This window comes from Oryctolagus cuniculus, chromosome 15 (genome assembly GCF_964237555.1).
Source record: "Oryctolagus cuniculus chromosome 15, mOryCun1.1, whole genome shotgun sequence".
Taxonomy (NCBI): domain Eukaryota; kingdom Metazoa; phylum Chordata; class Mammalia; order Lagomorpha; family Leporidae; genus Oryctolagus; species Oryctolagus cuniculus.
In genome coordinates, this window is record NC_091446.1 from 75,191,854 (window position 1) to 75,262,121 (window position 70,268).

At 50.5% G+C, this 70,268-nt stretch overlaps 2 protein-coding genes across 9 annotated transcripts; one reads left to right on the plus strand and one right to left on the minus strand.

Moving 5' to 3' along the window:
• Positions 1-872: 872 nt before the first annotated feature.
• Positions 873-12,359, minus strand: LOC127488771 (USP6 N-terminal-like protein). Of its 7 annotated transcripts, XM_070058339.1 has the most exons (12): positions 12,258-12,359; positions 11,609-11,678; positions 11,350-11,431; positions 10,202-10,237; positions 9,721-9,801; positions 9,200-9,307; positions 5,989-6,109; positions 5,336-5,430; positions 4,891-4,956; positions 4,249-4,348; positions 3,405-3,557; positions 874-2,265 (listed from the first exon to the last, which is right to left on the minus strand). In XM_070058339.1, the coding sequence occupies exons 6-12, from the start codon at positions 9,257-9,259 to the stop codon at positions 1,136-1,138; spliced, it is 1,725 nt and encodes a 574-aa protein (XP_069914440.1). In that variant the 5' UTR covers positions 9,260-9,307; positions 9,721-9,801; positions 10,202-10,237; positions 11,350-11,431; positions 11,609-11,678; positions 12,258-12,359; the 3' UTR covers positions 874-1,135. The 7 variants fall into 7 exon arrangements, with proteins under 7 accessions (XP_069914443.1, XP_069914440.1, XP_069914441.1 ...); XM_070058342.1 differs by adding an exon at positions 8,000-8,109 and having other exon boundaries at positions 873-2,265; positions 9,721-11,431; XM_070058340.1 differs by lacking the exon at positions 10,202-10,237.
• Positions 12,360-17,515: 5,156 nt separating this feature from the next.
• LOC103351323 (USP6 N-terminal-like protein) lies at positions 17,516-24,118 on the plus strand. 2 transcript variants are annotated; one of them, XM_070058347.1, is made up of 4 exons: positions 17,516-17,775; positions 18,342-18,436; positions 19,422-19,521; positions 20,213-24,118. In XM_070058347.1, exon 4 carries the CDS (start codon positions 21,516-21,518, stop codon positions 22,635-22,637), a length of 1,122 nt encoding a protein of 373 aa, XP_069914448.1. In that variant the 5' UTR covers positions 17,516-17,775; positions 18,342-18,436; positions 19,422-19,521; positions 20,213-21,515; the 3' UTR covers positions 22,638-24,118. Both variants share the same exon structure in this region, with proteins under 2 accessions (XP_069914448.1, XP_069914449.1).
• Positions 24,119-70,268: the final 46,150 nt, after the last annotated feature.

A 70,268-nucleotide genomic window follows, 5' to 3' on the forward strand; every position in this document is an offset into this window, starting at 1 on the left:
TGGGGAGCAGCGATTCTGAGCCCTTGGGGTCCTGTCACTGACACAGCCATGGCTCATTCAAGAACACAGTACAGAGTGGTCAACTCAAAATCAGACACAACACCTAGAGAATCCTGGGCCTTCCAGATCCAGGAGAAAGTGGCTATGGCCTAACCTGCCCCATTGGGATGACCCAGGTGGCTTCTGATGAACAGGGCCTAGTTGCCTTTTGGAGGTCATGTGGGTTGAGGAAGATGCTACAAGTGTTGTGACCCTTGGAGAACTGGGATGCTATCTCTGCCCAAGGCAGGGTTCCAGACTCCTTCCCTGTGGAGGCACCAGACCAGGAGTCTCTGAGCCAGGAGTCTCTTGTCCCAACACAAGGGGACACATTCTCCATGCTAATGACCCCTAATGACAGCATGACATGGAGAAGCTGAACCCACTGTGACAGCAGCCCAGGAGGCCTAAGCTACTAGAGGGCATGTGGGCATCTGTCCACCCAGGTGTGCCACCAGGACCACCTGGACATTCTGGGGCTGCCTCCACCTGCTGGCATCCTGGTCTGTGGTCAGAAGTGCCCTGGGGTCCTCTCGCGGGCACAGGCCATGAGATGCTGGATTATGAGATGGGGCAGGGCAGGATGGAAGGCAAAGAAAGAGGGAAGAAGAGCAGGAACCTGGTGCCCACACACTAAGGACAGTGCACACAGGTGATCATGGGCCTGGTCCCTTGGCTGGGCCCACACTCTTGAACTGTCCCAAAGGCCACATGTACCCAGCCATTGCTGCTCCTCCAGTCCTCCCCTGGTGTGCGCTGGGCACAGGTCAATCTCAGGAACTGATGGAGCCCCCTGAGCTGGGTCCCTGCTGCAGCTGCAGGCTGTGGCACCTCCTGAGCCAGGTCTCTGACTGCAGCTGGAGGCTGTGGCACCTTCTGAGCCGGGTCTCTGACTGCTTGCAAAGGACTCAGGGACCCTTTGTGACAGCTCAGCTCCAGGGGTCACAAAATCAGATCGAACACATTCTGAAACAAACGATTTAATATTCAATCAACAAAAGGGCAGAAGGGGTGCCCATAGCAATTGTGACAGAAGACTGGATCCTCGGGCCAAGATGAGGTAGGATGAGGCCACTCAAAGAGGGGGAGAGGAGCTCTAGAGAGGAGCCTCCTCCATCATGGAGGCCGCCATGTATAAAGAAGCTAGGCTTCTGGCCCGTCGGAGCTGGACACCTGCTGGGCTCTTCTTCCCCTCCAGGCACCAACACACATCCAGCTGCTCCATGGAGTGGGCAGCAATGAGGCCTCCAGCCAGGGAGGGCACGCAGGCCTGGTCTCCCAGTGCAGGGCTGGCTCCTGCAGGCTCCAGCCCATGACTGTCCCCAGAGTGCATGGGGCTCCCATGCAGGGAGGGAGTGTTCAGCCCTGCTCCCAGGGCTGGCACAGCCTGCATGGACCCAGGATCCAGGGGCTCTGAGGCAAGTTGGGGAGGGGCCCTGAGACCCTGCTGGCCACCCAGCTCCAGGGGCCAGAAATCAGCACCTTTGACAGGCGGGCTGAGATTTGGGAGGCCCCCCCATCGGGACAGGTCTCCCCTGCTCTGCAAGCTCTGTGGGGCCAGGAGGCCCGGGCCATGCAGAGACTCTGAGGACTTCACAGACAGGGCTGGGGATGAGGGCTCTGGGGAGGCGCCCTCTTCATGGCCTCCCTCCTCGTCCTCTTCCAAAATCATCTCAGGTTGCACGAATCCCTGGTCCCGCAGCAGCTTTGGCCAGGGAGACCAAGGGCACTCAGCAGCCCGGTCTTCTTCCTCCTCTTCATCTTCTTTCTGCTCCTCCAGGCAGCTGGAGTACTCCTCATCGTCAGAGTCGGGGTTGTCATCTTTGAAGGTCACGTTGAGTTTGATCAGGGAAGTCCAGCGCCAGAGGGGGCCTGGCTCAGCCAGCCAGGAGCACTGGGGGCCCGAGAGGTGAGCGGCATTCCCTGAACCTGAGGCCCCCTTGGAGGAGCCCTGGCCGCAGGGCTGGGTGCTGCTCTCACCACGACTGCCCTTCTCCTCCTTGGCATCTTGCTTGGAGTCGGGCTGGATGGTAGATCTGAGAGGACCGGTCTCCTCAGGGACAGAAGCTGAAGCCCCCACTGGCTCCTGGGGAGCTGCAGCAGTGGGGTGGTAGCCTTTGCTCTCCTCAACAATGGTCTTGCACTTGAGGGACACTGGTGGGGGAGCGCGCTCCTGAGAGCCAGGCGGCACCTGCAGGGCCGGGCTGCAATCTTCCATTGGCTTTGCTGGAAGAAGAACAGATGGGTTTGCTTCTCCATGGCCACCATCTGGCCTGCAGGGTGCCTGCCCCAATCTGACCCTAGGGGTCCCCATCACTCGGTGTGACACTCAGGACACCTCCAGCCTGTGGGCCCCAGAGGGAATGGTGCGTGCAGCCTGGGCCATGGGAGTGCCGAGGACACCTCTGGTTCTTCCTGCAAGGCTCTATGGGCTGGACACTCCATGATACCCCCACTCACTCTCTCATCTGTGGGGACCACTGGCACCAACTCAGGACCCTGTCGCCTACCCCACCTGACCTCCTGTGCCCTATAAAGCATTGGCTGAGTTACCCGCATCTGAGTCCCTCCTAAATTGTAGGAAAGGAACTGAGCCTAAGATGATGGGGGTGAGCGCTGGGGCTGTGGGAGAGACATGGAGACTCGTTCAGGCCCTCGGGGACAGGGAATGTGGTTTCTAAAGAGGTGGGAGGGGTGCCCTGTGTCCTCTGCCCCTGGGCCACTCTCCCTTTCCTGGTGAGACTGGGCTGTCACCGCTTCTGTCCCACGAGCTCCCAGGGGAGGCAGCACCTGAAAGCACAGTGGGGCCACCCCAGTGCCTGAACAGCCTGCCCCTAGGCCCCCACTGCCAGCCTCTAGAGCTGGGACAGACCCATCTCTGCTCTTCATGGGGACCCAGGATCTCAGGCCCTTGATGGTAGCAGCAGCAGGGGACGAGCACGGGGAACCCTCCCCACCAGAGCCCACAGGCCAGCGCTGCTCGTGTTGGCCCGAGGCTAGGACTGCAGAACCCACACTCAGCTGCACTTGGGTTCTGCCACAGGGGCCTGCAGTGCCTGCCTCTGCACCCACCCTGCTCACAGGAGTGTACTAGGCCCCCACAACTGGGCTCAGGGCAGCTGGGCCTTCCAGGGGTCCTCAGATGGCTGAAGGGGATCCAGTACCAGCTGGACCACCCCGCAGGAGGATTCAGGGAAGCTGCCCGAGGCCCCGCCAGGCCATGAAGTCAGAGCTTTTGAAAGCAGAGCTGCTGAGCCTGGGGAGGACAAGGAGGATGAGGAAGAGGTGAGGCCCTGGGTGGGGCTGCCACTCCCACTACTGACTCCTCCAAGGGAGAATGGGACGGGCCTGTGTGCTGAACTCACCTTCGGGAGGCAGGAGGCACTGGAGCTTCCCCAGCTCACGCATGGAAGCCCGCAACTGCCTGATGACCACATCCTCGCTCAATGCCCAGGCCTGCCTCAGGGTCACCTGCAGGAACCCATGGATGTGGTCCCTGGACATCTTCAGCAGGTGCTCTAGAAGTGGGGGTGGGCATCAGGCTAGGAGGAGCCCTAGGGATGGTGCAGCCACCATGGCTGCTCCAACCCTTGTTCCTGCTCCAACTCCTGACCCTGGCCCTGTCCCCCACTTCCTGGCCCTGAGGCTCAGCCTCAGCTTGGACCACACTCAGCAGGACAGGGCCTGCCTGGTCTGCACAGCAGGCTCCCTCCTGTGTCTGCTGGAGCTGGGGGAGCTCAGCCTTGCTCAGAGTCACAGGACACCAGGTCAAGAGAGCCAGGCACTGGGGAAGGAGCACATGCAGGAACTCCTGGATGTGGTCTTGGGGCATCTTCAACACGGGCTCTAGACATGGGGGTGGGTGTCAGGCTGGGAGGCACCATAGGGATGGTGCAGCCACCATGGCTGCTCCAGCCCCTGTCCCTGCACCAGACATGGGCTGCAGACCCCCTTGGATGCCCATGCATATCAAGCACTAGAGGGGACTGACCAGGGGCCACTTTTCCTGGGGAATGACCTTGGACACTTCTCCCTGTGGACTCTGAGTTTTTGGTGTTGGGGATGAAATGGGATTCTCAATGCCCCCCAAGCCAGACAAGGACTCAGAAAACTCATTCCTCCCCTAGGTTCTGCTTACCAGAGCCAGGCATGGGACCCCCAACTCCTCCATCCCCAGCACCATGGCCACAGTGGGCCCTGAGGACTTACTTTGATGGATCTTGAGGACCGTATAGGCCATCATGGTGAGTACGTGTTCACCCTCAAGGATGTAGATATCCCACATCCTAAGTGCCAGGGGGAACGGCACCTGGGGGGGAGAGCAAGCATTGGGGGACCATGCCAATCAGGGCCTCAGCAGGGCCCACAGGGGGTGGGTATGTGGTGTCATAGGGCATCCTAGCTGTGGCCTAGACACCCAGAGAGAGAGCGCCAAGGACTATCTAGGACCCTGGGGCCACCCAGACTGCTCTGCACACTTTGTAAGCCACACTGGAGATGCCAGACTCCCAGGGAGCTGGGGGATGGATCAGCCCTTGGGCTGTGCTGACACTAGCCTGTGCCAACGTGGGTCTATGTATCTCCTGCCTCTCACTGTAGGGCTCTGGGCCTTGCCAGGCTCTCAGGATGGGTCCTGGTGGGGCCTGTCCCCTCCTTGCTGGCCCTGAGGCTCAGCCTCAGCTTGGACCACCCTCAGCAGGACAGGGCCTGTCTGGTCTGCACAGCAGGCTCCCTCCTGTGTCTGCTGGGGCTGGGGGAGCTCAGCCCTGCTCAGAGTCACAGGCCTCCAGGATAAGAGAGTCAGGCACTGGCTCAGGAGCTTCCCTGGGAAGGGGTCCCTGGGGCACTTACCCCACCCAGGAAGCACTGGATGTACCAGTGGGTGGTGTAGTCCTCAAGGTACACACCGTCCTTCTCCTAAGAAGAGGCAGAGGGGGCTCAGGGCCCAGGGACCAGGCCAGACTCCCTCTAATCTGAGCCCTGTGGCAGAGCCCCTGGGTGCAGGAAGCCCAGCAGCAGGTGCATCCCCCCTCCCAGCCATGCAGGTTCCTGAAGGGACACAGGTCCCTCATTCCACTCTGCTCTGGGGACAGTGTCTCCCTTCAATCTACACAAACTCTGGGGGACCAAGTGGTGGAAAACAAACCAGCACCCAAGCTTCCGCGGACCCCAGAGTCAAGGAAAGTCTTGGTGAGTACATAGCCTCCCCTGGCCCAGGAAGCAGTCAGGACCCCTTTCTGTCCTCCCCTCCCTGAGCACAGAGCCCCCGAGAGGAGAAAGGAGATGCTTTACTTACCAGGTGTTTCTCCAGGGAGGGGAGCACGCGATGCATGATATCTCCCAGGTGGTGCTGGAATCGCTCCAGTTTTGGGCAGTCTGGTGTGTAGAAATCTGTGTAATAGCAACCCCCCAGCCCTCACTTCAGAGTGTCTTCCCAGGAAGGCTGGAAAGCCAAAGGCTTGGGGCGGGGTCTTTCTGAACACGGAGGGTCAGGGGAGGCTCTAACAGGCAGGGAAGGTTCAGGGGAAGGGAGGTACAGCTGACAGCCCAGGGCAGGCTGCTTAAGGTGACCTCTGGGCTGACTGCAGTCACACTGGGTGCCTCAGGGCCATCTGGACACTCAGGGTGAGGAGGGGTCACCCTAGAATGGATGCTCCTTCTGCAAGGGTGTGGCTCAGTGGGTGGGAATCTGGATAGACATGTGAAGCAGTAACACCAGTAGAGACCTAAGGGTCATTTGTCAAAGACAAGGCACAGGACCTTTGGGTGATGGGAAGTGAGGCATATGGCTTGGTACTGGGCCCTCTGCTGGCCCTGGCTTCTAAGGAACCATCCTGAGGGAGACCGCCCCATGCACGCAGCAGCCAGTGAGGGACAATGTCCCAGTCACTTGTCTGCATGCCCATCCGTGTACTTGCATGGACCACGCCTACCACACCCATCACCCACCATGCATCGCGTGCTGGCTGTCCTCCATGAGCTGGACCAGGGCCCAAAAAGCATCCTCTTCACTCAGCCACATCAGCAGCAGGGCTGCCACGTGGCTTAGGCCCTGGCTGTAGCCCAAGTCCTATGGGAGCACAAAGCACATTGGAGGGACCTCCCCGGCTGAGATGATCTCACGTGGCATGGGTGACCTCTCCTGGGAGGGCTAAGGGTTACCACCAGGCCCCACTGCTGCCCCTTGGGTGTCAGGATCTCACAGACTGGAGCACATGCTGGCTCTCAACATTCCTGGAGAATCCTGCAGGATCTGAGCACAGGCTGTGCCAGGTTAAGAAGAGGTATGAGCCCCACCCCAGATGTCAGAAAGGGGAAGACTGTTGTGGGAGTGCAGACTGCACACCCGTGATGGCCTCTGGAGCTCTCTGCTGCACAGGTGCCCTGCCGGGCCCCACTGCAGACGTGAGGAAGAAGCACCATAGTAAGGCCTGCCTGGGCCAGAACAGAGCCCAGCCCAGGAGAAGGCTTCCGTTCTGCCCCCAGAATTGAGGTTGGGGCCAAGGAGGCCATGAGCCTGAACTCTACCCCTCTGCCTCTGCCTTGTGGATTAGAGAGGCCCCCTCAACACTGGCTGAGATCTCTGTGACCAGAGTACCCTGCATGGACAGCTCTGGATATGAACATGGAACGTTATTCCAGAGTACTCATGGGGTTGTACATCGAATATGCCAGGAGCACCTCGAATAAGGAGCGTTGTCTGGAAGAGAGAGGACAGAGGCTCTCAGTGTGGTTCTGCCTAATAGAGCCTGACAGCCACACGCAGGGCCCATGACACTCTGCTCATGAGCAGTGATGTCATCAGGGCACCTGCGTGTGCTCCATCATGTGGGTGAGTGCTGCCTGCAGGGACACACACACCTCCCAGGGTGCAGTCATGTGCAGTTTCGTTTCCCCAGGTGGGTGTTCATTGCACAGGTGAGTGTCCCACTGTGCGAGGTGCAGTCCCGTGGGTCTAAGCCGTGGAGAGTCAGCCTCCCATGCACATTCAGCCTGGTAGGGAGCAGCTCCTGTCACCTATGTGTTCCCCACGGGCCCTCAGTGGCCAAACTCCCCACCTCCCCCAGCCCGTGGTCACCACTGCCCTGTTGTGTGTCCCAGGGTTTGGCCTCTTGCAGATGTCCTGTGAGTGGATCATAGCATCTGTAGCCTTTGGGGGATGCATCCTCTCTTAGCAGGATGCACCTGAGATGCATCCAGGTCAGCCCAGAGCCGAGCCTCGTCCTGCCTCTCACTGAATCCTGTTCTAGGATTCAGCTGTGACATGGTTGCTTATCCATTTCCCCACCGGGCATCATGCAGGCTACTCCTGTGTCCAGTGACTGTGAACACAACCGTGAATCTTGCATGAGGGTTTTCTGTGCACTCTGCTGTTCTAGTGGTTGTGTACATGTGCCTGTGTGTTGGGGGTTCGTGTGGAAGGTTTGTGTCTCTCATTGTGAGAAACGGCCCTGGGTGCTGCCGAGGGCCTGGGCCACTGTGCTCTGTTCCTGCAATGAACCAGAGTGGTGTGCACCTCACATTGTCCTGAGCACCCGGCGTCCTCAGTGATTTTAGTTCCCCCGATCTCACAGCTGTGTGCTGGTGCCCCGTTGTGGTTTAGGTGCTAAGCGTGTTCATGCATTGAGAATTGTGTGTGCTGTCATGAAGGGGCCTTCCTGAGCCATGGCCCATGTCAGGGCAGAAAACCCTCATTTGCTTTCTTGTTATTGAGAATTATGAACTTCATTTTCTGTATTTTGCAAATACTGTCTCCCCTTGTGTTTCTTTTCATTTCATTCCCACCAAAGTGTCTTTGGGAAAGCAAACTGTTTAGTATAAATAGAAGGCCATGGATCCATTTTTTTCTGTCCTAGAGCAATTATGCTTTAGGTTTGAGCCCTAGTCTCTCCTAGGACCCCATGTGTCCCAGGACCCTTGCACCTCCCTCCCCAGGGCCCCTCTAGCACCGAGGCCTCACTTGGCTCCATATCTCTCTCAGAACATCACGTGACTTCTGAACATGCATGCCACCTCTTCATCGATCTGTTGGACCTGATCTGAGCATAACCTGGCCGGTTCCTTCATCTCCTGCAGGACAGGGCCGAGGGGGAGGGGCCGGCCTCAGGACCAGCCAACCCCCACTGCCACACAAGCACCCCAAAGCCACATCAGCTCTTCTGGTTGGCAGGCAGAGTTCCCCCTGGGGGAAGCTGGTTCCCCTGATCCAGGGAGGGTCATGGGTTCCCCATTCGCCTTAGTGCCCACGCCACCCCCAGTTCCCAGCAGAGGGGGCCACTGAGGACCTGCTACAGTCAGCCTGAGGCCAGGGGCTCTGCCAATGTCCTTCTGCACTACTTCTGCCTCCCGCAGCAGGAGAGACCGAATCAGGCCTCCGAGCCTCCTCACTGGCCTCTCAGGCCCCACAGGACAGGAGTCAGCCTCACCCTGACCAGCCTTCAGGATGCCCCCTGCAGGAGAGCCCCATCACCACCAAGAAATTGGATGCCCTTCTTGGACTTGGGGCTGCCCCCAGGGGCAGCCCCCACTTGAAGACTTGGGGGAGGGCAGGGCTGGCGGCTCAGTTGCTCCTTGCTCCCTGACGTCAGCCAGGGAGGTGACAGTCAGCCCTGGGCCAGCCCTCTGATAGATCAGCCCTCATTCCCAGAAGCAGTTGAGAGCTGACTCTGACCGATGGAACCAGCAGGCCTGGTGGGGGCTGGGTGAGCTGAGGCTAGGCCAGGCATGAGAAGGCCCAGGTGAGGGCAGGGCCCGGCGAGCATAAGAAACACACATGCAGGGTCAGGTGTGGGGAGGGCTGTTTGGGACAGGGCCAGCTGAGGGCCCTAGCACACAGGACTTCCACCTCATTCCAGGCTGTCTCTATCCATCCAGGACCCAGCAAAATGGCACTGGGCAGTCCAGGGCCTAGAGGCAAGGCCGGACCACAGGGATGAGGGCTGTGGCCCTGATCAAATCCTTTTGTCCAGGCCCATTTGCATGTGGGGAGACATGGAGGAGGACTCTGGGGATACGTGGGTGAGGCAGAGGGGAGGGCCGGGTGGGGGCCCCAAGCAAATGACCACTCCTCCTTGCCATTACTTGTCCACCACGCGGGAGCCTTGGGCTCCTCATCATTCCCGAATGGGTCGGCTGCCTCGGGTTGCACGCAGAGCCATACCTCAAATTTGCCATGGTTCTGGGCCTTCCTGGTATCCACAGAGAGCAGCATGGCCCACATCTTGCCGCTCACCTGGGCGGGGATGCCTTTCTCAATTCTCCAGTGGAACTACAGAAGAGAGGAGGCTCTCGTGAGACCCACCCAGGGCCCTCTGTAGGGGGGAGCGCAGGGTGAGACAACAGGAAGGGGAGCCCTGGGCTCTGTGCTGTGTCCCCAGATCTGCCTGGACCTGGGCCTCCTGACCCAACAGTGAGAGGAGGGCCGAGGGCTCAATGCAGGCTCTGTCATGCGCTCACTGCCCCCACAGGGCACCGGGAACTGTGCCTGCCCTGCATCTGGGAGTGGCCCCAGGGGAGACTTTGGATCTTCTACTGCGACAGTGCCTTGGTGCATGGGCGTGGGGCTGAGATGACCCGTATCCTTTCAGGGCTGGACAGTTGTGTCTGAGAGGCACAGCAATGGGCACTGTCCATCCCAACTCTGCCCCCAGTGGTCCCCAGGGGCCCTCAGGTCCACAGCACCTTCTTGCTGCTGCGGTACTTGGTGAAATTTCACAGAACCTTGTTCCATTTTTGCAGTCGGCGGCCCTCCTGATGTTTACGCTGGGAATGGAGACAGGATGGCGTGAGCCCAGCAGTGTCCTCTGAGAGAGGCCATGGGTGCAGCTCAGGAGGCTGTGGACAATTCAGCTGGGAGGAGCCAGCAAAGGGGCAGACCACGGCACCCAGACCTTCCAACTAGGGGAGCCTAGGGGCTTGAGCTCTGTCCACAGGACAAGCATCCTCAAGCCAGTCCCATCTCATCCAGGCAAGTGGGTCACAGTGGCCCACAGGCAGGGACCCCAGAGCTGCAGGCCTGCACTGGGGCATGTGGGCCTCAACAGATCTCCTGGGGACTGCTGTCCCTGGAGGACCATATAGCACTCCTCTAACCACTGCCCATACACACAGGCCTGCTAGTTCTGCCTCCTAGATGAAGAGTCCATGGCCAATGTCAGCTTACCCATTGCACTGCCAGCCATCCATGCCTGGGCGGCTTCTGCTTACAGAGAGACAACACCATGAGAAAGGGCACTGAACCACGCATGGTCCACTTCCCCAGCAAGGCTGGGACAGGACCCATGTCCTCCTCACCCTGCTGAGGTGCAGCCCAGGGCACAGAGAAGGGCAGGGAGGTGACAGCCATGCGGTAGGCAGACACCCAGCAGGGGCTGTGACTGTGAGCACAGGGAGCCCAGTGCCAGGCAGAAGCCCTTGCTGCCAGTGCTGTGAGTGTGCAGCTGGGGCTCGAGGCACCTGGGACCACCACACCCCCAGAGTCCCTGCATCCACCCTCCCCCCCGTTACTGGCCGTCTGAGGTGCCTGCTAACCCATCACCCTCCTCTGACAGCCCGGATCGTGGCCATCTCTCCACCACTTGGCTCCTGCTTTTTCTCCAGGTTCTGACACAACATGGAGCCAGAACCCCCTATCCCATGCTAAGGTGGGCTGCTGAGTCACGCCAGAGACGCCCCGAGACGGCTCCATCCCTCTAGGTCACCGGAGCCCACCCTCCAGCCATGGGGCAGCTCTCTCTGACATCTGTGGGAACAGCCTCCAAGTCTGACTCGTGCCCCCAGGCCCCACTCCTCACAGCACAGACCCGGGGGCAGGGCCCTCTGCTGCAAACCCCTCTGCCCCAGTCTGTACTGGGGAAGCCTGCAGGCAGGTTCGGAGCCCTGAGGTCACACCCCTGGCTGTCCCTCAGGCCAGGCCTTAAAAAGCCTTTAGCTTGGCCCCTGAGACCCAGGTACCTCCTGGACAACTGCCCACCTTCTAGGGTGCTTTCCTGAACCTGTGGCCACAGCTCTGGAATGCTGGTGACCCGGTTGTGTCCCCTGGGAGCACAGCAGGACCCTCAGGCCACCCCTCAACTTAACATGAACAGAGGCCTCAGAGTAAGAGTGCCCCCTGCTTGCCCCACGTCCCACTCTGTCCCTGCCTGCAGCTCTGAGTCACAGGGTCACTCGGCTCTGGCCAAGCGCTGACCAGTGCCTGCCTATGACCACAGCTTGGATCAAGGAGGGGGCCTGGGGACAGATGTGCTACCTAATGGTGGGGTTTCTGACCCTGGTCCCTCTCCTGGGTGGATCAGGGTGCAGAAAACTCACCGCAGGAATCCAAATCTGGGATGAGGGCTCCACTCTCGTCATCCTCTTCTTCCAGCTGAAACTGGGCCCCTTTACGGGGTTCCTGCAGGGGAGAGGGGGCCCAGGTGAGAAGCTTGGGTCTCAGTCACTGGGGACTGGGGGAGCACTGGGGGAGCTGAGCCACCTTCCCCACTGTGTCCCCAGGGAGGCCGGGTCTGGCTCTCATAGCACAGTACTTGAGGCAGGGCCCCACCTCCTCTCCCAGCACCCTGGCCAGTACCTTCTCATATTTCATGATGATTGCTGCTCACTCCTGGGCGCTGCCAGACCTCAGGGCGTCCAAATCCAATCTGTAAGACACACACACTTGTGAGCCAGCACGGGGAGCCCATGGGAACTGCTGCCCTGAGGTCTGACCCCATCGTAGGGGGGGACAGCCACACAGACAGGCGGACAGGCACCTGGTGGTCGGGTCCCAGGAGGATGACTTGTCCAGAGCACAGGGACTAGGGACAGATGGGGAAGGACACCCCCCTGATTCACCTCCCCTCCGTCAGGTATGATGCGCCTCTCCCTGCCTGGCATCCATGTGTCCTCCAGGGAGCCCAAGTCTAAGGGTCTCCCTGACCTGCTCTTGGCTCCCACATCTCTGGAACTCTTAGATCCACCCTCATTGCCCCACCTGGTACCAGCTGACCCGATACCTAGTCTTGAACCCGTGCTCAGACACAGACTCACAACGAGGCACATTTGGCACTGGTGACCAGCACCGCAAGAGAAATGAGACAAATGTATACATGCTCTGCACACAGGGGCCCACTGAGAGCTCAGCCACATCGTTCACAGAACCCGGCGTGGGAGACCAGTGCCACCCACCTGGTGTGACCTTCCCCACATCACAGCTCATGTGTAGAGCAAGTCCCACTCACCTCTGTCGAGAATCCACTGGATTCTAGCAAATGTGCCTCCTGCCTACGCTACCAACACCTGGTCAGTTGGGCAGTAGAAGCACTACTGGCCACTGGTTGCCGACAACCCAGAGTGCACAGTTCTCAGTGACTGTGATGTCACAGAATCCTGCCAGCCAATCCCAAGTGGCTCTGCTGTGGCAGGGGTCAGGGTTCTCAGCCCTGGCTTCATTAAAGGTCACCAGAAGTGGGGCCTGTGTTCTCCCCAGGGCCCAGGTGAAGAGGGCAGGGCTCTGGCAGAACTGCCCCAGAACCAGGGGTGCCAGGGCCCTCTGCCACCTGCCGTAACGGTCCCAAGTCCCAGGCAACCTGCACCTCCCACCCCTCCTTTCTTCCTCTGCCATTTTATTATAGCACCACTGTGAAATCCTCTTTATTTGAACACAAGGTGGCACAGGGAGCCCCATCATTGCCTGTTTATCTTCCTGAGGTACCCACACTTGGGGGCTGCCCCTGCAATGACCTGAACTGGGAGTTCCAGGGCTGCAGCCTTCTGTCCTACCACAGGCCCCACCACAGCACTGCCAACATCTGCTGTCCCTTCCTGCTCTGTTCCACTCCATCTTCCCAGGAGTTGTAGGAGGTGGACACCGGAGTCCTCCTGGGATGGGGGGAGGGGAGCAGCCCACTGAGCACCACCTGCATAGAACCTCAAGCCAGCGTGGTCCAGACTGTCCAGACCAGGAGCCAGGGCCCTGTCCTGGACACGGACCAGGGCTTCAGGCACAGAGCACTGAGAACTCCTGGGCACCAGCTCCTGAGCCACATGCTGGTAACACCGGGCTGCTGCTGACCATAAAGAGAGGGACAGCACACGTCCGGCAGGAGCAGCCACAGGCCTGCAGCTCCCCAGGGTGCTGATCACCGGGACACCCACCCCTGAGGGATGCAGGGGTCACTGCCAGCGGCAGCTCAGTCCTTCCAGCCCCTGGGCTGCTGGTGGTTACTGTGGGCTCTGCAGAGCCCAGGGACCCCAGCAGGGTTGGCCCAGTCTCAAGGGTTCCAGCTTAGGCTGCCTTCCTGCTGCTTCCTCGCTGCCTACTCCGGGGAGGGGGAGCTGTCTTCTACTGTGGGGTGCGCACGTATTTCTCTGTGTGCATCACACGTGTGTGCCCAAGGTGGGTGTGCTCCAGGCCTCCCCGGGACTGGAAGCTCCACGCCTGAATCACCCGGTCCTTGTCACTGTCACCTCATGGCATGCAGGCTACACTGAGATGGCACCAAGTGTCGCCCCATTTTCCCACCCTGCCTTTCTGGGCTGCTTTGGTGCAGTGGAGGTGGGCTTGCAGTGGGCATAGCTCCATGGCAAGGCAGGAACCTACACTCCTTCAAGAACTCCTGTTGCCCTCAGTTCAGTGTGCATGGGGGAGGCCGAGACAATGGCCCCAGGCTGATGGGTTCAGGAGGCACCCGGGATGAATCCTGCTCTGGGTGACAAGGCAGCTGGCTGCACAGCCCCTGCCAACCTGGCCCAGCATGGAGGATGCCCAGGGGGAGGGATGAACTCACCTCTGCAATGTGGCTTCTGTCCCCTACTGTCAGGTGACGATCCCACCTGTTGGCCATCTCCTCCTCTGTCAGGACCCTGGAGGTGGATAAGGAGGAACAAAAGATGCACCTGTCTCCAGCCCCTCCCTGCCCTAGGTCAGGCCCCAGGACAGGCCTCTCCTGCTCACCCCATTGTGGCCAGGGCAGTGACAACCCAACTCTCATCTGCAGCCTGCCTGGTACCACAGAGTCCAGCGTCCCCATCACCCACACATGCACCACATCACTCTCTGTTCCACTTCCTCATTGCAAGGGGCCCCTTCTGTGCCCAGGAACCCACCCAAGTGTCCCCCTCTGCTGTCCTGCCCTACCTAGATGCAGCACTCACCAACCCCTGGAGAAACTTCTCCCCAGACACGGGGGCCATGAGGCCTCCTTGCACCCCCTAAAGCCAAATGGCCATGGCAATGTCCTGCCTTTCAGTTTCTTCCCAGTCCTCACTGCAGCCATCCTCACCTCATCACCTGAAGGTCACAGGCATGAACGGTTTCTCTTTAGTCTCCCGGCCCTGCAGACTTCCTAGCAAACAGTAGAATGCAAATAAATACCAATAAATTGAAAAACGTGTGTTTCTCACACATTCGCTGTGGAGTTGATGGCCATTTTAGTAGTAGTTCCACCGGAGAATTGAGAAAGGCATCCCCGCCCAGGTGAGCGGCAAGGTGTGGGCCATGCTGCTCTCTGTGGATACCAGGAAGGCCCAGAACCCTAGCAAATTCGAGGTATGGCTCTGCGTGCAACCCGAGGCAGCCGACCCATTCGGGAATGATGAGGAGCCCAAGGCTCCCGCGTGGTGGACAAGTAATGGCAAGGAGGAGTGGTCATTTGCTTGGGGCCCCCACCCGGCCCTCCCCTCTACCTCACACATGTCTCCCCAGAGTCCTCCTCCACGTCTCCCAACACACAAATGGGTCTGGACACAAGGATCTGGTCAGGACCACAGCCCTCATCCCTATGGTCCCGCCTTGCCTCTAGGCCCTGGACTGCCCAATGCCATTGTGCTGGGTCCTGGATGGATAGAGACAGCCTGGAATGAGGTGGAAGTCCTGTGTGCTAGGGCCCTCAGCTGGCCCTGTCCCAAACAGCCCTCCCCACACCTGACCCTGCATGTGTGTTTCTTATGCTCGCCGGGCCCTGCCCTCACCTGGGCCTTCTCATGCCTGGCCTAGCCTCAGCTCACCCAGCCCCCACCAGGCCTGCTGGTTCCATCGGTCAGAGTCAGCTCTCAACTGCTTCTGGGAATGAGGGCTGATCTATCAGAGGGCTGGCCCAGGGCTGACTGTCACCTCCCTGGCTGACGTCAGGGAGCAAGGAGCAACTGAGCCGCCAGCCCTGCCCTCCCCCAAGTCTTCAAGTGGGGGCTGCCCCTGGGGGCAGCCCCAAGTCCAAGAAGGGCATCCAATTTCTTGGTGGTGATGGGGCTCTCCTGCAGGGGGCATCCTGAAGGCTGGTCAGGGTGAGGCTGACTCCTGTCCTGTGGGGCCTGAGAGGCCAGTGAGGAGGCTCGGAGGCCTGATTCGGTCTCTCCTGCTGCGGGAGGCAGAAGTAGTGCAGAAGGACATTGGCAGAGCCCCTGGCCTCAGGCTGACTGTAGCAGGTCCTCAGTGGCCCCCTCTGCTGGGAACTGGGGGTGGCGTGGGCACTAAGGTGAATGGGGAACCCATGACCCTCCCTGGATCAGGGGAACCAGCTTCCCCAAGGGGGAGCTCTGCCTGCCAACCAGAAGAGCTGATGTGGCTTTGGGGTGCTTGTGTGGCAGTGGGGGTTGGCTGGTCCTGAGGCCGGCCCCTCCCCCTCGGCCCTGTCCTGCAGGAGATGAAGGAACCGGCCAGGTTATGCTCAGATCAGGTCCAACAGATCGATGAAGAGGTGGCATGCATGTTCAGAAGTCACGTGATGTTCTGAGAGAGATATGGAGCCAAGTGAGGCCTCGGTGCTAGAGGGGCCCTGGGGAGGGAGGTGCAAGGGTCCTGGGACACATGGGGTCCTAGGAGAGACTAGGGCTCAAACCTAAAGCATAATTGCTCTAGGACAGAAAAAAATGGATCCATGGCCTTCTATTTATACTAAACAGTTTGCTTTCCCAAAGACACTTTGGTGGGAATGAAATGAAAAGAAACACAAGGGGAGACAGTATTTGCAAAATACAGAAAATGAAGTTCATAATTCTCAATAACAAGAAAGCAAATGAGGGTTTCCTGCCTTGACATGGGCCATGGCTCAGGAAGGCCCCTTCACGACAGCACACACAATTCTCAATGCATGAACACACGCTTAGCACCTAAAGCACAATGGGGCACCAGCACACAGCTGTGAGATCGGGGGAACTAAAATCACTGAGGATGCCGGGTGCTCGGGACAATGTGAGGTGCACACCACTCTGGTTCATTGCAGGAACAGAGCACAGTGGCCCAGGCCCTCGGCAGCACCCAGGGCCGTTTCTCACAATGAGAGACACAAACCTTCCACACAAACCCCCAGCACACAGGTACACGTACACAACCACTAGAACAGCTGAGTGCACAGAAAACCCTCATGCAAGATTCACGGTTGTGTTCACAGTCACTGGACACAGGAGTAGCCTGCATGATGCCCGGTGGGGAAATGGATAAGCAACCGTGTCACAGCTGAATCCTAGAACAGGATTCAGTGAGAGGCAGGACGAGGCTCGGCTCTGGGCTGACCTGGATGCATCTCAGGTGCATCCTGCTAAGAGAGGAAGCATCCCTCAAAGGCTACAGATGCTATGATCCACTCACAGGACATCTGCAAGAGGCCAAACCCTGGGACACACAACAGGGCAGTGGTGACCACGGGCTGGGGGAGGTGGGGAGTTGGCCACTGAGGGCCCGTGGGGAACACATAGGTGACAGGAGCTGCTCCCTACCAGGCTGAACGTGCATGGGAGGCTGACTCTCCACGGCTTAGACCCACGGGACTGCACCTCGTACAGTGGGACACTCACCTGTGCAATGAACACCCACCTGGGGAAACGAAACTGCACATGACTGCACCCTGAGAGGTGTGTGTGTCCCTGCAGGCAGCACTCACCCACATGATGGAGCACACGCAGGTGCCCTGATGACATCACTGCTCATGAGCAGAGTGTCATGGGCCCTGCGTGTGGCTGTCAGGCTCTATTAGGCAGATCCACACTGAGAGCCTCTGTCCTCTCTTCCAGACAACGCTCCTTATTCGAGGTGCTCCTGGCATATTCGATGTACAACCCCATGAGTACTCTGGGATAACGTTCCATGTTCATATCCAGAGCTGTCCATGCAGGGTACTCTGGTCACAGAGATCTCAGCCAGTGTTGAGGGGGCCTCTCTAATCCACAAGGCAGAGGCAGAGGGGTAGAGTTCAGGCTCATGGCCTCCTTGGCCCCAACCTCAATTCTGGGGGCAGAACGGAAGCCTTCTCCTGGGCTGGGCTCTGTTCTGGCCCAGGCAGGCCTTACTATGGTGCTTCTTCCTCACATCTGTAGTGGGGCCCAGCAGGGCACCTGTGCAGCAGAGAGCTCCAGTGGCCGTCACGGGTGTGCAGTCTGCACTCCCACAACAGTCTTCCCCTTTCTGACATCTGGGGTGGGACTCATACCTGTTCTTAACCCTGCACAGCCTGTGCTCAGATCCTGCAGGATTCTCCAGGAATGTTGAGAGCTGCCTGTGCTCCAGTCTGTGAGATCCTGACACCCAAGGGGCAGCAGTGGGGCCTGGTGGTAACCCTTAGCCCTCCCAGGAGAGGTCACCCATGCCACGTGAGATCATCTCAGCCGGGGAGGTCCCTCCAATGTGCTTTGTGCTCCCATAGGACTTGGGCTACAGCCAGGGCCTAAGCCACGTGGCAGCCCTGCTGCTGATGTGGCTGAGTGAAGAGGATGCTTTTTGGGCCCTGGTCCAGCTCATGGAGGACAGCCAGCACGCGATGCATGGTGGGTGATGGGTGTGGTAGGCGTGGTCCATGCAAGTACACGGATGGGCATGCAGACAAGTGACTGGGACATTGTCCCTCACTGGCTGCTGCGTGCATGGGGCGGTCTCCCTCAGGATGGTTCCTTAGAAGCCAGGGCCAGCAGAGGGCCCAGTACCAAGCCATATGCCTCACTTCCCATCACCCAAAGGTCCTGTGCCTTGTCTTTGACAAATGACCCTTAGGTCTCTACTGGTGTTACTGCTTCACATGTCTATCCAGATTCCCACCCACTGAGCCACACCCCGGGAACTTGTAGAAGGAGCATCCACTGTAGGGTGATCCCCTCCTCACTCCGAGTATCCAGATGGCCCTGAGGCACCCAGTGTGACTGCAGTCAGCCCAGAGGTCACCTTAAGCAGCCTGCCCTGGGCTGTCAGCTGTACCTCCCTTCCCCTGAACCTTCCCTGCCTATTAGATCCTCCCCTGACCCTCCGTGTTCAGAAAGACCCCGCCCCAAGCCTTTGGCTTTCCAGCCTTCCTGGGAAGACACTCTGAAGTGAGGGCTGGGGGGTTGCTATTACACAGATTTCTACACACCAGACTGCCCAAAACTGGAGCGATTCCAGCACCACCTGGGAGATATCATGCATCGCGTGCTCCCCTCCCTGGAGAAACACCTGGTAAGTAAAGCATCTCCTTTCTCCTCTCGGGGGCTCTGTGCTCAGGGAGGGGAGGACAGAAAGGGGTCCTGACTGCTTCCTGGGCCAGGGGAGGCTATGTACTCACCAAGACTTTCCTTGACTCTGGGGTCCGCGGAAGCTTGGGTGCTGGTTTGTTTTCCACCACTTGGTCCCCCAGAGTTTGTGTAGATTGAAGGGAGACACTGTCCCCAGAGCAGAGTGGAATGAGGGACCTGTGTCCCTTCAGCAACCTGCATGGCTGGGAGGGGGGATGCACCTGCTGCTGGGCTTCCTGCACCCAGGGGCTCTGCCACAGGGCTCAGATTAGAGGGAGTCTGGCCTGGTCCCTGGGCCCTGAGCCCCCTCTGCCTCTTCTTAGGAGAAGGAGGGTGTATACCTTGAGGACTACACCGCCCACTGGTACATCCAGTGTTTCCTGGGTGGGGTAAGTGCCCCAGGGACCCCTTCCCAGGGAAGCTCCTGAGCCAGTGCCTGACTCTCTTATCCTGGAGGCCTGTGACTCTGAGCAGGGCTGAGCTCCCCCAGCCCCAGCAGACACAGGAGGGAGCCTGCTGTGCAGACCAGACAGGCCCTGTCCTGCTGAGGGTGGTCCAAGCTGAGGCTGAGCCTCAGGGCCAGCAAGGAGGGGACAGGCCCCACCAGGACCCATCCTGAGAGCCTGGCAAGGCCCAGAGCCCTACAGTGAGAGGCAGGAGATACATAGACCCACGTTGGCACAGGCTAGTGTCAGCACAGCCCAAGGGCTGATCCATCCCCCAGCTCCCTGGGAGTCTGGCATCTCCAGTGTGGCTTACAAAGTGTGCAGAGCAGTCTGGGTGGCCCCAGGGTCCTAGATAGTCCTTGGCGCTCTCTCTCTGGGTGTCTAGGCCACAGCTAGGATGCCCTATGACACCACACACCCACCCCCTGTGGGCCCTGCTGAGGCCCTGATTGGCACGGTCCTCCAATGCCTGCTCTCCCCCAGGTGCCGTTCCCCCTGGCACTTAGGATGTGGGATATCTACATCCTTGAGGGTGAACACGTACTCACCATGATGGCCTATACGGTCCTCAAGATCCATCAAAGTAAGTCCTCAGGGCCCACTGTGGCCATGGTGCTGGGGATGGAGGAGTTGGGGGTCCCATGCCTGGCTCTGGTAAGCAGAACCTAGGGGAGGAATGAGTTTTCTGAGTCCTTGTCTGGCTTGGGGGGCATTGAGAATCCCATTTCATCCCCAACACCAAAAACTCAGAGTCCACAGGGAGAAGTGTCCAAGGTCATTCCCCAGGAAAAGTGGCCCCTGGTCAGTCCCCTCTAGTGCTTGATATGCATGGGCATCCAAGGGGGTCTGCAGCCCATGTCTGGTGCAGGGACAGGGGCTGGAGCAGCCATGGTGGCTGCACCATCCCTATGGTGCCTCCCAGCCTGACACCCACCCCCATGTCTAGAGCCCGTGTTGAAGATGCCCCAAGACCACATCCAGGAGTTCCTGCATGTGCTCCTTCCCCAGTGCCTGGCTCTCTTGACCTGGTGTCCTGTAACTCTGAGCAAGGCTGAGCTCCCCCAGCCCCAGCAGACACAGGAGGGAGCCTGCTGTGCAGACCAGGCAGGCCCTGTCTTGCTGAGGGTGGTCCAAGCTGAGGCTGAGCCTCAGGGCCAGGAAGTAGGGGACAGGGCCAGGGTCAGGAGTTGGAGCAGGAACAAGGGTTGGAGCAGCCATGGTGGCTGCACCATCCCTAGGGCTCCTCCTAGCCTGATGCCCACCCCCACTTCTAGAGCACCTGCTGAAGATGTCCAGGGACCACATCCATGGGTTCCTGCAGGTGACCCTGAGGCAGGCCTGGGCATTGAGCGAGGATGTGGTCATCAGGCAGTTGCGGGCTTCCATGCGTGAGCTGGGGAAGCTCCAGTGCCTCCTGCCTCCCGAAGGTGAGTTCAGCACACGGGCCCGTCCCATTCTCCCTTGGAGGAGTCAGTAGTGGGAGTGGCAGCCCCACCCAGGGCCTCACCTCTTCCTCATCCTCCTTGTCCTCCCCAGGCTCAGCAGCTCTGCTTTCAAAAGCTCTGACTTCATGGCCTGGCAGGGCCTTGGGCAGCTTCCCTGAATCCTCCTGCGGGGTGGTCCAGCTGGTACTGGATCCCCTTCAGCCATCTGAGGACCCCTGGAAGGCCCAGCTGCCCTGAGCCCAGTTGTGGGGGCCTAGTACACTCCTGTGAGCAGGGTGGGTGCAGAGGCAGGCACTGCAGGCCCCCGTGGCAGAACCCAAGTGCAGCTGAGTGTGGGTTCTGCAGTCCTAGCCTCGGGCCAACACGAGCAGTGCTGGCCTGTGGGCTCTGGTGGGGAGGGTTCCCCGTGCTCGTCCCCTGCTGCTGCTACCATCAAGGGCCTGAGATCCTGGGTCCCCATGAAGAGCAGAGATGGGTCTGTCCCAGCTCTAGAGGCTGGCAGTGGGGGCCTAGGGGCAGGCTGTTCAGGCACTGGGGTGGCCCCACTGTGCTTTCAGGTGCTGCCTCCCCTGGGAGCTCGTGGGACAGAAGCGGTGACAGCCCAGTCTCACCAGGAAAGGGAGAGTGGCCCAGGGGCAGAGGACACAGGGCACCCCTCCCACCTCTTTAGAAACCGCATTCTCTGTCCCTGAGGGCCTGAACGAGTCTCCATGTCTCTCCCACAGCCCCAGCGCTCACCCCCATCATCTTAGGCTCAGTTCCTTTCCTACAATTTAGGAGGGACTCAGATGCGGGTAACTCAGCCAATGCTTTATAGGGCACAGGAGGTCAGGTGGGGTAGGTGACAGGGTCCTGAGTTGGTGCCAGTAGTCCCCACAGATGAGAGAGTGAGTGGGGGGATCGAGGAGTGTGTCCAGCCCATGGAGCCTTGCAGGAAGAACCAGAGGTGTCCTCGGCACTCCCATGGCCCAGGCTGCACGCACCATTCCCTCTGGGGCCCACAGGCTGGAGGTGTCCTGAGTGTCACACCGAGCGATGGGGACCCCAAGGGTCAGGTTGGGGCAGGCACCCTGCAGGCCAGATGGTGGCCATGGAGAAGTAAAACCCATCTGTTCTTCTTCCAGCAAAGCCAATGGAAGATGGCAGCCCGGCCCTGCAGGTGCCGCCTGGCTCTCAGGAGCGCGCTCCCCCACCAGTGTCCCTCAAGTGCAAGACCATTGTTGAGGAGAGCAAAGGCTGCCACCCCACTGCTGCAGCTCCCCAGGAGCCAGTGGGGGCTTCAGCTTCTGTCCCCGGGGAGACCGGTCCTCTCAGATCTATCGTCCAGCCCGACTCCAAGCAAGATGCCAAGGAGGAGAAGGGCAGTCGTGGCGAGAGCAGCACCCAGCCCTGTGGCCCAGGCTCCTCTGCGGGAGCCTCAGGGTCAGGGAGTGCTGCTCGCCTCTCGGGCCCCCAGTGCTCCTGGCTGGCTGAGCCAGGCCCCCTCTGGCGCTGGACTTCCCTGACCAAACTCAATGTGACCTTCAAAGATGACAACCCCAACTCTGACGATGAGGAGTACTCCAGCTGCCTGGAGGAGCAGAAAGAGGATGAAGAGGAGGAAGAAGACCGTGCTGCTGAGTGCCCTTGGTCTCCCTGGCCAAAGCTGCTGTGGGACCTGGGATTCGTCCCACCTGAGATGATTTTGGAAGAGGACGAGGAGGGAGGCCATGAAGAGGGCACCTCCCCAGAGCCCTCATCCCCAGCCCTGTCTGTGAAGTCCTCAGAGTCTCTGGATGGCCTGGGCCTCCCGGCCCCACAGAGCTTGCAGAGCAGGGGAGACCTGACCCAATGGGGAGGCCTCCCAAATCTCAGCCCGCCTGTCAAAGGCACTGATTTCTGGCCCCTGGAGCTGGGTGGCCAGCAGGGTCTCAGGGCCCCTCCCCAACCTGCCTCAGAGCCCCTGGATCCTGGGTCCATGCAGGCTGTGCTGGCCCTGGGAGCAGGGCTGAAGCCTCCCTCCCTGCATGGGAGCCCCATGCACTCTGGGGACAGTCACAGGCTGGAGCCTGCAGGAGCCAGCCCTGCACTGGGAGACCAGGCCTGCGTGCCCTCCCTGGCTGGAGGCCTCCTTGCTGCCCACTCCATGGAGCAGCTGGATGTGTGTTGGTGCCTGGAGGGGAAGAAGAGCCCAGCAGGTGTCCAGCTCAGAAGGGCCAGAAGCCTAGCTTCTTTTTGCACGGCGGCCTCCACAATGGAGGAGGCTCCTCTCTAGAGCTCCTCTCCCCTACCCTGAGCAGCCTCACTCTAGCTCATCTCGGGCCAGAAGCCTAGCTTGTCTATGCCCTGTGGCCTCCCCAGTTGATAAGGCTCCTCTCTGGAGCTCCTCTCCACCTTCCTGAGTGGCCTCATCCTACCTCATATCGGGCCGAGGATCCAGATGTTGGGAGAAGAGACTCCTGGCTCAGAGGCTCCTGGCCTGGTGCCTCCACAGCGAAGGAGTCTGGAACCCTGCCTTGGGCAGAGATAGCATCCCAGTTCTCCAAGGGTCGCAACACTTGTAGCCCCTTCCTCAACCCACATGACCTCTAAAAGGTGACTAGGCCCTGTTCATCAGAAGCCACCTGGGTCATCCCAATGGGGCAGGTTAGGCCATAGCCATTTTTCCCTGGATCTGGGAGGCCCAGGATTCTCTAGGTGTTGTGTCTGGTTTGGAGCTGACCACTCTGTACTGTGTTCTCGAATGAGCCATGGCTGTGTCAGTGACAGGACCCCAAGGGCTCAGAATCACTGGTCCTCACAGGGTGCTTTTTGCAGAATCATGCTGAGGCCAGAAGGTGATGAGATAGACTGTGACAACTGCCTCATCTCTCCAGGCTGGGGAACCACAGCCATGGGCCAGTCCTGTGTCTGCCTCCGTTCCAAGGCTAGTCCTTCTTGTTCCTGGGAACCATAAGATCACGTTTTGGAGTCTTCACCTGCTTCTTCTCCTCATCTGGGGGAAGATGTGAGCTACAGGATGAGCTTGCAGGCAAGGCTGCTACAGTGCAGGCAAAGTGGATGGGAAGGCCCCTGTCCAGGTCAAGCCTGTCCTGTGCTCCCTGCTCTGCCCTGGCTTCCTGGGTGGACCACAGTGTACTCAGCAATGTGCAGGCAGTCCACCTGTCCAGGCGGATGCCCTAAACAGTGTTACTAATGGGAACACACACCTAGAGACTTTCCTGGTGCCTATGGCCTCCAACCATCCTCCCCTGGCCAGCCATATGGAGGGTGACCTGCAGGCATCCATCTCCATTGAAAGCCACCTGCCTTTGGTGACAGTCCTTTGCCCTCTCGTGGAATGGATATTTCGCAAACCTGGTTCCCTTAAGAAGACTTTCTCCATTGTATCACTTTGCTTTCCTGTCAAAGGTCTGATAACTGTATTCGTGAAGGTCTCTTCTGGGGTTACCATTCTGACTCTCACCAGTCCCACATTGCCATGATTGGCTGTCTCATAAGTTAGTGAAGCTGTGACACATCAGTCCTCCAGTGTGTTCATCTTCAATTATGGGCGGTGGGATGTTCGGGGTATCTTCATCCCCACACACATTTTAAAATCAGTTTGGTAATTGTAAAACATCTTGATAGGATTTTTTAAAAATATGTATTTATTTCACAGAGTTACACAGAGAAGGAGAGGCAGAGAGAGACAGAGAGCGAGAGAGAGAGAGAGAGAGGTCTTCCATCTGCTGGTTCACTCCCCAATTGGCCACAACAGCTGGAACTGTGCTGATCTGAAGCCAGGAGCCCTGACCTTCATCTGATTCTCCCATATGGATGGTAGGGACCCAAGCAATTGGACCATCTTCTGCTTTCCCAGGCCATAGTAGAGAGCTAGATTGGAAGTGGAGCAGCCAGGACTCAAACCAGCGCCTGTATGGAATGCCAGCATCCGCTACGTCACAGCGCTGGCCCCATTGATAGGATTTTGATTGAGACTGTGTTGGTCTATCAAGTGAAGAAATACAGATATCTTGGCTAGATTGAGTCTTCCAATCCATGACCATAGAATGTGTCTCCAAATGTTCTTCCTTGAGACTTTTTTAGGAGCTTCATGGTGATTCTCATAGAGATCTTGCATATTTTGTTGGAAGTATACCCAGATGTTTCTTTTGGGAGGTAATGTGAATTGTAAGATGTTGTTAATTTCAAATCCATCTAGTTAACTGTGAGTAGCTAGGAAAGCAATTGATTACTGAAGATCAAAGTTTACTGTGCAAATGTTATGACTGATCATTAATTCCTGGAGGCTTATTCTTTGCTGATCCTTTTGGAATTTCTACATAAATAATCAGATCACCTCTGAATAAAGTCTTATGTTTTCATTGCTAAATGCAGTGCCTTGTGTTTCTAGTTCTTGTCTTAACTGCCTTTTCTAGGTCCTCCTGTAGGATGTGGGGATGGAGTGGCAAGGAGGGATGTCCTTGTCCTTTTCCTGGTCCCCCTGTTTCCTGTTTACCCCCATTATGACTGCTGTCAGGTGAGTTTCATTGAAGGCGTTATTTACCAAGTTGAGGGAATTCCTCTGTACTCTATTGTGCTAGAAATTTATTATTATTATTATTTACCTTGGATGGTATTACATTTGTCAACTGATTTTCCTGTGTCCTTGCATATGGTCCATGGTCTGGTTATGCATCCCCTTCTGTCTGTTGAGATGTGGGATCGCCTCGATGCCTTTTGGATTGCTTAACCAGTCTTACATGTTTTGGATGAATCCCTCTTGGCTGAGAGGTGCCATTCTTTCCATCCTTTGTTGGATTTGACTCCAGCTGCCTGGCTTCTTTCTCAGACCTTCCAGAGCAGATCACTCATGTTGATTGGGAGCTCTTGGAAGCCTCTTGATTTTGGGATTCAGAAAGAGAGGAAGCTCTTCCACCCACTGGTTCATTCACTTGATGGCTGCAGTGGCCAGGGCTGGGCTAGGCCGAAGCCAGGAGCCACGAGCTTCATCTGGGTATCCCACAGAGCTATCTTCCACTGCTTATCCTGATTCAGATCCTGCACTGGAAGTAGAGCAGCCAGGATATGAACCAAAACAGTGCCCACCACAATGTCAGCCCCAGAAACTCTTAGTTTTTTAAAACAAATATCACTGTGTATATTTAGGGTATAGAGTGCTTTGAGACTCATAAAGGCTTTATATATGTGGTATAACATGCATAGTAGCTACAGGTACCTTGGGGAGGCGTGTTAACACAGTTTGTCACAGTGATCCACTTATGGATATGTATGACCAGAACAGCTGGGATTGAGGCATTCAGCAAAAATCCCAAATGTGCTACAATATAACCACAGCCCACATGTTGTACTTGACATCTCCAGACTTGGTCATCCTACCTTGTACCCTTTGACGTACGCCTCATTTCTCACCTGCCCCCATTCATCCTTAGTGACCACTATTTTACTCATGACATCTGTAGATTTGACTTCCTGTTCTTTCAGACTTCCTGTATAAGTGAGATCATGCAGTAGTTTTCTTCTTGCATCTGTGTTATTTCACCTAACACAATATTCCTTGGCTTCATCCACTTTGTGACAAATGGCAGGATCTTCTGTTTTAGAAAGGCTGAGTGATATCCCTATGGCTATTTATAACACCTATGGCTATTTCCTTACCTATTGATTCTACAGCTTTGCTATTGTGAATACCACTGCAGTAAATATTGGAGTGCAGATATCTTTGAGGGAGTGAGTTCATGTCCTCAGGGTATAGATCCAGGAGACTGAATGGCTGGGTCATATGGTATTTCTGTTTTTAGTTTCTTTAGGAACTTCCCTGTTCCTCTGGGGCAGCTAGAGGAAGTGGGGAAAAGATAGTACTTGCTAGGTTTGAAAATAAAACCCTTTGTCCAGGCAGCAAAATACCCTCAAGGTGAGAAATGACCTTAATGGAAAGCTCTAATGAGTGATGGTAACACCTTTTGTTGAAGAGCTAAGGGCTACTGCTATGATGCAGTAGGCTTCCCATATGGGTACCGGTTTGAGTCCTGGCTGCTCTATTTCTGATCCAGCTCCCTGTTAATGCACTTGAGAAAGCAAAGGAAGATGACCCAAGTGCATGGATCCCTGCACTCACGTGGGAGATCTGGAAAAAACTCCTCGTTCCTGGTTTCACATTGGCCCAGCTCTGGCCATCGAGGCCATTTGGGGAGTGAATCGGTGGATGGAAGAAGACCTTTCTCTGTCTCTTCCTCTCTGTGTCTCTAACTCTGCCTCTCAAATAAATACAAATGCTGTTTTAAAAAGTTAAAAAAAAGACAAGGTGGTGTTTAGTGATCTTGTAAGACTTCCCAAAGAACACCCAATAATTGTAACAGTGCTGTGTCCCCTAACATGCCAATGGGAATCGAAGGCTCTTTCAAAAACTACTGTGAGGCGCTGTGGTGTAGAAGGTTAAGCTGCTGCTTGTAGTGCCAGCATCCCATATGGGTGCTGGTTCAAGTCCTGGCTGCTCCACTTCTGATCCAGCTCTCTGCTATAGCCTGGGAAAGCAGTGGGAGATGGCCCAAGTCCTTGGGCCCCTGCACCCATGTGGGAGACCTGAAAGAAGCTCCTGGCTCCTGGTTTTGGATCAGCACAGCTCCGGCCATTGCAGCCAACTGGGGAGTGAACCATCAGATGGAAGACCTCTCTCTCTGCCTCTCCGCTTTCTGCATAACTCTGATTTTTGAATAAATAAATAAACCTTAAAAAAACAAACTATGAGTGTGGTTTTTTTAGATGTAGTTGTTATATATTAATGTTAGCCATCACAAAACACACCAAACACCAGAGTAAGGGAAAGAATTTATTGGGGGAAACCAGCAGACTGGAGGGAAGGGGTGAAGAGGGAAAAGGGAGAGGTGAGTATAAGAGAGAGAGAGAGACAAAGGAGAGGAGACAGTGAGGAGAGAAGATAGAGCAGAGAGAAGAGCCAAGAGAGTCAAGAGAGAGCCATGTGTTCAGGAACAGGTCCTTTTAAAACTTTGCCGGAGGGCGGGCAGGGAAGCAGGAGCAGCGAATCCCATTAGGTTGGGGGTGGAGCTTGGCACAGGTAGTTTGGGCCATGTGGCCACCTGGCTTCCAGCAATGGTGGCGGGAACCAGGGTATCGAATGTAAATCAAGGTGTAGATCACACCACAGATAAGACTGCGCCAGTTTCCTAACATTAGTGAATTCATGTCGTGTACCTAGGTAACACACGGAGTTGTTAAAATAGTTACACTCAAGAAAGTCCTGACAGTTCGAACTAAAGGGCATTGTGCTTGCTCAAATTTCAAAATAAAGGTCTCTTAATTCTCAACTTCCTGTAGCTAGTTAGAAGACTGAAAATCTATTAACTGCAAGAAGGGTCCATACAGCTGAGGAAAATGTCCATCTTCTGTAATATGTTAGAGAAAGAACTCTCAGATGAGAGCCAGGAATGGGTCACAGCAGAGTCACAGGATGAAAGGGAGGGTGCGGAATGACCTGTGGCAGCACAGTGGGGTCCTCCCCATTACTACTTCTCCTTCAGAGCTGCACATCCGCTCTGCCCTCCTCAACCCGCTCTTGGTTCACCAGGGTTTGGATCAGAGACCACTGGCTGTGATCATGGTTCTCCAGAACATGCAGCTGACACCCAGACACTTCTTCACCACCGCAGGCCTGGAGTTGCTAGAATCTGCAGCCAGGACCCCCTGGCCCTCACTCACTACCGTGTTCCCGTCCTTTCACCCATTTCCCCAGAGCAGTGAGCTCAGAGGCTGCTGCCTGAATGAAAACTTAATAACCTGCGAAAGGAAAATGGGTCAACATTTCAAAAATTGCATTGCCGATTTTTCAATTCTTGTTTTGTATCTGCCAAAGTATTTTTAAAGTTAATATATGAGTTCATTCACTTTATATACTTTCAAATAGAGTTCTAGAGCTTCACTGAGAACACATTCTCTTTGATTGTGAATCAAGAACTTCTCCACTGGGGGCCGGGGCTGTGGCACAGTAGGCTGTCTCCACCTATGGTGCAGGCACCCTGTACCAGTGCCGGGTCACTCATCCCAGCTGCTCCTCTTCTGATCCAGCTCTCTGCTATGGCCTGGAAAATCACTGGAAGATGGCCCAAGTCCTTGGGCCCCTGTATCCATGTGAGAGACCCCAAAGAAGCTCCTGGCTCCTGGTTTAGGATTGGCTCAGCTCCGGCCAGTTGGGGAGTGAACCAGCAGATGGAAGACCTTTTTCTCTGTCTCTCCCTCTCTCTGTCTGAAACTAATCCTCTCAAATAAATAAAATATATATATAAAAAACTTCAGGCCAGCACTGCGGCTCACCAGGCTAATCCTCCGCCTTGCGGCACCGGCACACCGGGTTCTAATCCCGGTCGGGGTGCCGGATTCTGTCCCGGTTGCCCCTCTTCCAGGCCAGCTCTCTCTGTGGCCAGGGAGTGCAGTGGAAGATGGTCCAAGTGCTTGGGCCCTGCACCCCATGGGAGACCAGGATGAGTACCTGGCTTCTGCCATTGGATCAGCGCGGTGCGCCGGCCACAGCACACTGGCCGCGGCGGCCACTGGAGGGTGAACCAACGGCAAAAGGAAGACCTTTCTCTCTGTCTCTCTCTCACTGTCCACTCTGCCTGTCAAAAAATAAAAAATAAATAAAAACTTCTCCACTGAAGACTCCCTCTGAAAACCATTTTCCAGGAACATGAATAGCATCATATGTATATATATATATATATATATATATGCATATATAAATATATTTTGTTCTAAAGTATTTACTTATTTGAAAGGCAGAATGACAGAGGGATACACACATACACACAGAGAGAGAGACAAAGACAGAGACAGAGAGGGAGAGAGAGGTCTTTCTTTCACTGGTTTACTTTCCAATTGCCCACAACAGCCCATTCTAGTGTTGTGGAGTGCACAGATTAAAAACACAGCAAGACTTTTGGGTAGAATTAGGAGTCTTTATTAGCCAGCTGGAGACTGCCCTCTCACAGAGCTAGTCCAGAGAAGACAGTAGCGAGTTGCAGTGGTGGGGAGTTTTTAAAGGAAAAAATCTACTTTTTATCAGACATTTGATTATGCGCTTGAGCTTGTGCAAGAAAAAAGCAGGCATACAGAAGTGAGAAGCAGCTAGCCAATCAGCCAGGTTTTTGTAACCTTATTGAAAAATATAATGATTCAATTATTCAGTTGTTCCTGGTCGGGGTCAAGCATGGCATCACTGATCTTGGTGCCACCTGTGTTATCTTGCGGCTGCAGCCAGGAGTAGAGAGGAGAAACCACAGTCTAGTGGCCTTGGCCATTATCAAGCAAGCAGAGGTACAGAAGCTAGAAATGGGCCAGTTACAAATTAACATTTATTTGTATGAAGAATAGGCCTTGTTTTAAAATAACCAAGCAAGGGGCTGGCACCATGGCCCACTTGGTTAATCCTCTGCCTGCAGTGCCAGCATCCCATATGGGCACCAGGTTCTAGTCCCAGTTGCTCATCTTCCAGTCCAGCTCTCTGCTGTGGCCTGGGAGGGCAGTGGAGGATGGCCCAAGTGCTTGGGCCCTGCACCCCCATGGGAGACCAGGAGGAAGCACCTGGCTCCTGGCTTCAGATTGGCACAGTGTGCAGCTGTGGCAGCCATTTGGTGGGTGAACCAATGGAAGGAAGACCTTTCTCTCTGTCTCTCTCTTTCTAAGTCTGCCTGTCAAATTAAAAAAAAAAAAAAACCTTTAAAATAAACAAGCAAAATAACCTATTGTCTATAACCATCCGGGTGTGCTATCCTTTGTAGACAAGTTAAACTTTGAGTCCCTTGTCACACTAGGCCAAGAAAACTACTAGGGTCACCCACATCGGAGGCAGGGGCCCAAGTATCTAGGCCATCATCTGCTGCTTTCACAGGTGCATTAGCAGGAAGCTGGATCAGGAGTGGAGCACCTGGAACTCGAACAAGCACTCCAGTAATGGATGCCAGCATTGCAAATGGTGGCTTAGCGTGCTATACCACAGTGCCAGCCCCGGAAGTCTTATTTAAATATGAGCTCGGGAAGTTGATTGTACTAATCACCCATGCAGATTCTGGAAGATCTTGTTTGTTTTAGAAAATTTCAATCATATTTCAATCAGATTTCACGCTTCCTTAATATGTATTAAATCCATGACTTCTGCTTGCTTTCCTAAATGGTTTAATCCCACTTCTCCATGATTAAGAATGTGTGGTAGCAAGTTTACCTGCCAAAACAAAACAACGAAACAAAAATCATTTCTCAAATGCCTTGAATTGAAAACATAAATCCACTTACTCTGTTCTACCTCTGTTTATTTTGAGAGAATTATTCTCTCTGTGGGCTAATTAGAAACGTGATTGGGGGCCGGCGCCGCGGCTCACTAGGCTAATCCTCCGCCTAGCGGCGCCGGCACACCGGGTTCTAGTCCCGGTCGGGGCGCCGGATTCTGTCCCGGTGGCCCCTCTTCCAGGCCAGCCCTCTGCTGTGGCCAGGGAGTGCAGTGGAGGATGGCCCAGGTGCTTGGGCCCTGCACCCCATGGGAGACCAGGAAAAGCACCTGGCTCCTGGCTCCTGCCATCGGATCAGCGCGGTGCGCCGGCCGCAGCGCGCCGGCCGCGGCGGCCATTGGAGGGTGAACCAACGGCAAAGGAAGACCTTTCTCTCTGTCTCTCTCTCCCACTGTCCACTCTGCCTGTCAAAAAAAAAAAAAAAAAAAAAAAAAAGAAACGTGATTGGGTTTGTTGCTGCGATCTGTGCTTGCCCTGGGCCATACTCTCACTGATTTCACTGAGTACTTAACTTTAACAAGAGTGGAGAAGACAGCAATGCTTACTTTCCACTCCGGTCTCAGTCTCTCTCCTGCAGTCCATGGTTTACATGAAATGGTGGAGTGAGTACTCAGGTGGGTGTTATTTTGTGGGCTCAATTACCTCCAGTGTTTCTTGTTTGAAAACCTCTGTCAAGTTCACACAATTAAGTGCATAATTAAGATGCGAGAAAGGCTCATGGAATCTTTCTTTCCTGACCCAGAAGCATGAAAAGACCATGCAGGCGTCTTGTCTTCTTTTATCATACCCCAAACTGCTCTTTGGTGATATTCTACATAGCTCAATAACTCCCCTGCCCACCTCCCCAGCAATCTCTTAGCATTGGGAATTAGCACTGTCTTGGGTTCTTTGTCTTCCAGTGATCCTTTCTAACCTTTAAGGACTTTATCCCAAAAACTTCTGTAAGCCCTAAAGTCTTTCCAATAAAGGGAAAATGAATTGCTGTCAAAATGGGTGGTAGTTGTTCTGAGTACCTTGTCAAATCTACATTTTTTTGGAAAAGCAGAGTTAGACAGTGAGAGAGAGAGAGATACAGAGAGAAAGGTCTTCCTTCCATTGGTTCACCCACCAAATGGCCACCACAGCTGCACACTGTGCCAATCTGAAGCCAGGAGCCAGGTGCTTCCTCCTGGTCTCCCATGGGGGTGCAGGGCCCAAGCACTTGGGCCATCCTCCACTGCCCTCCCAGGCCACAGCAGAGAGCTGGACTGGAAGAGGAGCAACTGGGACAGAATCTGGCACCCCAACCAGGACTAGAACCTGGAGTGCCAGCGCTGCAGGTGGAGGATTAGCCTAGTGAGCTGCAGCGCTAGCCAAATCTACATTCTAATAAACAGATTTGTACCATGGCCAGAGATATTCCATGCTTCCACAGCAGCTCAAGTGAGAAAGATTTTCAAGGCATAAAACAAATCGATGGAAGCCTCAAATGCGATTTCTATGGAAATTTACTTTTCCCTATAGCTAGAACAAAAGAAATTAGAATTAATCCAGGTAAATAGGTCTGCTAGGTGAAAATCTGGTTCCTGTGCCCCGTCACTACTGCTGCATAAGGAATCACCCTAAAACTGAGTAGCTTAACCTCTGAAATTTGCTCACAATTTTGTAGGTCAGAAATATGAAAGGGTTCATGGCTTAGGTTCTGCTGAGCAGGTGCAGTCAAACATTGACTCAGTCTGGAAGCTTCTGAGACCCTGGCAGATGGTCAGCTGTTGTGGCTTTCAGCTGGGAGCTCATCTGTGCTACTTGACGTGCAGCACCTATTGTGGTCTCTCCTTCATGGTGGTCTTGAGGTGGCTGGAAGTCTTAGGCCGTAACTCAGGGCTCCCAAGTCAGCCTCCCAGCACATGGGATGGAGGCTGCCCCATCTCTCGGGACTTAGCCTTGGAAGCCAAACAGTGTCCCTTTCAACACATTCCTGAGGTATGAGCCTCAGTACCACCTGCCTAGAATCAAGAGAATGGGACTTAGCCTGGATCTCTTGATGATGGGCTGTGGTTAAGATCAGAGAAGAGGATGCTGAAGGGAATATTAGAACCAGATTTGAGGGGCCTGGCACTGTGGTATAAGGTAAAGCCATCACCTGTAGTGCCAACATCCCATAAAGGTGCCGGTTCTAGCCCCAGCTACTCCATTTCTCATGCAGCTCTCTGCTGTGGCCTGGGAAAGCAGGAGATGATGGCCCAAGTCCTTGGGCTCCTGAACCTGCATGGAAGACCCAGAAAAAGCTCCTGGCTCCTAGCTTTGGATCGGCCTAGGTCTGGCCATTTTAGCCAACTGGGGAGTGAACCAGAGGATGGGAGACCTCTCTCTCTCTCTGCCTCTCCTTCTCTCTGTGTAATTCTTTCAAATAAAATAAATAATTTTTTAAAAAACCACATTTGATACATAGCATCTAACTCAAAGACAGTACAAAATTACAATCATCAGGAAAGCCAAGAGACCCATAAAAACCACTGTCATGCCACAGCATCACTGATGGAGGCAGCTGGACTCCCCAGGCAAAGCCGCAGCTAAGCAAGGCATCTTATGGCTGAGGGTTCCCTGCGGGTGATCTCCCTCTCAGCAAGTGCAGGTCAGGAACTGTCCCTGTCTTCCATCATCCTTGAAGTTCTCGCCAAGACAACTGAAGTCAAGTCTGGACAAAGAGAAGAAAGGCACTAATTGTATCCCAGTAGATGCACAGAAAATACTAAGTTTAACACCTAAAACCAGAGTCAAGATGATGTCTCCTAGAACCTAGATGTATGGGGAAGAACTGGTTGTGTCCATCAGTGAGTGGCCGTGGACAGTTCACTCTGAATAGAGCGAGGAAAGGCAGAGCAGTGGGTGATGTCACCCCAGGCCCTCATTTGTATTTTGTTTTTGGAAACTTTCAATTCTAAGGAGCAATCATCTCTCTCTGAAGAGCTTCAGCTCACCCCCACACACACACCTGTACTGCAGAGGGTATCTCGTTTATAAGGCATTACCATCTTCCTGGGCTGGATCACGGTTCAGGCCAGAGAGACATTTTCTAAGAGGACTTTCATTCCTTTTAAAACTGGAGGTGAGGTATGATCTTCATAGATCAAAAGGGAAATAAACTAAAGTCTTTTTGAGTGAGACACTGTTCTGGATGCCCTGCTATCGCATCTTAACTTCAAAACACTCCTGGCATGTTAATAGCATTATTCCTTTCCACACGTGATGACAGGCTCATCTTTAAAGAACTGGTTCTGAGCCAAGTTCTCACAGTTAGGGCTCCTTGAGTCATAATTTTAAAGGTGTGAAAGTCCAGATAGCCACATGCACTTCCGTGAGGTGCAGAGGAAATTATTCACCAACAATATTTGTCTCCCCTCCACCCTTGGTCTTTTTTAAAATGCTATTTTAATTTCCTCTAACTCTTGGAGTAAAATATAAAAAAAAAAATTTAAAGAGCCTGGGGCATGGGACACTGTAGACATTTCCCTTTGTCATCACACTGAGAACAATGCCTGCAGTCAAAGGTGGACAAAGTCTTAAGACAGCCTGCATGAGCCAGGGCCCTGGCACATTTCTAAGACTCCGGCTGAGACACAGAGGGGAAGGACCGTGGGCCCTTTACTCCTGTGCAGAGAAAGCAAGTGGCAGTACATCACAAGAGGGGCTCACCCAGAGCTCAGCGGATGGCATCATTTCAGGTCTGAGATGCCAGAGGAGAGAAAAAAAAAAGTGTCCCAGGAATCCCTGAGTCTCTTCTCATTTATAGATACATAGTGAGAACCAATTAAACTCTCAAAAAATAGCATTACACTCAGTACTGGCCATTATTCCTTAATCTTTCCATGTATCCAGAAAATGTGCACTGAGCCCCACCCATGTGTGCAGCCCTGGGGCTGTGTAATGACCCAGAGTCTAGGTGAGAAGGTGCTGGAGGGTCAGTTGCCGAGTCAGTGCCTGCCAGGTAGATGGGGTCTTCAGATCTGCAGGAGGCCTGTGCAGGGCTGGGGTCCATGGCTGGGAACGTACATGACCCACCAGCTACTTGGAGCATCCATCCTCAGCAGCGTGGCCTCAGGGAAGCCACGCCTGAGATTCCGAAGACTTGGATCCTTTACACTTGCACTTATGAATTCTTAAACAAATGCGGGTGAAAGGACCCATGTGGGGTCAGGATTGGTGTCTCTGGTAGATTAACAGTCAATTAGGGATCTGTTGGGACCTGGGTTAGTGATCAATTTGTTGTGGAGTGAGAGTGTTCTAGATGTAAGTCTTAGTCGTTCTGTGACTTGCTCAGGGTTCACTCTCTTTGGGCATAGCACTGGTGTATTGCAAAGGTGAGAGGCGGGTCTGAGCTGGACTCTTAAAATCTGGGGAGCCTAGCCATTTCTGACAGTAAGACAGCTTTAGTGGTGTACACTCTGACCTCTGGACCAGAGTCAAGAAACACTTGCCATTTCTTACTTCATGTGCTGTGAGGAATAAGATGAAAATACCCCCAAAGGCAAAAGAATGACAACAGCCACTTTTTATCCTGTAGTGGGGGGATGACAACCCTGGATGTGTCCAGTGACATGGGGATAATGAATGCACTGTCTCTAGCTAGGGTCCTTTGGCTATAAGATGCAATAGAGCCCATTGCCTTGGGTGTGTGGAGCCAAGCCTGGAGTGGGCACAGCATGGGCACTGGCAAGTCCCTGTTAAGCCCCGGTGGTTCCACAAGAACTCCTGTGCAGTCAGAGATATCAGTTCGTCCATATGCTTGGCATGCTACTACATGGACAAACCAATGAAATGAATGAAATGGTCCACAAGTCAGCCATGCTTCCTTTCAAAATGCCCCATCCAGGACCGGCCACCTGATCACAAGATGAGAGGATGAGACTGAAGTCCAGAGAAGCCCTCTGTAATTGTAAGAGCCACAAGAAAGACAGCATCTACTCTGCAGTGCCTGGTTCCTGGACAATGACAGCACTGCAGAGAGGGACAAGGTGAGACTGCACCCTGACCAGGGCGCCATACACTTTCTACCCCGCCTGATGTGCAAAACTTGCAACATTACCTCAAGCATCATTTTGAGTGTCTTTGGCTAGTGAGTGTGTCATGAATCAAATTTTGAAGATCACAGATGCAAGTGATCTGTGCAAATGGGACAAGCATAGGACAACAGGGAATTGTGGGAACTTTGGTCAACTGGAGAAGACCCGTTAGTCTAATTTCCAACAATTTGACATTCAGTTCTAGTAAACTGATACCATATTAAACTCAGGGGCAATATTACCAAATGTTTCAAGGTGTGAGGAAAGTTGGGTATCCAAAATTTAAATGGCACATCCTATTTTTAAACGTTATTGTGTAATTTTGTTGAAAGCGTTGTGTGGGCAGAATCCTGCACTTGTGCAATGCTGTGCCTGTGCCGGGGATATCATTTGCAACCTGGAGGTTTGCAAAGGTAATGGTTATGGATGGCGGCTTTCCATCTCTCTCTAAGCTAATCTGATTCTCTGTGGGACTCTAGGTCTGCTGGTAAGAATAGCAACATGGTGAATTTTATGCACAGCAAATGAGATTGTGGATAGATGACCCAACCGTAAACTCCTTAGATACTAGAATAATGTGACAGAGTCTCTTCCCTGGAGATAACTCTGTGTGAATGTGACACTTCATTCCTGAGGCTGCAGGGACCAACACATCTTGCAAGATCTAAGGGTCCACAGATCTTTGCTTCAGAATCATATTCAAGTATGGTCAAATCTATGATGTTCTCCGTGCTCTTGCTGTAATCTGACCAAATCCTCCCATGCCAGTGGCCAGGACTGTAACTGCAGTGGACAGAGATGATGATTGACTATAGACAGGCACTTCCTCAGTCTGGAGAGGACCAAACAGAAGCTCCTTGCAGGGACAGCAGTGTAGGAGGCAACTGTCAGACGTGGCCCGCAGCCGCCCCTGAAGATTCTTGTAACTACAGGCTCTACAGAGAAGCTCTTTATTCCCTCAACTCATTTCAGCCCAGTCCTTGGGGAGAAAATGCCTCTACATATTTCATGGGCAGTTCAACCCTTCTCAGAGCCTCCATGGGAAGCTTAAATTCCTTTCTCCATGTCTCATTAATTCCCAAAATGTACTTTGCTCCACTTGATGGAAAATGTCTTTGTTGGAAAAGGAAACACACTGCTGTGCAGAATGTGGGATGCAAAACATTGCCCCAGCATCTGTCCAAGGGCAGCCAAGAGCTCCAGGAATGGCCAGGAGGGAGCATGGGCCATAGCAGGGCAGTGCCTCCCTGCTGCTCAGTGCTTGGTGGTCCAAACCAAGCCGGGTGCCTGGCTGGACACCCTCCTAAAGAGAGATCCTTGAAGTCACCATGGGTATAAGTTGCAGCTGTGGACATCTCAAGTGTGGATCCTGAAAGTCTCCTTCCTATGGGGCCCAGGAAAGAGGAGCATGCACTTTCACGCAGGTGCACACACACATACACACACACACAGAGCCAGAGCCAGAGCCAGAGCCAGAGCCAAAGCTACACAGCACTGCCTGTTCAAAGCTCTGCCTGGGCCTGTGTTGGGCAGAAATACCCAACATAGTTGACATGGGTGCGGCCCACGGCTGGCTTCATCACTTGAGAGTGTACAGTTATCACTCCTCTCCTGTGTTCCTCTCCTCTCAAAAGTGCTGGTTCAGGCCGAGCTGGAGGTGACTTGGACCTGGATGAATGTAATGGCCCATGGCTGGCTTCATCACTTGACAGTCTGTACAGTTATCACTCCCCTCCTGTGTTCCTCTCCTCTCAAAAGTGCTGGTTCAGGCCGAGCTGGAGGTGACTTGGACCTGGATGAGGGTAATGGTAGGGACTGTGAGAAGTGCTCATATTTATTTTGAAGACAGACGATGGATATTTTGATGGCTGGATGAAATAAATAGAAGCAAAGGAGACTGGGAAGTTCTCTGGACTGTTTTGTGTTGAGCAAGTGGGACAGACGGATTGCATTTAGGGGGTGGGGAGCTGAAGCAGGAAGGATTGGGGATGCAGGGACCAGGGCATCCAGGAGTTTAGCTTTGGCCTGGTGAAGCTGGAGGTGCCTGTTAGATGCTGGAGCAGAGGTGTCATGTAGGCAGTCAAAGGTGTGGTTTTGGAGATCAGGAAGATGTTTAGGCCAGAGACTTAAACTTCAGAGGAATCAGCTGTTTGGAATTAAAAGCCATGAGTCCAGATGAGCTATGTCAAGCAAGGCATGTGGGCAGAGAAGTGCTCTGACGTCAGATGCTGGGAGCAGAGACTAGTAAAAGAACCACGAAGGAAATCCAGCAAGAAGGCATGAAACCAGGAGAGCAAGCAGTGTTTCCCAGAGGCCAAAGACGGAGTGATTGACAGTGCCCAGCACAGCCAGGGAACACTGAGCACAGCCACTGAGGCTTAGGCAGAGGGGGCAGAGATGCATAGCCAAGAAAGAATACCCAGGGGAGCAAGGACCACAGGGCCATGGTCTGTCTGAGCCCTCGCAGCAAGGGTTACAAGGGATATTCCGCTTGTAGACCAAGCACCCCCAAGTCCCTGTGGACACTGAGTTTCAGGTCTCTGCTGGCCAGGCGGGTGGCTTGTGTGGAGTTTCATGTGCATTGATGAGTTTCAGTCACTCACTGATCCACTGAGCAGTGTTTGTCTAATCACAAGCAATCCACATAGAATTGGCCCCAATACAGGGACTGAATTCAGAAGTAAAACTGGTATCCCATCCAACGAGCATCCAAGAGCAATTGAAATCTTGATGGAGGGCTCTTTAAGAAGTGGGAAGTGGGCCAGTGCTGTGGCATAGTGGGTAAAGCCACCACCTGCAGTGTTGGCATCCCATATGGGCACCAGTTTGAGTCCTGGCTGCTCCACTTCTGATCCAGCTCTTTGCTATGACCTGGGAAAGCAGTACAAGATGGCCCAGGTCCTTGGGCCCCTGCACCCATGTGGGAGACCAGGAACAAGCTCCTGGTTCCTGGCTTCAGATTGGTGCAGCTCTGGCCTTTGCAGCCATCTGGGGAGTGAACCAGCGGATGAAGACTTTTCTCTCTCTCTCTCTCTCTCTGTGCATCTCTGTAACTCTGCCTTTCAAATAAATAAATGAATCTTAAAAAAAAGTAGCAAGTGTGGATTACTCACTCACCCAAAATGAAAATTCTGAAACCTCTTTTCTGCATCTCTCTCCTCTGCTTTCACTTCTAAGGCACCGAGGTGGCCTCCCGGTCTGTCCTCTGCCCACCACAGAGTCCCATAAACTCTTGGCAAACACAATCTAGGCTGGCTCTTCACGCTGTCCCCATCTATCTCTGCCTCCTCAGGTTTATGGATTTATGGCCCATTGTTTTTATTTATTTTTCTAGCGTGCAGAGCTTCCTGCCATTTCTAAACACAGCCATGCTAGCGGTCCTACATTTTTCTCCTCCACCATTATTGAGATCAATAAAGCAAAGGCCAGAGAGCTGGCCAGGCAAATGCAGAGATCTCCTTAGCAGGCGAGAGAAAAGGAAGCCAACACCTGGTTATCTGGTCCCATGGTGCACCTGTTTGTCTCACAGGGGGCTGGGCATCTGCCTTGCCCTTCCCTCTTGGGTCAGATGTCCACCTAGGGATCACACAGTGGGTGTCCTGAGTGTGCCACTCCCTGAGTGTTCATGGACATCTCCAGCCCCACAAAGCATGGTCCATCCTCTGAACCAAACCCCTGCTTGGAAATCACGCTCCGTCTCTGCTTTGATCCATTTCCTCTTCTTCTGTTTTTCCTCTTCGAGGACTTGCCAAAAACAAAACCAGCCATCCCACCTGCCTGTCACCTTGACAAGAAGCAACAAATTAGATTTCTCAGAAAGTACGTAGTAAGAGCGAGAGAAAAGCACCAAGCCAGCTTCAGGTCAAGCTGTCTCCATTCCTGCCCAGGTAGGTCTTCCTCAAAATCATCTTTTTTCACTGCGGTGCCTGGCATGCTGCCCCAGAAAATGGCAAGAAAGGAACAGGGTGGGGGCTCTGGAGACCTCAGGGCTCAGCCCTGGGCACCTCCTGCAGTGGAGTGTGCATTGGGGCACGAGGAGCTGCAACACAGGGTGCTGCTGCCTCTGCCCTGCGCCACCTGTTGATGGGATCAGGAGCAGCGGGATTAATGTCCAGGGCAAGGCAGGGCTGAAGCCAGCTCTCACCTGGACTCAAGGACGTAAGGGGTAGGGTCCCTTTCTGTTGCCCACTTAGTCACCAGGGGGAACACGGCAGCATGCAGGGTGGGCATCAGAAGAGCCACACAAGCAGCAGTGAATGTTTGTTTAATATCTCCTGAAACACACGGCCCCATATCCCTTGCACAGAAAATGACAACATTTCCATGGTTACAGGGGGCCATATTCCCAGAAGAACAATCTGAGATGTCCCAAAATGAGTGATCAGAAAGAGAAATAGAAACCTGGGCATGCTGGGTGATGTGGCACAAGAGTAGGGAGCAAAAGAATCGGAAGCTTGTCTTTCAGAGGATGATCCAGGAAAGCTGATCTTAAAGCAACACTCACTCAGACGGGGCCAGACCCCCACCAACAAGGAAAGCTGCCAGAGAACCACAGCCGAATCAACTGCGTATTCACAACGTTTGAAGACGTTTGCCTTCTGACCAGGAAGGACACCCTGGTTCCCCCTTTCTACATCCTGCACTATCCCCCAACCTTGCAATACAAGGCCTGGGGAACTGCTTCTCCCAGGAGGGGAAATAGTTTCTCCTGAGTACGCTCCCTTTATGGTTCAAAAGTGAATAAGAACTTTCCTTTGAGTAGCTCCTGCTTGAAGCTGATTATCTGGCCACACACCGTCTTTTTGTTTGTTTGTTTTTTGTTTTTTAAGATTTATTTGAATGGCAGAGCTACAGAGAGGGAGAGGGAGGGAGAGAAAGGAAGAGAGAGAAAGAGAGAGAGAGAATGGTCTTCCATCCTCTGGTTCACTCCCCAGAAGGCTGCAATGACCAGAGCTGTGCTGATCTGAAGCCAGGATCCAGGAGCTTCTTCCAGGTCTCCCACATGGGTGCCAAGGCCAAGGACTTGGGGTCATCTTCTACTGCTTTCCCAGGCCATAGCAGAGAGTCAGATCAAAAGTGGAGCAGCCGGGAGTCGAACCAGTACCCATATGGGATGCTGGCACTGCAGGTGGTAGCTTTATCTGCTACGCCACAGCACTGGCCCCAGGAACACAGAATTTCAAGAGCTTGCTGATCAACAAGGAATTTTGCTGATCACTCCACTCTGTTTATATTGAGCCTCATTTATGTGCTTTGCCCTGATGCTAACCTCAGTACTTTAACCATCTGTGTAGTATTCCACAGTGTGACTATGCTTGGATTTATTCAGCTCATTACTTATTAACGGACACCTAGATCATTGCTCTGTTGGTGTTGCTACCTTTACAATGCTATAATATACATATAACCTCCCAACTTGCTCCCTTATCTCCAAGGATAGATTTTTAATATCTGGGAATATCAAGTCATAGGTGAAAATATTTAAAGCATTTAAAATTTTAATAGCTAGATATTGCAGAGTTGCAACCTAGACATTTCATAGCAGTTCAGTTTTATCAACTAGACAGTGAAAGACATTCATTATACCTAGCAACAGCAGGCATTATAAATCTTTCATAGTTTTACTTTCTGACGTGTGACAATCAATATCTAATTACTGGAATTAGTACTTACTTATTTATAAATAATGTGCTCTGAGTTTTCACAGTTTATTCATTCTTGTGACATCATTTTATGAAAGTTTTAAGATTTTTGATGCTTTTCCTTATTGAATTGAAATTGAATTGGTATGGGTATTTTTTTTATTTGCAAGAATGTTTTGTGTATTAAGAATAGGAATTCATGGTTTCTAAATCTGTCCTTTGTGCTCTGTGTTGTGTTGACTCTTTCTGAAGCAGAAATCCTGTCTATTTTGAAAACTGCAGTTTTTCCACAAATGTGCACAGTGCCTGGCCCAGAGTGGGCGCTCGATGAATATGTGTCAAAAGACAAGTGGGCACACAGGGGCCTGGAGGTTATGAACACGAAGGCTCTGGCCTCACTGGCTGCCTGTTCAGCATTGACTAGGACTAGCTGAGGTTTGCTTCCTCGTCCACTGGAGCCCCAAGAGTATGTCCTGTGCTTTCCTCGTACAAAGTCAAGTCCTCCTTGGTGGAATCCCAATCTCTTCCTGGTGCACTTCTCTCAGATTGTTGGTGAACCTCCTGCTACATCTACTGAGTAGGCGTAATGATCACCCAAGGAAGGGTCTTCAGTGATGAAATGTAGTTATGTGCACATTCCAGCTTTGTTCTCCTAGTATTGATCTGAACACAAATGAGATATTTTATCTCATTTCTTTGGGGTTTATCTCATCATCTGTGGCCTCCTGTAGTTATTTGTATTTTGGTTCATTCAGGTGAGATAGCCTCTTTGTAGGGAGGGAGAAATCTTCAAAAGTGATTCAACCTGAATGAAATCTAATAATGATTATTCTATTATTATTAAACTCATAAACACCAACAAAGACCATAACGCACACAATTGTCATGCAGCATTTTTTTCAGTGGAAGAACTCAATATTTAGAAGTAATCCTACTTCTCCCTCACATTCCTGGATAATAATTTGAATTGTTATCATCTATCCAGAGACATGGCTCATGGCTCATTTTGGTTCTCATAGAAACAGAGCGATGTCTTCCACCTGATAACTGGAATTTAGCAGTGCATCTCTGGTATAATTTGTCAAGCAGTGGTGTTGCTTTCTACTGTACAGCATCCACAGTGGAGAAACCAAAGCATTATCCTCCCCACTGGAAGTAATTTGCAAAACACACATAGTGACTGTGTGTGAAGAGGCAAAGAGTGAATAAATTTCATTTTATTTGAAAGGCATGGAGACAGAGACAGAGGTATTGTTCATCTACTGGTTAATTCCCCAAATGGCTGAAAGAGCCAGGGTCAGGCCAGATGCAGGTCGGCAGCCAAGAACTCAATCCAGGTCTTCCAAGGATGGGCAGTAAGTAACCAAATACATGAGCCATCATCTTCCTCTGCCTCCCAGGGTGCACATTAGCAGAAAGCTGGATCAGAAGTAAAGCTGGTACTTGAAACAGGTACTTCATCATGGGATGTGGGTGTCTGGAGCATCGTCTTAACCATTGCACCAAAGTCCTGCCCCATGAATGAATAAATTTCTAGTGATGCACTTCTCCCAAGCAAGGTGGGTGTATTGCTGATGAGGAAAAGATTTTGATAGCTTTATTTTACACAAACTATACTTATCAGCAGATGGGAGAAGTAAAAATTTTGGGAATTCCAAAAACCTAAAAACCAATAAAAATACACCATAGAAGAGGTCATGTACCTTTAAAAAGATTCCAGGAATCCCAAGATGTGTGTAGAATAACACAGGATAAAGGAAAAGAGAGATTTTCTGCCTTGTTACATCTTGGTCCTGACTGACGTGTGGAGGCGTAGATGTTACGTGTAGAATGGTACCCAGAAAGCATGTGGCAATGGTGCTCACTGTTGTTCAATGGAGCTCAGGAACCACACTTGTAGCTCATACTGCCTGCAGAGCACTTCAGATTGTTGGGTACAGAAAACAATTTCTTGTGCCTTGAAGTTTAAATTGCAGAGTACGCACATAGTCAGTAAGTGTCTAGGGAGTTCATGAATCTTAGGAGCCCCTTTGTCAGGAGAAGGCCCTAGCATGTGACAGCAAGGGACACCCTCCACAGGATTAACAGGACCAGTGCTCAAAATCACGGCTCTGAGCACTGTAAACTTCAGGTTCCTTGGCTGGAATAGTCTTTTCCACTGCCAAGTGAATCAGTGCACATCAAAGACCCCCATCAAAGGAGAGAGAGAATGGTGGGGGAGGGTGCTGCCACAGTCCATGGTGTGTATTGCAGGAGAGGCAGGAGGCCTGGATACTCCCTGTAGCTCTCAGGGTAAGGACAACAAATCCTTCTATGACTCTCCCACCCTCCCCCCTGGTCTCCCAGGAATACTCCTCACTACCTGCCCATGAGTTGGCTGTGTTTTAAAAGATTAGAGCTCTTTCTTGCTTGAACCAAGAAAAAACATAACCCCAGGAACCTCAGAACTACAGCCCAACTTCTCAGCAAGACCAGGAGATACACCACCTGTTAGGTGAGGAATCCCATGGCCAGAGGCTTGCTCAGCATGGATACATTGAGGAGAAATGAGTGTCAGGGTCTCTGGAAAAGCTGCCTGGCTGAAGGAGATAATTTTCCAGCCAGGAACCTGATTCTCAGTTCTGGTCTCTCCCCTGGGAGGAGGTACCCAAGCAGTTGCCCTGTCACCTATGCCTCCTGGAGTGCACGTTAGCAGGGAGCTAGAATCAGAAGCATAGCTGGGAGCCAAACACAAGCATTGTGCGTGCTATGGGATGCAGGTGTCCCAGATGGCTTCTGAACTGCTACCCAAAATGCATGGTGCTGCCTCCAACTTCTAATCTTGCCACCTCTCATTTGGAAAATATTTTTCAAGCTGATATTAAGGTGCAGAGGGAGGCAATGGGAAAACCTGCAGTCATGTCATATTTATAATTTAGGGAGACCCATGCATTATGCAAAACTGTTCTGTTCTTTCCAAGCCAAAGATGATGAGTGAAAACAGAAGGCTTCCCTGTGGTTCTGCTGGAGAAGGGGAAATGGAATCATCTAGGACAGCTGACAGAGAGGGACTCAGGGCCCATCCCCAAGCTTCTGCCACTTGTGTTCCTAGCTGATCCCTGAGCACCTTCTCCTCTCCTTTGAGGGGAGCCAGGTGCAAGGTGCACATGGCGAGCTGGACCCTGGGGTGAGAGTGGAAAATGACAATCTGTTATCTTTACTTATCACTCAAGGACCAGCTAACAAATAGCACATTGTTGTTTGAAGATCATGAAGCTTAGTCCTGATTGGCGGTTCTAATCACAGCCGTCAAGCAAGGGGATGGAGACAGCATGAAAAGACATCCTTGGAAAAATTTGGAAAACCTACAGGGAGAAAAGTCAGTCTTGGAAAACCAAAGGGAAAAAGGGTGGGCAGATAAAAGGTGGCTGGGGGATTTTGTTATCCAAGCTTCCAGGCACCTGGTTCATTTGTGGTTGTATGGGTTATAGATTCGGGTAACCAAGAGATCTAGTCCTTTTATTTTGTAATGTTTTATTTATTTATTTGAAAGACAGAGTCACAGATAGAAAGAGAGGGAGACATCTTCCATTTGCTGGTTCTTTCCCCAAAAGGCCACAGCAGCTGGAAATGGACCGATCCGAAGCCAGGAGTCAGGAGCTTCTTCTGGGTCTCCCACATGGGTTCAGGGGCCCGAGTGCTTAGGCCATCTTCTGCTGCATTCTCAAGCCATAAGCATAGAGCTGGATTGGAGGAAGAGCAGCCAGAGAATGAACTGGTGCCCATATGGGATGCTGGCGTGGCATCCACAGCGCTGGCCCCTAAAGTAAATCTCTTAAAAAATCAAGCCTTTCCCAGGATGTCTCCCTACCTTGAAGTGGTGCATGACTGCATCCTGCCTTTGTTATTGGTCTCCCATTCTCTCTAAGTTTTATGCACCAACCCTACCCTCTTGAAACTTGTGTCCATTTCAGTAACTCAAGCTTAAGTCTTAGTGCCAACCTCTATTTCATGGTTTCACATTACAGGGTACACTAAAGGGGCATACAAGTGAGCATATCCCAAAGTAAGTTCTCTGTCCACTGTCTCAAATCAGCTCTATGCTCACGTTCTATATCTGGGTTAATGACACCACCATACACTCGGTTGTCATAATGAGAATTCTCAGAGCTGTTATCTATTGCTCCCTCTCTCACACCTTCCACAGTCAATGTTTGAACCAAACCTTGACTATTCATCTTACAAAATATTTCTCAAATCTTCTTTAATCCATCCTTAATGTCAAAGCTGCAACTCAATCCCTTATCATCTCTCCCTGGACTATTTCAATAATTTTTTTCCTCTAATTTTATGCCTGTCTCTGAATTTCTTTATGTAAAGATATATTTAAAATAAATTTAAAATATACTTGGGTCCATGCCACCTGCCTGGGAGACCCAGATTGGATTCCTGGCCCTGGCTTCAGCCAAGGTATTGTGTGCATCTGAGGAGTCAATAAGCAAATGGAGGATCTATCCCTCTTTTTACCTTTCAGATTTTTTTTTTTTTAAGAGGAAAGTAGGGGCTACCTGCAGGGCCGGCATCCTATATGGATGCCTGTTCAAGACCCGGCTGATCCACTTCTGATCCAGCTCTCTTCTATGGCCTGGGAAAGCAGTAGAAGATGCCCCAACTCCTTGGGCCCCTGCACCCACGTGGGAGACCTGGAGGAAGCTCCTGGCTCCTGGCTTCAGATTGGTGCATCTCTGGCCATTGTGGCCAATTGGGGAGTGAACCAGTGGAAGGAAAACCTCTCTCTCTCTCTCCTTCTCTCTGTGTAACTTTAACTTTCAAATAAATAAATAAATCTTTTTTTAAAAAAGAAGAAAGTAGATACTTATTTTATTTTAAAAAAATGTTCAATGAAATAGAAGTGCTAAACCTGATTTGATCATCACACATTGAATCCAGGTAGTGAATTATCACATTGTCCCTGTAAATATGTACAATTAAAATAACAATAAACACAAAATAATAAAACAAAATAACAAAAGAACTGTTGGATCAGAGAATGTGTAGACATTTCCAAATGCATAGGTCAGAGAATTCACTCTTTCCAATGCTGTCAGTTGATGTAAGAGTATTTTCTTAATAACTCCCTGCAGATATATAACTATTGATTATTCCACAACCATTCAACATTTTATATCTTTCTGGGTTAAATCCAATTTAATTATGATTCATTATGCTTTGTATAATTGATATAAAAAAAGCTGCACATAACCTGTATAATTTGATAAATTCCACAGGTGTATCTCTTTTGGAATGATCACAACTGTCAAGGCAACAAATATTTCCATCACCCCCCAAAATATCCTCATGCCCTTTGTCATCCCTCCCTAATGGTTCTCACAGCCTTGCCTCTCCATTCCCAGTGATCACTTAGCTGCGTTTTCTAGAACCATATATAAATGGAAACTACAATGTATAATGTTTTGCCTGGCTTCTTTCACTCAACATAATTGCTTTAAAAACATTGTCCAGCAAAAAACAGTCCATTGCTTTTTGTTTTTAAGGTGCATTTTTTATTTGAAAGGCAGAATGATAGAGAGAGGGAAAGAAGGGGGCAAAAAGGGGAGGAGAGAGAGAGAGAGATGTTCTATCCACCTGTTCACTCCCCAAATGGCCACAATGATTGGGGTTGGAGCAGGCTGAAGCCAGGAGCCAGGATCTCCATCCAAATTGTCCCTGTTGGTGGCAGGGACCCAAGTATTTGGTCCACCTGCTCTGCTGCTTTCCCAGGTACATTAGCAGGGAGATGGATCAGAAGCAGAGCAGTCAGGACTCCAACCAGTGCTCCAGTATAGGACAATGAATTGCAAGAAGGGGCTTAACCCATTGTGCAAAAACACCAGTCCTAGTCTGAACCTTTTTATTCCTGTGAACCATGCCTTTATATGGGCATACAGCGATTTATCTATTTATTAGTTGATGAACATTGAGATTATTTCTGGTTTTGGGCTATTTCAAGTGAAGTTGTATGAACATTCAGATATAAATTCTTAGATGTGTTCATTTCTCTTGGGTATAGATCGACTAGATTATAAATTTGTATATGTTAGCTTTTTAGGAAACTGTGGAAATATTTTCCATAATGTTTATTCCATTTTTACATTTTCACTGCTCTCTATAGGAGTTCCAGTTGCTCAACATTTTGGCCAACACTTGGTATAATAGGTCATTTTAATTTTATTTTTATCTGTTCTGGTGAGAGTTTATCACATTGCAGTTTTTTTTATCTCTCTGGTGAGAGTTTATCACATTGCAGTTTTAATCCTCAGTTTCATATTGATTAATATTGTGCAGCATCTTTTAATGTGTTCATTTGTCATCATACATGTCTTTGTCTTTTCTCAATTTTCTTATCATGTTGCTTGATTCTTATTATTGAGCTTTGATACTTCTTTCTATATTCTGGATACAAGTCACTTATCACACATGTGATTTGCAAGTATTTCTTCCTGCTCAGTACTGGACACTTTATTCTGTGAAAAGATTCTTTTGAAGAGCCCAAGTTCTTACCTTTTTTTAATGTCTTTCATTTTTTTTTTTCCTTTGGTCACAGATTGGTTTTATGACATCAGCATCCATCTCCCGGAGTTGCTATAAAAAAACAGGTTGAGTGGCTTGGAATAACCACTGCTTACTGTCCCACAGGGCTGGAGATGACAAGTCGGAGATCAAGACTTGAGTTCCTTCTGATGGCTATGAGGGCAGCCTGTCTGTATCTCTCTCCTGGTGTCTACAGGGCTGCTGGCCTTCCTTCCTGGGCCTACTATGGCCACTAGACCCACAGCTCCCAGTTTCTGCACCACACTGTGTTCTCTGTGTCTTTATTCATAGTCTTCCCTCTGTAAGTGTCTGTCTCTGTGTCCGTATTTCCCCTTTTATAAAGGCAACAGTCATATTGTATCAGGTCCCACTCAGTGACCTTATTTGATTGTGTGTGTATTCCCAAATAAACATATTCAGAGGCCCTGAGGGCAAGGATTCCAGCCTCTTGTGATTTTTCTTTGGTGAGGGTGGCTGTATGCATAGTGCACAATTCAATCCATAGCAGTGCTGTAATTGAGGTACTTTGGCCTAGCCCAACATCGTAAAGATTTGTTTTGACTTTTTTCCTTCCAGAATTTTTACAGTTTTTTTTAAAATCAGATGTATTATCCATTTGATTATTATAGATGGTGGGAGATATTAACTATAGCTCTTTCTTTATTTTTAAAATATTTATTTACTTAATTTGAAAGAGCAAGAGATCAACTTTGCAACCACTGGCTCATTTCACAAGTGCCCACAACAGCTGGGGCTGGCCAGGCCAAAGCCAGGATCCCAGAACTCCATCCAGATCTCTCACACAGGTGGCAGGGATCCAAGTACGTGGGTTGTCACCTGGAGCCTCCCAGGTGCACACTGTTGGGAAGTTGGCTCGGAATCCCAGCAGGGCCTTGAACTCAGATACTCCTAGACAGGGTGTGGGCTATCCCGGGGTTCACCCCTGGGCCACATGGCACATTTGGGCTTGTGGTCATCCATTTGTTTCTCTACTGCTCTTTGAAAAGAGTATCTTTTCCATTGTTTTGTCTTTGCACCTTTATCAAAGGCCAGTTCTCCACGTTTGTGTGAGTCGATTTCCAGACTTCTTTTTGTGTATATTTATAGCAGTGTCACACTCTGTTCAAAATTGCACCTGCCCTTTCAAAACAGACACAATCTTCCATTTCCTCTTATTTCCTCTGGAATTCCAAAGGATGCAATTTTAGATCATTTTGTCTTCTGTGTTTATTAAAATTTCTCTCCAATTTTCTGTGCCTTTATTACTGTTTTTCATTGTTCATAATTTCATTTAATTCAATCTTAATTATTTACCTCCTCCATTTTCACTGAGTTAATGTTAAAGTCAGATATTGTATTTTCTAATTTTAATTACTCAGATAGTCTGAAAATCCAGTTGATTATTTTCTCTATTTTCTTTAACCATAGTTTGCATTTTATCTTCAAGCTTATATTATTGTTTATTATTATTATTATCACTTTTAATTTATTTAAAAGACAGAGAGAGGGAGCCAGACAGAGAGAACTCCCATTTGCTGGTTCACTTACCAAATCCTCACATTAGCTGGGGCTGGGCCAGGCTCAACTTGGGAACCAGGAATTCAATCTGGGTTTACCACATGGGTGGTAGGATCCAATGTTCTTGAACTGAATTATCTACTGCATTGTAATTTTACTGGAATCAGGAGCAGAGTCAAGACTCAAAAACTAATACGGGATGCAGAAGTCTTACACAACACCTTAACTGCTAGGTCAGGTGCCCACCCCTTGAGCATTACATCCTCAATGAATGTGCCAGTATCAGGCATTCTGGCAGATCCGATTTGGTGTGTTGATTCTTCTGCCCGTCACTCACGGTGAATTATTGTCATTATCTGTTTTTGTTTGTTTTCATGTTTAATCAAGAGATCTTATCCCATGAAACCTGATTGAAATTCTTGACATCAATTTTGAATTTTCTTAGCTCTATGGAGAATTACCATTTCTTCAGTCACTACTGTTGATTAATTAGAACATGATGATGCTATATTCAACCAAGAAGTTTTAATAGTCTTCAGTGATTAGGTTCATTGGGACATCTAGTTCCACAGAGTACCTGAAATGCAAGTCTCTGGGATTTTGTATTTTACATAGCAATGACTCCATGTGCATAACCTTGTGTGGCTGGGATGCAGTCAAATCCTACTGACTACGCATGGGTGTTAGCACCCCCTCTTCCTTCTCAACTCTCAAGCTTAATCTTGAGGCTACTTCAGATACCCTAGAAATATTAACTTTGAGATTTGTATAATACTAGTATTAATACATTAATATTTTCAAAATTATGATTAGCCCTTAAGATTTGTATTTTATTTATTTTTAAAGTTTATTTATTTACTTTAATTAAGTTGAAAGGAAGAGTGACAGAGAAAGAAGCATAGATAGGGAGGAGAGAGAGAGAGAGAATTTTTCTGGTTCATTCCCTAATGCCCACAGAGCTAGGGGTGGCCAGGCCAAAGCCAGGAGCCAGGATTTCTATCCAGGTCTCCCATGTGGGTGGCAGGGGTGAAAGCATTTTAGCTTCATCTGCTGCCCCCAGGGCGCACTTCATAGGAAACTGGAATCAGAAGTGTGAGCAGGACTGAAACCAGACACTGCGATACAGCAGGCTGGCATCTCCGTGCTGGCTTCACACATGTGTCACAATGCCTGCCCCTAAATTTTTTATTTTAGAGTCATATTGAGTTTAACATGGCTGAAATTTTTGCTTTACCTCTGTGTTATCTTCCACTGAACATTATCTTCACAGGCCTTCCCAGCCAACATTAAATAAATACACTTTTATTTTGTAGAGATCTATTGCTTTATGTTTTAAAAGTTTAACTGTCCAGGTAATGAAGGACAGTAGAGCTTTTTGTGTCACGTGAGACCAAGCAAATGCCTGCTTGCAGCCTGCAAGGGAAAGAAAGGGCTGCAGAGACCTTGCCCCCTGCACTCCTCCTCACCTCCTGCTGGTTCCCTCCCCCACCTAAATTCAGACAAGGACCTGCTCTGAGATGATGGCTCTCTACTCATCAGAAGACACTGCCACTTTCTGCCCGCTCAATCCACTTCCTCTAAATACCTACACATTTAAAAATTACATTGCAATTTTTGTTAGTTCTAAACGCTTAAAAAATAGGCTAAGTACAAAATCCCCCACCCCACCAAACCTAAAGGATTATGAGAAAGGAACTCTCAACAGCTGCTGAAGTCAAACTTTGGACAAACCAATATTTGTCTAGGAGATGCTGTAAATTTGATGCACCAGCATTTTAATGAACCATCTCACTTAAATTATTATTATAACTGAGTAGGCTTGTTACAGGCAAATTGCCCTGTGACCTAAATTCTCAGCTATCTCCGGGGTACATGAATAGTCTTTGAATTATGCCTCAAGAAATGATTTGGCTAAGTCTGATCACTACCGTTTCTCCAGGAACATTCCTCTGTCCTTGGAGCCTTGGTGAGAAGGGGGCTCCCACCCTCTGGTTCTGAATACAACCTCACTGCTACCTCTGCCAGTGGAGGCTCCAGCATCAGGCTCTGAGGGGACCGTCTCCTTCGATATTTGAAGCATCAAGCATTTTTTGCATACCAATTGCCTAACAGATTCGTAGTCATAATAATGAAAACTGCCCATATGTTGATAACAGTTTTATGAAAGATCCCCTAAATCAAGTGGGTTGAATTACTTTATGGGAATTTGCTAGCAATTGTTTTGAATGATGCCTACTTTGATTACATGGGCTTTTTTATTTGCTCAAAGAAGAATTAGGAGTTGCTCATTTAGTTCAATTCAGCTCATGCTTCCCCAGCTATGAAGGCAAATGTCTAGACCTTGAGGCTCTGGATCTAGTCTGAGAACAGTGTGGGTGGAGTCTGTGTCTCACTGGTTCACCTAAAATGGCTATTGCTGCTGGTCCTGGGGTCATTGCTCCTTGTCCTGCCCCTGGTTGCCTGGGCACTTGGGAGGGGGCTTTGCTGTCTGGGGGCTCTGGGTATGGCCTCCCCTTTGGCCTAGACAGAAATTGTGTTTTCTAAACTTGTCTCTATTCAAACTTAAAGAAAAGTCTGCCTCTTTAATTGTAACTTTCACCTGTTACATCTGTTACTCATGTTACTGATGCTGGTTGCTTGTGTCTTGGTTCAGGCTTTTTTGCAGGAGCTTCTTTTGTTGGGCTCAACTTTTCCAGTTTCACCCCATGATCTGTTTGCACCTTTAGGCAAGGCTAACCTTCTCTAAGATACAAATGCACTGTGGCTCCTGATTTCTGGAAAAAAAAAAAAGTCAGAGGCTCATACCATGTGGAGGACCTCCTGGGACATGGCCAGTGCGATCCTCCCCTGCCCTCTGCTTTGCAGCTCATCCCCTCAACCCATGCTCCCATGATTCCAAGCTGCTTCTGTGCCTGTGATGTCCTTGAATTTCTGTGAAAAGGGTGCACGCTAGAGTCGCTACCCAGTGGCAAGCGTGTGTCAAGCCTCAGGCAAACATTTTGGAGAACATCCTCTCTCACGTGAGCTCTCCTTTGCCTCCTAGTGAACCGTGCAGGCCTCATCAATGCAGCCCCAGCACCACAGTTGTCTTACACTCTCTAGTGCCTGTTCTCTAGTGCTTGGCAAAGGCAGGTGCTCAGCCAGTCTGAATTCCCATACCTACTGTGATACCTACTGGCCATGACATCTTGGGGAAATGGTGTGCTCTCAGCCCGACTCACGTTCCTCTTCCGTATATTAGGGATACCAACAGCATGTAACTTGTAGAGGTGACATTCGGATAACAATAGATGGCAGATAAGTGCTGAGAATGTCTTGAAACATACTAAGGACCCATTAAGTGTTGCATTTTGTTAATATCAAGAGCGTTTTTGAGGGACTGGCATTGTGTGCATTGGGTTAAGCTGCTGCCTGTGACACCAGCATCCCATATGAGCACTGGTTTGAGTCATAGGTGCTCCACTTCCAATCCAGCTCCCTGCTAATGCAGGGAGTGTTTGGTGCCTGCCACCCATATAGGAGACCCAAATTCAGTTCAGGCTCCTGACTTTGGCCTGGCACAGCCCCAGTTGCTGTGGTTATTGGGGAGTAAACCAGAGGATGAAGACTGTGTGTGTGTGTGTGTGTGTGTGTCCCTCTCTGTAACTCTGCTTTCAAATAAATAAATAAAATCTTTAAAAAAAAGAGAGAGAGAGAGAAAATCTCTCTGGCCCTCCCTCTCTCTCTCTGTAACTCTGCCTTTCAAATAAATAAAATTAATCTTTTTTGTTAAATAAAGAAGGTTGTTGAATGAATTGAGTACACACTGTATGTGGGATATCAATGATTAGCATATGACTGGAGAGTTTTTACATCATAAAGAATATAGCAATTTATCCAGTTAATTCTTACAACAAAATTACCAGGTAGGTACTGTTCTTTTTTTTTTTTTTTTTTTTTTTTTGACAGACAGAGTGGACAGTGAGAGAGAGAGACAGAGAGAAAGGTCTTCCTTTGCTGTTGGTTCACCCTCCAATGGCCACCGCGGCCGGCGCACTGTGGCCGGCACACCGCACTGATCCGGTGGCAGGAGCCAGGTGCTATCCTGGTCTCCCATGGGGTGCAGGGCCCAAGCACTTGGGCCATCCTCCACTGCACTCCCAGGCCACAGCAGAGAGCTGGCCTGGAAGAGGGGCAAGCGGGACAGAATCTGGCACCCCGACCGGGACTAGAACCCGGTGTGCCGGCACTGCAAGGCAGAGGATTAGCCTAGTGAGCCGTGGCGCTGGCCCGTACTGTTCTTATTTTCATTTACATAGAGAGAGGTGAGGCCTAGAGACAGCTAAATAAAATTGTCCTAAGTTATAAAATGAATATATGGGTGAACTGGGATTTGATTCTAAGAAATCTGACTTAATTATGACTCTGAACCCTCCCAGAATATATTGTGTTGCTTCTCCATGCATATTCATTGAATGGATGAAAAGAACATGTAGCTGGCCTCTCTAGAGATGACAAGGCTCTACTTATACGTGGTGTGAGGAATCATGGAAATGCCCTGACTGAGAACATCTTTGGCACTTTATGATTTCTGGAGTCATGGACGTGGAGCTAGGGCTGGAGTGTACCATGGCTGGAAAGATGTGAGTTTTAGTGAATTTCCTTGGGTGGGGCCTTGGTTCCTGGAACAGAAGCCTGGGGTGATGAAGAAGGCGTCAGGAGGCAGCATAGGGCCAGGCATCCAGCCCCTGGCATGGGCAGGCCTTGCTTCTCATCCTGCTGCTGCAACAGCTCAGCTGACTCATTCGTTCAATGAGTTTTGCATCACTTAAATGTTCCAAGAACTGCTACTTCTTCCTCTTACATAAAATGGTGATGGTACTTCCTACCTTGAAGGATGTTTGAGAGGATTCTCTGAGACATTCAGGAAGGTACAGCCCAGGGACCTTCTATGGGTGCCTTTCTCACCTCTCACCAGATTGTTCTCAGCTGAGGGCCAGAGTACAGGTTTGGTACACAGGCAGGAGTCAGAAAACCATCTATGGACCCCAGGAGCAGCCAAGGGTGGGACCTCAAGCTGAGGTCCAGGGAAAGTTCTGGGTGAGTCAGTGGAGGAAGGCAGAGTTCAGAGGAAAGTCAGGAAGCCAAGGGTCTGAGGTTGTGCAGTTGGGAATAAGCTAAGGATGGGGCAGGGTGTGCTGCTAATCATGACCGTGATTGCTAGTTAATGCTTGAAGCTCATCCGGGTGGCTGGCTGGAGTCTGAGAACAGTGCTGTTAGAGAGGAAGATATTGGGGCTAGCACTGTGGCATGGAGGGTAAAGCCACCATCTGCAGTGCCGGCATCCCATATGGGTGCCCGTTCGAGTCCCAGCTGCTCCACTTCTGCTCCAGCTCTCTGCTATGACCTGGGAAAGCAGTAGAATATGGCCCAAGTCTTTGGGCCCTTGCACTGGTGTGGGAGACCTGGAGGAGGCTCCTGGCTCCTGGCTTCAGATCGACACAGTTCCAAGCATTACAACTCGATTGGGGAGTGAACCAGTAGATGAAAGACCTCTCTCTCTGCCTCTCCTTCTCTCTCTGTGCAAAAAAAAAAAAAAAAAAAAAAAAAAAAGGAAGGAAGGAAGATATTTTCCTCATCCTGGTCTTTGATGGGCCTCCTTGTCCCACTGCTACTTCTTCCAATTCCCGGGGTGCAGGTGGAAATCAGCAACCACTGAGCCACACTCTGACTCATGCAGACTTAGCCCATCCAGGGGCTGAGCATAGGAGGTGTTTCTCACTGTCCTCCTTTCTTCCCCAGGACCAGAAGGGAAGTGACCTGTACAAGGACATCTCATCTACAGACTTACATCTACATCAGATGCCCTGCCCACTGGTGTAGACCAGGATTCCTCAACCTTTGCACTATTGACATGTGGACCACCTGCTTCTTCAGGTGCAGAAGCTCCCACGTGCATGCTCAGGTACATAGCAGTACCCTGGCTCCTGTGCTTAGTGATCCCATCATTAAAATCACCCCAATGCTTCCAGACAATGCCAAGTGGCCCCCGGAGTGTGAAATGTTCTCACCCCCACTGAAAACCATGACTCCAGACAGAGATGGGGAGGGACAAGTCATGCTCTCTAACTTACCTTTATCAAAGGCTAAGCTGAGGTTTTAGCTTACATTTTTGCTCTTCCTTTTAACAACTCACAAGTTGTTGTCAATGCAGATGAGGGTCCTCCCAGAGAGCTCAGAGGGTAGCTTAGGGTGAGTGCGTAGGTCACAGGTGGATCAAACCTCTGTCACTCATGTGTGTCTTCCTGCTGGGTTAATTCCTACTCTCAGAGTTGGAGAATTATCAAAGGGGCACTAAATCCCACCACTGGCTTGATATTTGGGGCTAAAGTTCAAGGGAAGGCCTTGTTGGGTCTACTTGAATACCCAATGATCAGATGAGCCACGAAGTACAAAGGCAGGTGCTGATACCCCAGCGGGCTGGCAGCCTCATCTCAGCAGCAGCTGGCAGGTAGACCAGTTGGCTGTGGTCCCAGTCCACGTTTCCTGAGAATCAGAGACAAGATATTTTTGTGTGTTTCTGTGTGTGTGTGTGTGTATGTGTCTGGAGAAATTTTCTGCAGGGCTTCTGCCTGCAGCCAAAAGCCAATCCCAGGCTTGCAAAGTTTGGACTGAGCTTTCCAGAGGCTGTTTGTCAATCCTGGGTCATGTTCCTGGCTGAGCGTCACCCACAGGCACCGTGCCCTGGACAGGACCAATGCACAGAGCAGAGAGGCCTCATTTGCAGCTCTGCAGAGGCAGCAGCCTTTAGGCTAATTAATAAATCATCAACACATTTGTGGTGTGAAAAATGAAATATTTATGCTCGCCAGAGTAATATTTCTGTCTTGCAGCCCCATGCTCTGTTGAAGCCTGATGGAGGCTGAAGTAAATACCAGCTGGTGTAGAATGAGTGGAATATAATTACTCTCTACTAAGTTAAGTGAATATTAAAACACAGAAGTCACAGGCACTGGCGCTTGTCCGTCCCTGGCTCCACTGCCCGGGAAAGGCCGTCCTGACCCGATGTTTGGCTCTGTGGCAACATACAGCCAGGATCTCAGTGAAGGTTTGGTTTTCAGTGATGGGGAAGTAGCCGGGACAGGCTGCCGAGAAAGGCAGGGTGTTGCCCACCTGCCAGGACAGTGGGGAGACCTTCCTGATGCCTGAGAGACTGTGTAGTGTCATGAAAAAGATGTGGATTTGGGGCCAGAGAGGCCAAGGTCTGTGTCTGACCTTGGAAATGTATAAGTCACGTGATCTTGGTCAAGGTCCTTCACTTCTCTATGGTTCACTTTGCCTACCTAGAAAAAAAGGTGCCACTGCATGGGGTGACCAGAGAACTGTGTTGCAGAAATTCGTGGGCAGAGTTGTTCATAGGGAGGGGGAAGTAGAGATGATGAGCAAGCAAAGGGACACTTGGGAGGGTCCGAAATTGGCTGGAGATTTCTGTGACCAGAGGGTCAGTGGGGACTCAGGTTGTGGATCTGAACCAAAGCCTGCAACAGATTGGAGTCCAGAGGGACAGCTGCCTGATGAAGGGAGTGGAGGAGATATGAGCTAGGTGCAGGCCTGGAACCAAATGGCCCTAACAGCAGGTCTGAGCCAGCCCAAAGCCAAGAGTAGGCTCCATCCTGGTCTCCCACATGGGTAGCAGAGACCCAAATATTTGGGCCACCATGTGTGCCCTTCCCAAATGCATTAGCAGAGCAGCTGGGACTTGAACAGGTGCTCCGATATGAGATGTTGGTGTCTCAAGCTTAACACATTGCAACACAACTCTGGTCCCATCTTTTTACTTTTGAAAATAAGTACAGACACACACACCCCACAGTCTGTCCTCTGAGTCTGTGATTTCCACATCTGTGCATTCAACTAACTGCAAATCAAAAATCCTCAGAAAAAAAAAAGTAGTGTCTATAATGAACACGTACAGATTTTTTCCCTCCTCATTATCCCCTAAAAAGTACAGTATATCAGTGATTTACATAGGGTTTAAATTGTACTATAATTAATCTAGAGATGATTTTTTAATAGAGATTTATTGACTTATTTGGAAGTCAGAATTACAGAGAGAGAGGGAGAGGGAGAGAGGGAGGGAGGCAGGGAGAGACAGAGAGAGATCTTCCACTGGTTCACTTCCCAGATGGCCACAACAGCCAGGGCTGGGCCAGGCTGAAGCCAGGAGCCAAGAGCCTCTTCCAGGTCTCCACATGGGTGGCAGAAGTTCAAGCATTTGGGCCATCTTCCACGGTTTTGCCCATGCCAGCAGCAGGGAGCTGGATCGGAAATGGAGCAGCTGGATTTGAACGGTACCCACATAGGGACGATGACATTACAGGCAGCAGCTTTACCTGCTATGCCACAACACCAGCCCCCAGAGATGATTGTAAAGCATGTGTGAAGATGTATATAGGTTATAGGCAAATGCTTCTCCACATAATATAATAAGGGATTGGAGGGGCTAGAACTGCGCCATAGTGGGTAAAGCTGCCGCCTGTGGTGCTGGCATTCCATATAGGTGCCTGTTCAAGTCCTGACTGTTCCACTTCCCATCCAGCTTCCTGCTAGTGCACCTGGGAAGGCAGCAGAAGATGGCCCAAGTCCTGGGGCCCCTGCACCCACGTGGGAGACCCGGAAGAAGCTCCTGGCTCCAGGCTTCAGATCGGCACAGCTCTGGCTATTGCAGCTATCTGGGGAGTGAACCATCAGATGGAAGATTCTCTCTCTCTCTCTCTCTCTCTCTCTGCCTCTGCCTCTCTGTAATTCTGCCCTGCAAGTAAATAAATAAATATTTTTAAAAAATAAGGGATTGGAACACCCACAAATTTTGGTGTCTGTGATGATCCTGAATGAATGTCTCCTGAATACCCAGGAATAACTGTATGTGCTTATATACATATGGAGAGAGAGAAGGAGAGAGAGAAGAGAGTGAGAGAGAAAATGAGAGTTCTTAGAATTACAATCTACCTCACTATTCAGAGCCTTCCCACATCATAACTTGAAAATAATCTTGGAATTGGATATACAGACAATAGACATGCTTTAAGATCAGAGCAGGAGCTCTACATTGTGGGCTAATGGTTACACCGCTGCCTGCAACACCGGCATCTCATATGGGTGCCACTCCTGTCCCGGCTGCTTCACTTCTAATCCAGCTCACTGCTAATGAGCCTGGGCAAAAAGCAGCAGAGGATGTCCCAAGTGCCTGGGTCACTGCCACCCACGTGGGAGATTCAGGTGAAGCACATGGCTCCTGGCTTCAGCCAATGGCTCAGACCATTGTGGCTACTTGGGGAGTGAGCCAGGGGATGGAAGATCTCTGTCTCTCCCTCTGTCTCTGTAACTCTAATTTTCAAATAAGCAAATAAATCATATAAAAGAGTAACTTCAGGTTTACAGACATTGAGTCATTGGCTAAGGTTCTAGTACCCTCCAGGACTCGTGGAATGACCCATGCATAATCTCCATTCTTCAAAATCTCCACCAGGCAGAGACCACCCAGCTCTGTCTGTTCCTCTCTGAACTCCTCGCTGTCATTCCTTCCCACAGCAAGGCCTCATAAGCAGTCAGGTGCTTCTTGCTCAGGCCTGTTAAGTTCCGGAGGGCTCTCCCTTGCCAGAGCCACTCTTTCCCATTCCCTGGGGCCCCACTTTGAAAGCCCCTTGTCATCTCCATGTGGAATCATTCTGACGACAGTGCTGCCCAGTGTCCAGGGTATCAGGGACAAAGTGTCCTGCAGAGGACAGATGGAGTATAAAATACACTCCTGTCTCTTACAGGGTCCCACAGGCCTCCAAAGTCCCTGCCCTCTCAGAACAGAAAGTCACCTTGAGACACAACATGACAACTTGGGGTCAGCATTTGGTGCCGCCACATGGGATGCTCACAAGGCATGTCGGAGCACCTGGCTGGTAACCCAGTACGTGTACCCAGCTCCTCTGCTTCTGACCCAGCCTCCTGCCTGGGAGGCAGCAAGTGATGGCTCCAGTATTTGGGTTCCTGTCACCCACGTGGGAGACCTGGATGGTGTTCTGGGCTCCCAGTTTAGACCTGGTGCAGCCCTGGCTGCAAAATAACATTATAAAAGATACAACATGACATCTGTGAAACAATTATAGATCCAAAAGAATGCATACTTGACTGTATGAATATATAGATGGTAGTTGTTCTAGGAAGAAAAGAAAAAACACCTTTTTACATAGCACTTAATATGCAAAATTATTATTCTATCAATGCTACACAAAAGATCTCACTTAATCTTTACAGACATGTTGTCTGTAGGCATTTTACAGTTGAGAACATAGTTTCAAGGAGAAGAGTTTGCCTTTAGGCTGAATGCAGGGAAATGAAGGTGGAAGGATTAACAGCCATGTCTGTGGTCTTCCATTTCCATGTCTACTGCATCTTTCTTCTATCACAGTTATACTTTTCTTCCAATCCCTCCCCCATCATTTCTCCCTCCCCTTCTTCATTTTCAACATGTTGCACATGTGTGAAAATATCATTAACTGCCTTCCATCGATTGTATTCAAGGTGGAACTGTCTCCGCTGAAAATAATTATATGTCCAAGGGTCCTCACAGATGACACATAAGTGGAGAGGATGCACTCAGGGTAGCTCTGTGGGGTCTGGCTTTCCTCTCCCCTCACTGTAAGGAAGACTGTGCCTGTCTCGGGGGTGCTGATGGGGAACTCAAACACAGGACCTCAGTCTTGGAAGACGTGGAGAACCTGCTGTCCCTTCGCTGAACCGCCTGACTTTGTACTTGCTCAAATAATTCATCTTCAAGGCTTTGATACCTGTACTGGAATAGAATTCCTAACTTCCTAAGTGATACAAGGGATGCAGTCTGACTTTAACAAATTTATTCATTTATTTATTTGAAATGAAAAATCACAGGGAGAAGGAAAGGTGAAAACAGAGCTAGGTGGGGCCAGCGCTGTGGTGTAGTGGGTTAAAGCCCTGTCCGGCAGCGCCAGCATCCCATGTGGGTACCGATTCTAGTACCGACTGCTCCACTTCTGATCAGGCTCTCTGCTATGGCCTGGGAAAGCAGCAGAGGATGGCAGAAGTCCCTGGGACCCTGCACCCACATGGGAGACCTGGAAGAAGCTCCTGGCTCCTGGCTTCGGAGGATCGGGTCAGCTCTGGCCTTGTGGCCACCTGGGGAGTGAGCCAGCAGATAGAAGACCTCTCTGTATTTCCCTCTGTCTCTAACTCTCTCTGTAACTCTGTCTTTCATTAAATAAATCTTTTTTAAAAAAGAAAGAAACAGGGCTAGAGCTAGATGTATACATTTGTAGAAAGAGATCTTCCATCTCCTGGTTCACTCCCCAACTGCCTTTAAATGGCCAGGTCTGAGCCAGCCTGAAGTCAGTTTCCAGGAACCTCACTTGGGTCTCCAACATGGCTGGCTGGGGCTGAGGTATTTGGCCCATCCCCCGCTGCCTTCCCAGGAAGAACATTGCAGGAATCTGGATCCAAAGTGAAGTTGCTGGGACTTGAAAAGCCATTCTGACATGGGATGCCGACAGCAGCTTAACCACAATACTGGCCCCCTGTGTTTTTATTTTTTGAAGAAGACCTTAACTTCCATTCTCCACTTAGAGGAAAGCCTGCCTAGAGGAGTTTGCTGTGCAATGTGCCCACACTCACCCTGAGCTTGTGCTTATGGACATCTAGGCTCAGCACATTACTGCAGTGCTCCATCTACTTCTGAGCAGCATGCTCTTTCCATGCGTGTGAAGATGTGACCCATGATTGTATTATTGAAAGCCTTTAGCTATTTCCTAGTCATTATCCCCTACATAACTGCAAACTATTCATTTTCAGATGGAATAGGGACACCCCTGCCCATGTCTTTGCAATGGTTTGGATGTGTCTCCCAAAAATTTATGTTTTGGAAAACTGAATCCTCAAGTTCTTTGGTGAATGGGGACTCTGGGAGGTAACTAGGATCCAATGAGGTCGTGGTGATGGAGCCCTGTGACAGCCTTGGGTGGCTTTGTAAGAAGAGGAGGGGAGGCCTGAGCCAGTAGCTTGCTCTGTCTCACCATGTGAAGCCCTTTCCTTGGTGACTTGAAGGAGCTCCTCTTACACGTACCGGTTATTAATGCTTTTTTGTATTAAGTGGGCTAGAGCCATGTTCTTTCAGCCTTATCTGCTACTTAACCAAATCAGGAAAGAGAATGTGTGAAATTTACAGAGGCTGAGAAATGCTTCCAGCACCACTAACAAAGCCTGGTCTCCATGCCTCCTATGAGTCCTGCAGGGACTTGGGACATTAAGGGAGGAAGCCCATCCTTGCTTTGAGGGAGCTCAGCCTGGATACAGATGACAAAGCATGCACACAAGGCCTTTGTGTTAGCCCTTGATAGGAACCAAGTGCATGAGAGTAGCATGTTTCCTTCATGTACATTTGTCTATGTCTATTGAACGTCAAGACAAAAAATTAGCACAAGAACAGCAAAGCAGCTCTTATTTCACCAAATGTAATGACAGTGATATGGGAGACACATCCGAGGACATACAGAGAGTGCCTCTTCTTCTGATTCCTGGTCTTGGAGAGACAGATCAGCCCAGCTGTCAGCAGTACTGGGTCCCTCCCTGCAGGTCCCTGGGTCAAAGCACACACCACAGGCTCCTGAGACATAGAGGGAGTCTCCACATCAAACACAGTGAGTTTCTGCTTTCCACCTTCACTAGGGAGATACCTCACTTTGCAGGCCCTGGGGAAACGGGAGATGCTGGGAAGGAAAGAGCACAGCAGTGTTGTCAGTAGCCACCTGCTACCTGGAAGGAAAAGCAAAGGTGCGGGGGAGAAGAGGGGAAAAATGCTCCCTACTTCTCTGTTAAATAATGGAATATTCCTCTAAGTCCTTCATTTAAAAAAATTATTTAGGGACCGATGTGGTGTAGCAAGTAAAACTGCTGCCTGCAATGCCAGCATACCATATGGATACTAATTTGTGTCCCTGCTAATAGCTTGAGAAAAGCAGTGGAAGATGGCCTAAGTGCTTGGGCCCCTGCACTCACATGGGAGACCTGGAAGAAGCTCCTGGCTCCTGGCTTCAGATATTTCCAGCTCCAGATATTGTGGCTATCTAGGGAGTGAACCAGCAGATGGAAGATCTCTTTCTCCCCACCACCCCGTGTGTGTGTGTGTGTGTGTGTGTGTGTTTGTGTGTGTCCTTCTCTTGGTCAATAACTCTGTTTCTCAAAAAAAAAAAAAACATCTTTTAAAAAAAGGAGTTACAGAAGAGAGGCAGAGACACATACAGAGAGAAAGAGAGAGAGATCGTCTATCTGTTGGTTCATTTTCCAAATAGTTGCAACAGCTAGGGCTGAGCCACACCAAAGCCAGGTGCCTGGAACTCCATCCTGCTCTCTCATTGTGGGTGTAAGGGGCACAAGTACTTGGGCTATCTTTGGCTGCTTTATTTTTTTAAAGATTTATTTATTTATTTGAAAATCAGAGTTACACAGAGAGAGATGAGGCAGAGACAGATCTTCCACTCACTGGTTCACTCCTCAATTGGCCTCAATGGCCAGAGCTGCCCAATCTGAAGCCAGGAGCCAGGAGCTTCTTCTGGTTCTCTCATGTGGGTGCAGAGGCCCAAGGACTTGGGCAATCTTCTACTGCTTTCCCAGGCCATAGCAGAGAGCTGGATCAGAAGTGGAGCAGCCGGGACTAGAACCAGTGCCCATATGGGATGCCAGCACTGCAGGCAGCAGCTGTACCCGCTATGACATAGTGCCAGCCCCTGGCTGCTCTCTAAGACATGTTAGTAGAGGGCTGTATCAGAAATGGAGTAGTCGGAGCTCATACGGGTTCTGGCATCGCGGCTTAACCCTCTGTGCCATGATGCTGGCACTCCCCCCCTTATGTCCTTAGACACATTCCACTTTTTACCTCCCCCACTGTCTTGTTTTCAAATGTCTGACAGTGTGTGTCTATTTTTCACACCATCTCTGCTCTATTCAAGTATGATTTCTTCCTCCACCCTTTGCACTAATCATTAATATCGATGTGCTGGAGCTTCCTTATGGCCAATGTCCTCACATTTCTGTCTGTGCCTTACCACATGCTGTCCTGATTCAACCTTCCAAGGGAGGGGAGGTGTTTTCCATAGCCACAGAAATTTAGGAGAAAGCAGAGGGCCCTTGTTCCTTTGTTTTGTTCACACATGGCTCCTCTTCCATTCACTCTATGTCCACTCTCCTGCCCACACCCTACAAGATCCTCTCCCTCGATTCAGCACTTCTTCCAGGGATTGTTGGTCATCCTCTCTCTGTACCCTTCTCCCGGCTCCCTCTGGCTGTCTGAAACATTGCTGCTCCTGGGAGCACCCTCCCAGCTGCCCCTTCTTTCCCTACCTCCTGGAATGCATGATTTCAGCAGTCAGTTGTGTAATAACAATTCCAAAAATGAGGCGGTTGCACACGTACACGCACATCTGCACCTGTGTTTACTATGTTGCATGTTTTCTATCTAGCTGTCACACTGCCATTTTAAACTCAACATGACCAAATCCTATCTTTCTTTCTATATTTGTCTCGGTTAATATCATTAACATCTGTTCAATTAAACATTTAGGCATCATTTACAATGCAGCTCTACCTATTTTATAAATCATGTGATTTATCATTATTTGATTAAAGTCTCTGCGAGGCTCTGGATTAGCCAAAGACCTTGTAAAAATCCTCAGAATGTTCATCTTGTCTCCTTTTCTCACAGACTTGAGACCCTTTATTTTATATGTTGGCTTTACTGGAGCACAGTGCCAGACATTTGGTCAAAGGTTATCCTAGATGTTACGGTGAAGATAGTTTTTTTGGCTGAGATTTTGGTGAACTTTGGGTAAAGCAGATTGTTCTACATTAATGTGTGTGTGCCCTGTCTCATCAGAGGAAAGCCTTAACAGAACAAACACTCATCTCCACTGAGCAGAGGAGATTCTACCAGTACCGTTTTTGTACTTGAACAACAACTCTTCCTGGGGTCTCTGGCCTGCTAGCCTGCTCCACATTCAAGAGAGTCCATTTCCACCTTGTTCTTTTCATAAAATACATTTTGAATGACCTTTGGAAGAGCCCCTTGTATGTATGGCTTTCAAATTGTTTAGCATCGGAATAAGCATCTTTTAATTCCATTGTCTATGAACTTGATTTTTCTAAAGGTTTATTTATTTTATTTGAAAGTCAGAGTTATAGCAAAAGAAAAAGAGAGAGAGAGAGAAAGGAGACACAGAGACACAGGTCTTCCACCTGCTGGTTCACTCCTTAAATGGCTGCAACAGGGTAGGATGAGGTTGAAGCCAGGAGGCAGGAGCCAAAAGCTGGGAGCCAGGAGCCTCTTCTGGGCCTTTCATATGAGTGGCTAGGGCCCAAGCACTTGGACCATCTCCTGTTGCTTTCCCAGGCACATTGGCAGGGAGCTGGATCAGAAGTGCAGCAGCCAGGACTCCAACTGGTGCTCATATGGGATGCCAGCATCACAGGTGGCGGCTTTACCTGCTATGCCACACCCCCAGTCCCATTGTTTTGTTTTGTTTTAACTTATTTATTTACTTATTCAAAAGGCAGAGTAACAGGCCAGCGCCCTGGCTCACTAGGCTAATCCTCCGCCTGCGGCACTGGCACCCCGGGTTCTAATCCCGGTCGGGGTGCCGGATTCTGTCCTGGTTGCTCCTCTTCCAGTCCAGCTCTCTGCTATGGCCTGGGAGTGCAGTGGAGGACGGCCCAAGTGCTTGGGCCCTGCACCGGCATGGGAGACCAGGAGAAGCACCTGGCTCCTGGCTTTGGATCAGCCACTGGGGAGTGAACCAACAGAAAAAGGAAGATCTTTGTCTCTCTGTCCACTCTGCCTGTCAAAAAAAAAAAAAAAAAAAAGAAAAAAGAAAAAAAACAGTGACAGAGAAAGAGAGAGAGACAGAGAAAGGAAAGAGAGGTATCTTTAATCCACCAGTTAACTCCCCAAATGACTGCAATGACTGAGGCTGAGCCAGGCCAAGGCCAGGAGCCTTTAACTCCATCCAAGTCTTCCACGTGGTTTCCTGCTGCTTTCCCAGGCACATTAGCAGGGAGCTGATTGGAAGTGGAACATCTGGGACTAGAACCTGCACTCCAGTATGGGAGGCCAGCAATGCAAATAGTGGCTTAACTTGCTGTGCTAGAATGCTGGCCCAGTCCATAAACTTTTTGAAGTAGTTGTATGTGAGTGTGTGTGTGTGTGTGTGTATCATGGTTTTGAAATATATATCCTGTTTGCTCTGTTTCTCTGGAGAACCCTGACATAGGAACTAATCCTATATTTTCAAATGAGATCATTCACCTGTGTGTTTTTTTTTAAAGATAAAAAAAAGACATTCAAGTTAACAGCCAAACAAAAACAAGTAAACAGGTGCCAGCACTGTGGCATAGCAGGTTAAGCCTCTGCCTGCAGCACTGGTATACCATATTGGTGCTGGTTCGTGTCCTGACTACTCTCTTCTGATCCAGCTCTCTGCTGATGGCCTGGGAAAAGAGTGGAAGATGGCCCAGTGCTTGGACCCTCTATCTCCTGTACCCACATGGGAGATCCAGAAGGAGCTCCTGGATCTTGGCTTCAGATGGACCCAGCTCCGGCCATTGCGGCCATTTGGGGAGTGAACCTGTGAATGGAAGACCTCTCTCTGTTGCTCCCTCTATCTGTCTGTTAACTCTGCCTCTCAAATAAATCTTAAAACAACAGAAAAAAAAAGTGATAAAACAATGACAGAAAATCTATTCAAACTCATCACCAATGTTAAGTCTGTGGTCCAACCTCTCCCACCTGCACCCTACCCACCGGCAGTGCCTTTGTACTCTACCTTGTGCTGCATTTTTGCCTTGGAATATTTGTCCATTTTTCCTGCCCAACTTTTCTCAGCTTCTCCGGTGGTTTAGGTGTGAACTTCTCCGTGCCCCATAACCCTGCTTCCCTATCTTTCTTTTGGCAGTTTCCACATTGAATGGCAACAATTTATGTCCATTTTCCTCAAAATATTTAAACACCTTGAAGACTGGAGCTCACAGCCCTTGCCACCTGACAGGTCTTAGATCATTCTTTCTGGAACAGAATACCTTGAACCTGTAGCTGATGTCTCCCGATTTAATTCCTGGATTCAGAAGGTATACTCAATTCTCAAGAGGAGATCACATCCCACACTCTTCCCCTCTGAGTCACTGACATTCCAGCATCGTCTCATTAACCCCTCCTATGCTGCAGGGCTGGCTCAACTCCAAGCAGGAAGCCCAGGAGACAACGATGCTGACCCCTAGGGACTCCCAACCTTTGAGAGCAAGAACTCAGGTTGAGTGCAGGCAGGAGGTGACCACAGGGCACGCTGCAGCTGCTTGCTCTGTGCAAGTAACCAGCATGCAGATTGTCACCCTAAGACCATCCTCATCTGGGGCTAAGCCTTGCAGAAATGGGAACCGCTTTAATCATGGGCTAGGGTTCTCCTGGGGGGTCAGGGCTGTGTTCTTCTCCTAATGAATGAAAAAACAGTAAGTAGATAGAACGAGGCCTATTTCTTGGTGGCTGTCAATCAATATTGCCTAGAGTTGAATGGTGTTGGGGGAAGCGTCTCAGCCTTGGAGACTGCCTTACTTGAACTAAGGAGGGGTAAATGTGAGTGAAGAGTGTTGTTCCTCCTACACCATTTTGGCAGAGCATATCACCACACACCTCGTGACGGGTCACATGATTCAGCATGAGCCGCATTCATCTCCATTTGCACTTTAGCACTCACTATATGATACTGGGCAGTCTTTTGCCTCTCTGCTTTCAACTTCCTCATCTGTAAATCAGGTCTCATAAACTGCTTCTCCATCACATTGTCGAGAGGCATAAATGAATTAAAATATGTCCAAGTGCCCATTGCCAAAAGTCACTCAATAAAGTGCTTGTTGAATCTGCGCCCTTCACACCCTCTTTATTACAGGCAATCACGGTTCTTTTTTTCCCATTCTGTGTACTGTCAGCCTTGCCAAAACACTCAGACTGTATTAACCTTGTGGTAATAAAGAAAAACAGCAAGCTAATTTGGGGAGCTTCCAGTAGCAAAACTGTCTATTAAAATTTTGAAAATGGTATAAAAACTATATGGCCACAATAGTTTCTCTGTGTTTGGCTTGGGAACTGGAGGTGAACCTCATATTTCTAGTTCTCAGCTTTCACTGTTTGCTTCCAGAAAAGACAATTTAAGTGCTGGTTATTAGTGCTGTCAAAGCTCAGAAGTGAAGCAAATCTTGCTCAAATGACTGACAGCTACAAATTAATTTTATTTTCTTTAAACAACTAACCAGCCTGATGTTCATGCAACTGATAGGCCTCATGGAGTGTCCTCTTGGCCCAGTGCACCACGATTTGTAGTACAAATTGCTGTGTTTCCATTCAGCTGCTTCTCTCTCTCTCCCTCCCCCCACCAATGAATTGATTTATTTAGTTGAGAAGCAGATAGACAAGACAAAGACAGAGACAGAGAAAACTCCCACTTGCCAATTCACTCCCCAGATACCTGAAACAGCAGGAACTGGATGAGGCTGAAACCAGGAGCCTGGAACTCCATCCAAGTCTCCCACATGGGTGGCAGGGATCCAATGTTGGAGCCATCACTGCTGTCACCTGGGGTCTGCATTAGCAGGAAGCTGGAGCCAGGAGCCAGAGTCAGGAGCCAGAGCCAGGCATCTAACCCAGCACTCAGTTACCGGACACTAGCATCTTAACCAGCTTCTTATCAGGTTGGCCCAACACCTGCCTGCACTCAGCTTCTAAATAGGAAGACACTGTAGTTTGTTAAGCTACACCTGGGTGATTGAAAAGTGCAGGTAAGAATCCCACCTGTTGAGGAATAGGCTTGTTAGATGTTTATAACAGAAACAGCGTCACATTCATAATGAACTAACTGATAATATCTGTGATCTCTTAGCATAACGCATACAGAAGCACTGACCAAACACCATTTTAAGTGTCAAGGATGAAAAGAAAAATGCTAAGCAATATCTGCTTATAAAGTTTCCAGAGGTTAAGAGCAAGAAAGACACAAATAAGGACTGTTGGGGGTTTCAAAAAGTTCATGGGGAATGACATTAAAAGGTAAGTTTATTTTGGTGCCAAAACATTTGAAATCCATGCATATGATGGGTCATCAAAAAAGTTCATGGAAAATGTGAATTTTGGAAAATCTTTGTTCAGATTTCAAAATTTTTGGATCAAGGAACACTTATCTCCTAATTTTATTTTTCCTAATTTTAATTTATCTATTTTTATTCACAATATTTTATTTATTTGAAATGCAGAGAAGCCAATAAACACTTTTTTCCCCCTTTGCTTTCTTATTTTATCCCAGAGAGAGAAAGAGGGAGTGGGGGGAGAGAGCGAGGGAGTGAGCTCCCATCTGCTGGCTCACTCCCCAGATGCCTATGGTGCCCCCATCAATGTAGCTGAGACCAAGTCCTGGAGCTTGGACCTCAGTCTGGTCTCCTGAGTGGGTGGCAGGAGCCCAGTGACTTAGGCCATCACTGCTGCCTCCCAGGGTCTGCAGTAGCAAGAAACTGGAATCAGGAGCCACATACAGGAATTGAACTGACACTCTGATGTGGGATGCAGATGTCCCAGCGAACATCTTAACCACTAGGCCAAATGCCCACGCCTCTACCAAGATGTATCATCATATTATAGGCAGTTGAGACATAAAAGAGAGGCCAGTCATTTTTATGGGCAGAGAGTGAGGTGGGGAAATAATTCCTTTAAGAGGTGCCTTACCATGAGCCGGCGCCGTGGCTCACTAGGCTAATCCTCCACCTTGCGGCGCCGGCACACCGGGTTCTAGTCCCGGTCAGGGCGCCGGATTCTGTCCCGGTTGCCCCTCTTCCAGGCCAGCTCTCTGCTATGGCCAGGGAGTGCAGTGGAGGATGGCCCAGGTGCTTGGGCCCTGCACCCCATGGGAGACCAGGAAAAGCACCTGGATCCTGGCTCCTGCCATCGGATCAGCGCGGTGCGCCGGCTGCAGCGGCGGCCATTGGAGGGTGAACCAACGGCAAAGGAAGACCTTTCTCTCTGTCTCTCTCTCTCACTGTCCACTCTGCCTGTCCAAAAAAAAAAAAAAAAAAAAAGAGGTGCCTTACCTGCTGCTATTATACACAGTGATGTCCACAGCCTTCCTTGTATGGCTCAGGGGATTTTTGCATACAAGGACAACTGTGTAATTATTATCCAGACCAAGACATTGGCTGTGATATTTTCATCTCCCAAGAAAGTGTCATTGTGTCCTCTCCCAGTCATTCTTCTGCACCTCCTGAGGTAACCACTATTTTATTACCATGGGTTAATAAGGCCTGCTTTCTAACTTCATATTTATAGACGCTTATGGTATATTCTGATTTGTAAATATTTTCTTCAGCCCAACACTTGTCTGTGAGTGCCATCCATGCACTCTGTGTTCCTGTGGCTCCCTTCATGGCTAGGAGATATTCCATTATAGAAGGATGAGTTCAAATCTTTTCCAGGTGGGCAGTGGAGAGAGATGCAGCTAAAATGTAAGCGTAGTATATTGGGGGGTGCAGTAAACTGTGGTTGTATTATAGGGATTTGGGAATTGACTCAGGAGATTGGACTGAAGAAAAGATTGGAGTTATGGAGGGAAAGAGTTGGTATGTAGTGCAAGAAATTTGAACTCTGTTTTGTAGATTATCCCTAGGGGCTGCTGTTTATAGCACAGCAGGTTAAGTCAAAACTTGCTATGCTGGCATCCCATATCTGAGTACCAGTTCACGTTCCAGGTCCTTTGCT

Excerpts from the sequence above, each read along its gene's own strand:
- LOC127488771 (XM_070058340.1), bottom strand. The coding sequence starts at position 9,259 with ATGTGGGCCATGCTGCTCTCTGTGGATACCAGGAAGGCCCAGAACCAT. Across the intron at positions 5,431-5,988 it reads CAGCCAGCACGCGATGCATG|ATTTCTACACACCAGACTGC; the intron begins GTGGGTGATGGG and ends GCTATTACACAG. Across the intron at positions 4,349-4,890 it reads TCCAGTGCTTCCTGGGTGGG|GTGCCGTTCCCCCTGGCACT; the intron begins GTAAGTGCCCCA and ends TCTCCCCCCCAG.
- LOC103351323 (XM_070058347.1), top strand. The coding sequence starts at position 21,516 with ATGGAAGATGGCAGCCCGGCCCTGCAGGTGCCGCCTGGCTCTCAGGAG.